Source organism: Heptranchias perlo, chromosome 37 (genome assembly GCF_035084215.1).
Source record: "Heptranchias perlo isolate sHepPer1 chromosome 37, sHepPer1.hap1, whole genome shotgun sequence".
In the NCBI taxonomy this organism is placed as follows: Eukaryota; Metazoa; Chordata; class Chondrichthyes; order Hexanchiformes; family Hexanchidae; genus Heptranchias; species Heptranchias perlo.
The window spans coordinates 236736-308824 of NC_090361.1; the positions used below are offsets into that span (position 1 = coordinate 236736).

General features: G+C 45.7%; 2 protein-coding genes across 3 annotated transcripts in view; one reads left to right on the forward strand and one right to left on the reverse strand.

The window, feature by feature from the left end:
• Positions 1–9168: 9168 nt before the first annotated feature.
• LOC137304337 (tartrate-resistant acid phosphatase type 5-like) lies at positions 9169–19541 on the reverse strand. 2 transcript variants are annotated; one of them, XM_067972884.1, is made up of 7 exons: positions 19110–19541; positions 16031–16121; positions 14789–14988; positions 14181–14308; positions 13886–14083; positions 11254–11401; positions 9169–10454 (listed from the first exon to the last, which is right to left on the reverse strand). In XM_067972884.1, exons 2-7 carry the CDS (start codon positions 16113–16115, stop codon positions 10212–10214), a joined length of 1002 nt encoding a protein of 333 aa, XP_067828985.1. In that variant the 5' UTR covers positions 16116–16121; positions 19110–19541; the 3' UTR covers positions 9169–10211. The 2 variants fall into 2 exon arrangements, with proteins under 2 accessions (XP_067828985.1, XP_067828986.1); XM_067972885.1 differs by lacking the exon at positions 19110–19541 and having other exon boundaries at positions 16031–16610.
• A 19126-nt stretch (positions 19542–38667) lies between these two features.
• odad3 (outer dynein arm docking complex subunit 3) overlaps positions 38668–72089 on the forward strand; it is a 57129-nt gene continuing 23707 nt past the window's right edge. Inside the window, exons 1-11 of the mRNA XM_067972886.1 lie at positions 38668–39107; positions 43001–43122; positions 44330–44404; positions 45564–45743; positions 46195–46296; positions 62610–62735; positions 64715–64837; positions 65439–65582; positions 66308–66468; positions 68262–68418; positions 69815–69970. Of these exons, the coding sequence (XP_067828987.1) occupies positions 39005–39107; positions 43001–43122; positions 44330–44404; positions 45564–45743; positions 46195–46296; positions 62610–62735; positions 64715–64837; positions 65439–65582; positions 66308–66468; positions 68262–68418; positions 69815–69970 (1449 nt within the window). The 5' untranslated portion in view covers positions 38668–39004. The remainder of the gene's footprint in view (positions 39108–43000; positions 43123–44329; positions 44405–45563; positions 45744–46194; positions 46297–62609; positions 62736–64714; positions 64838–65438; positions 65583–66307; positions 66469–68261; positions 68419–69814; positions 69971–72089) is intronic.

Below are 72089 nucleotides of genomic sequence, written 5' to 3' on the forward strand. Positions count from 1 at the left end.
GGAGGATATAACGAGAGGTAAGCAGCCAATAGAGACCTTATGGGTTGAATTGAGAAATAGGAAAGGATCTAAGACTATAGTGGGAGTTGTGTATAGGACCCCTGGCAGCAGCTCTGAAGTGCTAGATTGTATAAATGCAGAGATTAGACAAGCGTGTAAGAAAGGCATAGTGGTCTTAATGGGGGACTTTAACCTTCACATAGATTGGGGAAAGCAGACTAGCAACTGTCAGAAAGGTAGTGAATGTCTTGAGTGTGTTCGGGATAGTTTTCTACAGCAGTATGTCCTAGAGGCAACAAGGGGGCAAGTCATACTAGATTTAGTAATGAGTAATGAACCAGATTTAGTGAACAGCTTAACTGTGCATGAACATCTATCTAATAGTGATCATAACATGATCGAGTTCAATGTAGTGTTTGAAAGGGAAAAAAGTGAATCAGCTGCTAAGATTCTAGACTTGGGTAAGGCTGACTTCAATGGGATGAGACAGAGACTGTCCACAGTAAACTGGGCGAATCTGTTAATGGGTAAAACGACTGATGATCAGTGGGAAATGTTTAAAGAAACATTTAACGAAATATAGAACCGGTTTATACCCCTGAGGGGCAAGAACTCTTGCCAAAAAAAACAGCCATGGACAACTAAAGAGGTAAGGAACAGTATAAGACATAAGGAAAGGGCATACAAAAAGGCAAAAAATGGCACAGATCCTGGCGAATAGGAAAGATACAATGATCAACAAAGGGTCACAAAACAGATAGTAAGAGCTACAAAAAGAGAGTATGAAAAGAAACTTGCAAGGGATATCAAAACCAATATGAAGAACTTTTATAGTTATATTAGGAAAAAGAGGGTGGTCAGGAGCAGTGTTGGCCCCCTAAAAACTGAAAGTGGGGATATTGTCATTGACAATGGGGAAATGGTGGACATGTTGAATAATTACTTTGCGTCAGTATTTACAGTAGAAAAAGAGGATAGCAGGCCGGAAATCCCAAGAAAACTAATATTGAATTGGGGTCAGAGACTCGATAAAATTAACATAAGTAAAGCAACAGTAATGAAGAAAATAACAGCACTAAAGAGTGACAAATCCCCAGGACCAGATGGTTTCCATCCCAGGGTTTTAAAGGAAGTAGGTGAGCACATTGCAGATGCCCTAACTATAATCTTTCAAAGTTCTCTAGATTCAGGAACTGTCCCTCTAGATTGGAAAATTGCACATGTCACTCCACTTTTTAAGAAAGGAGAGGGAGGGAAACCGGGGATTTATAGACCAGTTAGCCTAACATCTGTTGTGAGGAAATTGCTGGTGTCTATAATTAAGGATAGGGTGACTGAACACCGAGAATTTTCAGTTAATCAGAGAGAGCCAGCATGGATTTGTGAAAGGTAGGTCGTGCCTGACAAACCTGATTGAATTTTTTGAAGAGGTGTCTAAAGTAGTGGACAGGGGAATGTCAATGGATGTTAGTTGTAAGGACTTCCAGAAGGCATTTGATAAGGTCCCACATAAGAGACTGTTAGCTAAGTTAGAAGCCCGTGGAATCGAGGGAAAAGTACGGACTTGGTTAGGAAATTGGCTGAGCAAAAGGCGACAGAGAGTAGGGATAATGGGTAAGTATTCACATTGGCAGGATGTGACTAGTGGAGTCCCGCAGGGATCTGTCTTGGGGCCTCAATTATTCACAATATTTATTAACAACTTAGATGAAGGCATAGAAAGTCTCATATCTAAGTTTGCCGATGACACAAAGATTGGTGGCATTGTAAGCAGTGGAGATGAAAACATAAAATTACAAAGGGATATTGATAGATTAGGTGAATGGGCAAAACTGTGGCAGATGGAATTCAATGTAGACAAATATGAGGTCATCCACTTTGGATCAAAAAAGGATAGAACATGGTACTTTCTAAATGGTAAAAAGTTAAAAACTGGATGTCCAACGGGACTTAGGGGTTCAGGTACATAGATCATTGAAGTGTCATGAACAGGTGCAGAAAATAACCAATAAGGCTAATGGAATGCTGGCCTTTGTATCCAGAGGACTGGAGTACAAGGGGCAGAAGTTATGCTGCAGCTATACAAAACCCTGGTTAGACCACACCTGGAGTACTGTGAGCAGTTCTGGGCTCCGCACCTTCGGAAGGACATATTGGCTTTGGAGGGAGTGCAGCGTAGGTTTACTAGAATGATACCTGGACTTCAAGGATTAAGTTACGAGGAGAGATTACACAAATTGGGGTTGTATTCTCTGGAGTTTCGAAGGTTAAGGGGTGATCTGATCGAAGTTTATAAGATATTAAGGGGAACAGATAGGATGGATAGAGAGAAACTATTTCCACTGGTTGGGGATTCTAGAAGTAGGCGGTACGTTCTAAAAATTAGAGCCAGACCTTTCAGGAGTGAGATTAGAAAACATTTCTACACACAGAGGGTGGTGGAAGTTTGGAACTCTTTTCCGCAAACGGCAATTGACACTAGCTCAATTGCTAAATTTAAATCTGAGATAGATAGCTTTTTGGCAACCAAAGGTATTAAGGGATATGGGCCAAAGGCAGGTATATGGAGCTCAATCACAGATCAGTCATGATCTTATCAAATGGCGGAGCAGGCACGAGGGGCTGAATGGCCTACTCCTGTTCCTATGTTCCTATGGAGGCAGCAGAAGATGAGTGTGTGAGTCGAATGAGAATGAGTTAGTGCAGTGTCATTGTGGTGGAAAAGCATGTGGAATGTGGGAGGGAAAGGTTTGAAGTGGTGGGGGGAAGTATTGCATTAATTTCTGGAGTGGGGATGTTTGTCTCTCCCACTATTCAATGATTCGACTTGACACCATATTGGTTATAGACTATATTATGTTACAATCCGTTAGCAGCAACTAACAATCGCTTTAACAGTATTACTCGCCTCTCATGATTGGACAGTCGGTACACCTGGCTCGTTGATGGTGATCTTCCCGATAGTTACACAGTGTTAGGCCAAAGGCCAGCATCGCTCCGCTGGATATGTCTAACTATCTGTTCCTCCTCCGACTGTGTTTCTGCTGCCTAAAAGCCAGCTTCTTATACTTTTACCTGCATGTACTGTTTAACAAAGGTCTCATAAATGGTGAGTTAATGATGTCAGTTCCTATATCCTGTGAAGATACCTCAATAGTGACAGAAGCATGACAAAAGTCACTAAATTAGCTGATGAGCCCCTCCCAGGGTTTACAGCCTTCCTGTCCAGCTGCATGATTTAGTTCAAAGAGCTCTAAAGATCAGAAGGGTCAGAAAGTCTTAGAAAGATTAGTATCTTTCCATTTTATTAAACTTTTAACCTCTTACTACCAGAGTTCATCTCCACCTGAATTAGCCTTGTCTAAATTTATCATTGTAAACAATTTTACAACACCAAGTTATAGTCCAGCAATTTTATTTTAACTTCACAAGCTTTCAGAGGCTTCCTCCTTCCTCAGGTAAATGTTTACCTGAGGAAGGAGGAAGCCTCCGAAAGCTTGTGAAGTTAAAATAAAATTGCTGGACTATAACTTGGTGTTGTAAAATTGTTTACAATTGTCAACCCCAGTCCATCACCGGCATCTCCACATCATAAATTTATCATATTTGAGGAATTCTCAAACCCATTATATTCTTACAGTGTGCTGTGGGAAGGAGGCATCCTGAGAAAAAGAGACAAGTCGTCCTCATTCTGACCTCTGCTGTCCACGTAAGGCAGCATCTGCCTGGACAGCCTCTGCCATTTGAGGGGTAGAGGAGCTGTCCCTGGGCCCTCCACCAGGACCTCCACTGTAGCATCACTAAATCATGATACCCTGCCTGGGGACACCTTTCACCTAAAGTTTGAAATTTGTGGGAGAAATATGAGAGAAATTAAAAGACGTGCCTGCTTTAAGTTTAAATGAGGCCCAAGCTACTGAGGCATAGAGTACAAAAGCAAGGATGTTATGGTAAGCGTTTATAAATCACTGGTTTGCCCTCAGCTAGAATATTGTGTCCAATTCTGGGCTTAGGAAGGATATCAAGGTCTTGAAGAGGATGTAGAGGAGATTTATTAGAATGGATGAGGGACTTCAGTTATATAGAGAGACAAGTGAAGCTGGGATTGTTCTCTAATAGAGATGTTCAAAATTGAGGGGTTTTGATAGAGTAGATAGGGAGAAATTATTTCCACTGGCAGGAGGGTCGGTACCCAGAGGACTCAGATTTAAGATAATTGGTAAAAAAGCCAGGAGAGATGAGATGTTTTTACTCAGCAAGTTGTTCTGATCTGGAATGCACTGCCTGAAAGGGTGGTGAAAGCAGATTCAATAGTAACTTTCAAAAGGGAATTGGATAAATACTTAATTAGTAATCTCACAGTAAATAATCCTCTGGGGAAGAGTGATCATAATATAAAATTTGACATTGCGTTTGAGAGTGACTTACTTAAGTCAGAAACTAGATGCTTAAACTTAAGTAAAGCCAATTACAAAGGTACGAGGGACGAGTTAGCTAAGGTAGATTGGGAAATTAAATTGAAGGGTATGATGGTTGAAAAGCAATGGCAAAAATTTAAAGAAATATTTCAATATTATCAACAAATATACATTCCATTGAGAAATAAAAACTCCACGGGAAAAGTGATCCACCCGTGGCTAACTAAAGAAGTTAAGGATAGTATTAGGTTAAAAGAAGAGGCTTATAATGTTGCCAAGAAGAGTAGTAAGCCTAAGGAGTGGGAGAGTTTTAGAAACCAGCAAAGGATGACCAAAATATTGATTAAAAAGAGAGAAAATAGAATATGAAAGTAAACTAGCAAGAAATATAAAAATGGATTACAAGAGCTTCTACAGGTATGTAAAAAAGAAGAGAGTAGCAAAAGTAAACATTGGTCCCTTAGAGGCTGTGACAGAAGAAATTATAATGGGGAATCAGGAAATGGCAGAGATGTTAAACAAATATTTTGTATCTGTCTTCACAGTAGAAGACACAAAAAGCATACCAGAAATAGTGGGGAACCAAAGGGCTAATGAGAGTGAGGAACTTAAAGTAATTATCAGTAGAGAAAAAGTACTTGACAAACTAATGGGACTAAAAGCCAATAAATCCCCTGGACCTGATGGCCTACATCTGAGGGTTCTAAAAGAGGTGGCTGCAGAGATAGCGGATGCATTGGTTATGATCTTCCAAAATTCCCTAAATTCTACAACGGTTCCAACTGATTGGAAGGTGGCAAATGTAACCCCGCTATTCGGGGAGGGAGAGAGAAAACGGGAAACTATAGGCCAGTTAGACTAACATCAGTCATCGGGAAAATGCTGGAATCCATTATTAAGGAAGTGGTAACAGGACACTTAGAACATCATAATATGATTAGGCAGAGTCAACATGGTTTTATGAAAGGGAAATCTAATTTGACAAAGTTAATAGAGTTTTTTGAGGATGTAACTAGCAGGGTAGATATGGGGGAGATCCAGTGGATGTAGTATATTTGGATTTTCAAAAGGCATTCGATAAGGTGCCACATAAAAGGTTGTTACATAAGATAAGGGCTCATGGGGTTGGGGGTAATATATTAGCATGGATAGAAGATTGGTTAACGGACAGAAAATAGAGTAGGGATAAACAGGTCATTTTCAGGTTGACAGGCTGTAACTAGTGGGGTACCGCAAGGATCAGTGCTTGGGCCTCAGCTATTTACAATTTATATTAATGTCTCAGATGAAAGGACCGAGTGTAATGTATCCAAGTTGGCTGATGATACAAAGCTAGGTGGGAAAGTAAGCTGTGAGGAGGACACAAAGAGTCTGCAAAGGGATATAGACAGGTTAAGTGAGTGGGCAAGAAGGTAGCAGATGGAGTATAATGTGGGGAAATGTGAGGTTATTCACTTTGGTAGGGAAAATAGAAAAACAGAATATTTTTTTAAATGGTGAGAAACTATTAAATGTTGGTGTCCTCGTACAAGAAACACAAAGTTAGCATGCAGGTATAGCAAGCAATTAGGAAGGCAAATGGCATATTGGCCTGTTTTGGTCTCCTTATCTAAGGAAGGTGCAACAAAGGCTCACTAGATTAATTCCTGGGATGAGAGGGTTGTCCTATGAGGAGAGGTTGAGTAGAATGAGCCTATATTCTCTGGAGTTTAGAAGTATGAGAGGTGATCTCATTGAAACATATAAGATTCTGAGGGGGCTTAACAAGATAGAGGCTGAGTGGTTGTTTCCCCTGGCTGGAGAATCTAGAACTAGAGGGCATAGTCGCAGGATAAGGGGTCGGCCATTTAAGACTGAGATGAGGAGGAATTTCTTCATGCAGAGGGTTGTGAATCTTTGGAATTCTCTACCCCATAGGGCTGCGGATGCTGAATCATTGAATATATTCAAGGCTGAGATATAAATTTTTGGACTCTAGGGGAATCAAGGGATATGGGGATGAGGCAGGAAAGTGAAGTTGAGGTTGAAGATCAGCCATGATCTGATTGAATGGTGGAACAGGCTCGAGGGGCCGTATGGCCGCCTACCTGCTCCTATTTCTTATGTTCTTAAAAGGGAAAAAATTGCAGGGCTATGGGAAACAGCAGGGGAATGGGACTAATGGGATAGATCTTTCAAAGAGCCGGCACTGGTGCAATGGGCCGAATGGCCGCCTTCTGTGCTGTATCATTTTGATTCTAAGTTCATCAACACCAGTCTCAAAATCCAAACTACAGCAGTTTCTTAATATAAGCAGCTTGTTAGACACTGTGTGTTTCTGGTACTTCCTCGTTTTATTTCAGCTTTGCATAATTTGAAGGTGTCCTTTTTAATCTTGACGGCTATTAAAATCACATGGGGAATGGCAGCTCAGTTCACAGCACCCCTTGTACAAATTCACAAAGCTGTAAGTAGACAGGGAGAACGTGGTTCCCTCTGGCATCGTTATGAAACAGAACCTTAGTGTCTTCTCCAGTACGGTATAGAACCATAGAAAAGATACAGCACAGAAGCGGGCCATTCGGCCCATCGTGTCCGCGCCGGCTCGAAGAACAACCAGGTGCCCATTCTAATTCCACCTTCCAGAACCCGGTCCGTAGCCCTGCAGCTTACAGCACGTTAGGTGCAGGTCCAGGTACTTTTTAAAAGAGTTGAGGGTCCCTACCTCGACCATTAATTTGGGCAGCGAATTCCATACACCCACCACCCTCTGGGTAAAAAGATTTTCCTCATGTCCCCTCTAATCCTTCCGCCAATCAGCTTAAATCTATGTCCTCTAGTTCTTCAACTCTCTGCTAGGGGAAACAGGTACTTCCTGTCTACTCTATCTGGGCCCCTCATAATTTTGTACACCTCAATCAAGTCTCTCCTCAGCCTCCTCTGCTCCAAGGAAAACAACCCCAGCCTATCCAATCTCTCCTCGTAGCTGCAATTTTCAAGCCCTGGCAACATTCTTGTAAATCTTCTCTGCACTCTATCCAGAGCAATTACGTCCTTCCTGTAATATGGTGACCAGAACTGCGCACAATACTCCAGCTGTGGCCTTACCAGTGTTTTATACAGTTCCATCATTACATCCCTGCTTTTGTATTCTATACCTCGGCTAATAACGGAGAGCATTCCGTATGCCTTCTTCACAACCTTATCTACCTGTACTGCCACCTTCAGGGACCTGTGCACATGGACTCCAAGGTCTCTTACTTCTACTACCCCTCTCAATATATTCCCGTTTACTGCGTATTCCCTTTTACTGTTTGTCCTCCCTAAGTGCATTACCTCACACTTCTCCGGGTTGAACTCCATTTGCCACTTTTCCGCCCACTCCACCAACCCATTGATATTGTCTTGGAGTCTACAGCCATCCTCTTCACTATCAACAACACGGCCAATTTTTATGTCATCTGCAAATTTGCCAATCATGCCCCCTACATTCAAGTCCAAATCATTAATATATACCACAAACAGCAAGGGACCCAACACTGAAGCCCTGTGGCACACCATTGGAAACGGATTTCCATTCGCAAAGACGTCCATTGACTTTTACCCTTTGTTTCCTGTTACTGAGCCAATTTTGGATCCAATTCGCCACATTTCCCTGTATCCCATGGGCTTTTACCTTTCTGACCAGTCTGCCATGTGGGACCTTGTCACATGCCGTACCAAAATCCATGTAGATAACATCCACTGCACTACTCTCATCAATCCTCCTTGTCACTTCCTCAAAGAATTTAATCAGATTTGTAAGGCATGACCTTCCCTGAACAAATCCATGCTGACTATCCCTGATTAAACCATGCCTTTCCAAGTGACAGTTTATCCTATCTCTCAGTATTGATTCTAATAGTTTGCCCACCACTGAGGTAAGACTGACCGGTCTATAATTATTCGGCCCTTCCCTCGTACCCTTTTTAAACAATGGTACTACGTTTGCAGTCTTCCAGTCCTCCGGTACCTCCCCTGTATCTAGTGAGGATTGGAAAATGATCCTCAGAGCATCCGCTATTTCCTCCCTGGCTTCCTTCAATAACCTAGGAAACAACGTGGCTTCCATATACCCCGGCTCCGCTCTGTACCTGGCTCTGCTGTGCACCGTTGGTCATGTGATCTCAACACACGTATTCGCATGGCATACGTGAGTACTTTAATCTTTTTGTGCGTTTGTTGGTGAAATAGTAAGACTAAAAGCAGTGTCTTTTGCTTGTTGAGTGCTTTACTTCCTTGGTTACTGAATGGTTGTAGATGTTTGTTAAGTAAATATACACTAGGTACCTTTATCTGTATTGTGTACGTGTAAACAGTGTGGCCGTAGCACAGTAGTTGCAAACTCTTAATTTCTGACTAATCGAGAAGCTTGTGAAGCTCAATAACTACTGTAGAAATGGTATGTTGTTGCTACTGTTCAATTTTTTGCTTAGAGTTATGACTGGTCTGAAACATGCAAGGTAAAAATATCAAGCAAAAAAAGAGCCAAGAAACCCCCAAAAATGTAATTGTGTGTTGTATTTGGTTTATGTACATATCTCGGAAGAGCTGGAGCCAGATGTATGAGGGGTCTGTGTACCCTGGGGAGCTCAGTACAGTGAGATGTCAGCACATGGACAGTGCCATATCAGGATGGTCTGATGCTGAGTTTGGGTGTAATGTGAAGATGTGTGAACCCTGCTATGCTCATATGTAATGCTAGGGAGGCTACAAAAATGACTTAGCAATATTAGATCATTACTTCAGTATTTATTCATAAACTTAGAAATCAAAAATCGTACAAAAGAATCCCAGAGAATTAGGTACTATTTACATCTGAAAACAGGTTTAAAAAACTTACAAAAAGTTCAGGTTTATCCAAATTCAAACATCAGAACAAGCATTCCAGGAGTGAATATACAACTTGTATCATTGTGACAGGTGTACCAACACAGAAGCTGTTGTTCTGTATTAGCATTCCTGTTTGCTGCTACATGTAGAGTAAGTGGTTGGGGTCTGTCTATGGATGAAACTCTGTCACTTGGTATTTCTCCAGTTCCAGCTGAAAATGTTGTGATAGGGAAGCCTATAGGGATACATCATCTTGCAGCGAGAGCCCTCCTGCTTTTTGCATGGAGTCCTCACTCTTCAGTGAGTAGATCCAGCAAGCACTGAGCTGGCTCCTGGAATTGAGAGTCACGGATCGCTGTCTGGATTGGCTGAATGTGGATGTACTGCCCCTTATTCCATTTGGTTGCCTTCACTCCAGCTCATTCTCTCTCATTCTGCTAGTTCCTTGACCCACCTGAGCCAAAGACCAAGAACAAATTTCTTCAACTTCAATCGGCATTGCTCTCTGTGCAAACAAAAACAAGTTTAATGTACCAATGTATTCCTGCCACATGCACCATATTATCTGAGTAGAGAATGGGTTCAAGAAATATAAATGTGAATGTAAACTTCTGAAAGTGTAATGAACAAAATGAAAGGAGTACTGAAGAATTACTGAGCTAGAAGGGAAGGAATCCTTAGCACTCCACTGTCTATGTGCAGGTATTAGCAGCAGGACCCAAAATTCTTGAGTCCGTGGGAGGTCGATGGATGTTACATTCAACAGAATTTGTGCCAATAAGAACTATCCTTCAGCAGACACCTGAAATTTAAACTTAAATGGAAGAGAGACATATTTAGAGTCAATTTTGTTAAATCTAAACACACAAAAACAAACAGTCAGGGGTCTCCTGCTTAGAGCTGTGCTTTGCTGTTTCTTTCAGTAATGTGTGACCAGATGCTTCATCTGTCTGACCGTCTAGGGATAGTGGCCTGATACAGGGATTTACCAAGGGCCTCTATGTAGGTGATGATCATCTGCTCCGGGTTGATCTCCACATAAGCAAAGCCCCCCAAAGAGCTGATGTCTGCATAGAAGAATTTCAGCCACCCTTTCGGAACTTGATGCCTGTGCTTCATTGAATATTCCATGAAATTTCCAGCTCCACTTAGGACGTAGCCAATCCCATCACTATCCTGAATAAACTGAAACAAGGGAAAATAGGAGAAAATTAAGAAAGTTGGGACATAATGAATCACATCCAATCCCTGATGTTTCAATATCAATGTATCTAGAGCCTCAATTGGACATTTATAGGCCCCCACTGCCGCTCACAATATTCATCACCTAGTGAGGTTGGGAGGGGAATCAATGGCTAAAGATATTCAACAAATCTGCCAGTTTAACATTTTGTGGGCTCATGATTCCCCCATTTACTCAGTGGATAACTGGCCCAGTATGGTAGTGATCCAAACAGATCAGAAGGTCCAAGGTTCCATCCTCAGTCTGTGCTGAGGTAGCTAAATCTCAACCAGGATAGTGATTAGGACATTACAGTTTGATTTCAGTGCCCCTGGACTAGGGAAGGGGAAAGATAGCCAGGATTCCCACCCCTGATCACTATCCAATGACCCTTGCTGGAAAATGCATTTATAGACAAGGGATGAAGACAGGATGGGGCTCAGCCAAGATTGTCCCATGGTCAGTCTGCTGACATATGGAGAATGGTCACTGGGGTGAGGTACCAGATGCTGGCCAGGCCAGGAACAATCAGCACACTCGAGAGGAGAAAATTTAAAAATCTTTTGAGGGTGCCTAGACTTCTTGGACACCGACACTGAGCACAAATAAAAAGTAATGTTCTCGGTAACATCTAGTATTCACACAGACACCATCACACCATGGTAATGCAAGCTCTTTGGGAGGTTGGGTGCGCAAACAGTTACATATATTGACCTCCATATCTCTGCATCGAAGGACTCGCCAGCATTAGCTGCTCCCTACCTGCAGGTTGTGGTCATGCCCACAGAAGTACGCACTGACCCTATACTGAGTGAGGAGAGGGTACAGCTTCTGTACCAGGCACCTGGTGGGTCCATGTTCAGCAATCGACCAAACTGGGTAGTGACCAGCAACAATCAGGAAGTCTGACCTGTAGAAAACAAGGAAGGGAGATGGTCACTTTAATCAGGAAAGAGAAGAACATAGAAGGAATTAAGAAAAACGAATGGCAAAACTGAATATCTTCAACCATTCCAGACACGCACACACAGCAACTTGCATAAAACACCCCAAGGCATTCATGTAGAGGGTGGACTGAGCGAGAGAAGACTTAGGAAAGTTGATTGAATGAAATCAAAGGTTTGATGTGGTAGGGAGACGAGTAGGAAGGTGAAGAGGTTTTGAGAGGGAGTTCCAGAGGGTATGGCCTAGATAGCTGAAAGCTGCCACCGTGAGGAGTCCACTGACTGGCCTTATGCGCAATCCCATCTTCGCCCCACCATTGGCAGCCATGCCTTCAGCTGTCTAAGCCCCATACTCTGGAATTTCCTCCCTAACCTCTCCCCTTCTCCACCTCCCTCTCCTTTTAAGACCCTCCTTAAACCCACCTCTTTGACCAAGCTTTTGGTCACCCCTCCTAATACCTCCTTTTGTTTCGGTGTCCATTTTTGTCTGCTTACACCTCTGAAGTGCCTTGGGACGTTTTCTACATTAAAGGCACTAAGAACATAAGAAATAGGAGCAGGAGTAGGCCATACAGCCCCTCAAGCCTACTCCACCATTCAATGAGATCATGGCTGATGTACATAAATGCAAGTTTTTCCTAGGAGGGGCCTAGAGTCAGACAGCAGTGGAGCATAGGCTGGGATTTGGGGCTAGAAGTTAAGTTAGTCAAAGCCATGGAAGGATTTGTAAACCAGGACAGGGATTTTGAATTTGGTGCATTGGGGGACAAAACCAGTGGAGGTTGGTGAGGACAGGGTTGACTCTGTTAATGGCAAAGTTGTGGATGAGTTGGAGTCCACGTAGGTTGGATCTCAGGAAGGCATTGGATAAGTTGAGTTGAGGTAAGGAAAGGGGATAAGGATTTTCAGCAGTGATAGAGGAGCTAGAGGCTGGGGAAGCACAATGTGGTGGAGGTGGAAGTAAGCAGTCATAGCGACATGGGATTATGGAATTCAGAACTGAACACTGGAGGCAGTGCCCTGTCTGCTTCAACCTAAACCAGCAGCCAAAGAGGGGGATGAAGATGGAGGCGAGGGTACAGATTTTTCGGTGAAAGTAAAATGGCTTTGGCTTACCTAATCTCCAGTTGGAGACACGCACACTTCTTACTTCTACATTTCTATGTTAATGCAGCTCCCATCCCATCAGGCAGGGTGTATACAGTGAACAGCTGCTATTTCTCCTGCCTCGGTATGTAATACATTTCTGTACCAATTCATTGTGAATACCTACTCAATGACTTTACCTAGAACACAGAGCACTGAGAATCCATCTCCAGGTCATGGGACAGGCAGGATATTTTGGAAAAGGATTCCTTGTATATTTTCTGCCATTTTTAAGACTGAGCACTGAAGAGTTAGTGGAAGCTACCTCCATTTTCATGGTCAAAATCGGATTTGCTAGAAATGTAGCATTTTTCTTCAATGTATTTTTTTTCTCCCAATTTACAACCACTGTTGTGAATGTGCTGACTCCCATAGTTCACATGCACCAGTCACTCTCCATTGGCTACCGCAACTGACCATTCTTCAAATATGAGCCGAGGCAGTGAGGTCAGCTGGACTTTCCACCATGAAGAGGACATCACAATTGAGCCTGACCCTGCTCTCACTTGGTGTCCATCCATCCACTTTCCAGCAGGATAACAATCGGAAGCAGGAACCCTAGCTGATCTTTTTCTCCTTCCTTGTTAGGGGCTCTGAGACCAATTGTATGCCCCAGCATCTGTCCCGGCTGAGATCAGCTAACTCAGCACAGACTAGATGATGAACCCGGGACGTTCTGGTCTGGTGTGGCTTACTTGGTACCACACTGGCTGGCATATTTAATAATTTAGCCGTCGGGAAAAAAAGGGGGCATGTTTAAGAGAAGCTTCAGTGATTCTTCTGCCCAAGTTCCCAGCTTTTTAAAAAAAATGCATTAAACTTGTGAACTGTTGTCAGCCTTGGCTCAGTGATAGAACTCTTGCCTCGGAGTCAGAAGGTCATGGGTTCAAGCCCCACCCCTAGACTTGAGCACATGATGTCAGTACAGTACTGAGAGTATGGTTCTAGTACTATATTGTTTGAGATGCTGTCTTTTGTACGAGATGTTAAATCGAGCCCCATCTGCCTATTCAGGTGGACGTTGGCACCCTTTGAAGAGGAGCAGGACTCTTCCAGTGACCTGACCAACATTTATTCCTCAACCAATAACTGGCAATTTATCATTATGTGATAATTGGCTGCCGTGTTCGTCTACTTAAGTGACTGCATTTCAAAGGTTATTAATTGGCTGTGAAGCACTTTGAGATATTCTGAGGGCATGAAAGGTGCTATATAAATACAAGTGTTTTTCTTTACACAAACAGCCAGACAACATTGCAGATTTACAGCACAGCTTCACAGGGAAGAGTGCATTGTGTACATACCTGGAATTCTTCAGCTTGTCCTGGACCCACTCCAGTTGTGTGTTAGCTACACTATAATCCTTGGGTGCTTCTGGTTCCCTCCCCTGGAAGTCATCAGAATTTCCACAGAGCAGGACAGTGTCCAACATCAGGATTGTAACGGTGGTGTTGGAGCCTGCGATGGTGAAATTCAGGTCATAGTAGTAATGTGGAAAATTCCTGGAAGTAAAACCATGTAACGTTTAGAGTGAAATGCATCAGAAACAGCAGTGATGTTGGAGAAATGGGAAACTGCAGGAAACTTAACCCGTCTCACCATCTTTTGGAAACTTTGGAATATTCGATCTGTGCAGCTACATTGCCCGAGTGATCATGGTTTCCTGCTACAACAAACCAGGGCACGTCCTTCAGTGACTCGGCAGAAAAGATTTCCTCAAATGTTTCCTGTGATCACAAAGAACACTGCAACCTCTGATTATCGATCTATTGGCCTCAAACAAACCTCAGCCTTGTGAGCCTTTGAAGCAGATACCATCCCATACCACGGTTCAATACTGACTCCACACAACCCCAACCCCACTCCTTCAGGTTGCTCATTTGTGGGACATTTGTGCCATCAAGCTGTGATTCAATTGGAAGGAAAAATGAATATGCAGCTGTTTCTCACTAATGGAAAGATCTGGGGTTTAAAGTCTGATCTCCAGTGACATGTTTGGGGCAGTGCCAGGTGCTCACAGAAGTTCCTGCCACCCTGCACAACACCAACCCATTTTAGTGGCTCTTTTTAAGCTCTGTTAGCAGAGGACTGATGGACATTAATCGGCCAATTAACCCCACCCGCAGCTCAGTACACAGGCCCAGCCATAAACCGCTACCTGCCTTCTCCTGGTGAGTATGAGGAAAATGAGAATTAGGTAACATTACCTGAAATCTTTTATCAGTTACATCGTTAACGCCATCGAAATAAAAGTTATCCCCCAGAGACAGAACAAAGTCGGTGCCCATCGTCTCAGCTACAACACCCATTTGTTGAGCAGTACTTTTCTCCACAGGTGTCGTATATGGTGAATACGGGAGCCCACCCCAATCACCAAGTGCCAAGAAACGGATAGATTTGGAGTTACCTAGGAAGAGATCAGGTGGTACAAGGTTACATAGCATCACAAAGATTGTACAAAGATAGTACCAAATTAGCAGACATCAATTGAAGAGCTAGTACCGGCATAGGTTTGATGGGCCGAATGGCCGTGTTCTTTGCTGTAATTTCTATGACTCGTTCACAGAGTGGTGGTAACATTTATTTAAAGGTAATCTTTTTATTTAGTGGCTTAAACTCATTACCTCCTTCCACCAACTCTCTTTCTCCCCCACCTCCAGAATTTGCATGCTGCACAAATTCCCAGATTGAACAATTGTGAATTTCCCTGGATTGTGTGATTTGGAACATCAGACTAAATGTTACAGCAAAGGACCATTTCACTAGTGCCCATCTTCAAGGTGAAACTCAAAGCACAAGCATTGAGCAAACAGGTTTAATCTGAGCTGTCAAGTTCAAAGCCTCCCAATCTGCAGGAAATTCAGAACACGCACTCCATCACACCAGGAATTAAATAAAGAATAACAGATTCCCTCTGTGCTGAACCTCCAGCCAAATACCTCGACCCCCCTCAGCAGCATGACCAGAAGCTTGCATCCCTTGTTAAGCATCCGAACAGGAAATGAATTGCTTCAGCTGGCCCAGGAATATCTTGAATTGGGTGGAGCCTCACAAACCCTTGAACAAGCCCAAGGACACCAGGAAGAGGGTGAAGCCTCACATCCTCATGCAGGCCTGTGACACCATGAAAAGTGAGAAGCTCTCTACACTTTCACTTATCTGAGCCTCCACCTGTATCTTCAATCCCAGTCTGTAGTGTATAATGCATCTCTGCATAACTTCCACTGCTAAGCTGGAGGTGGCAGTTCAGAATATCGTAGCCCAGCCTTATTGCTGCATGGAGCCAGAATACGAACAAACCACTCACATACAACACGAAGCACAATGCCTGGCAGAAACCTGCATAGCTTTAAATGTCCCCCAGCTTATCGCACCAAGGCTGTACATTGCCTGTCAGTAACACGTGCGTGTTAGCAGCATCACCACCCAGAAAAATGAGCAACTCTTACCTATTTCAGCAGCGGGGCTGGGGCCTGATGTCACGGGCTGAAGTATGGTCGAGAGCATTGCTGCGATGCTCAGAAAAACTGCCATCTGAAACTGATATACAATGCAGCTAATAACTCAGTGGAAGGCACCCAAAATGGGAATCCAACAACTCAGGGTCTTTCCCACCCTCCCTGTAGGCTGTAGGCAACTATTTGAATGTGCACATTTCCTGTGATTTGCAGCAGACTAACAGATACAATTCCTGGAATTATTTGTGGCTGATTCTAGTTGTTAGGATTTTACTCCAGTGACCTGTGTTTCTGACTGGTTCTTCTCAAGCAGTCCAGTCTAGTCCGGGGTAAAGGTTTCGGACTCTGCCCCGGAACAGGCTTTAACTTGCTTTGTTTATGCTTTAATCACATCCCAAGGTGAATGACTCAGCTTCCTGAATAATTCCTGCTGACTCGAGTGCTGCTTTCCTAAATGTTGGGCATTGTGTCACTTTTCATTTCAGATACCCAATGTCAGCATTGAGGAACTTAGGAACAGCAGTAGGCCATTCAGCCCCTTGAGCCTGTTCCACCATCCAATTGGATCATGGCTGATCTGCACCTCAACTCCACTTGTCCAACGTTGAGCCATATCCCTTGATACCCTTACCCTACAAAAATCTATCGATTTCAATCTTGAAAACTGCATTTGATCCACAGCCTTTTGAGGGGGGAAGTGAGTTCCAGATTTCCACTACCCTTTGTGTGAAGAACTGCTTCCTGATTTCACTCCTAATCGGCCTAGCTCTAATTTTAAGATTATGCCCCTCTGTTCTGGACTCCCACACCAGAGGAAGTAGTTTCTCTTTATCTACTCTATTGAATCACTTTATCATTTTAAACACCTCAATTAGATCACCCCTCAACTCAAGGGAATACAAGCCAAGTTTATGCAATCTCTTCTCATAATTTAACCCTTTAAGCCCTGGTATCAATCTAGTGAAATTTTTTTTATTCATTCATGGGATATGGGCGTCGCTGGCAAGGCCAGCATTTATTGCCCATCCTTAATTGCCCTTGAAGATGGTGGTGAGCCACCTTCTTGAACCGTTGCAGTCCGTGGCGGGGACAGTATACAGAAAATGCTGGAAACACACATCTGTGGAGAGAGAATCAGAGTTAATGATTCTCGTTGCAGTCCGTGTGATGAAGGTACTCCCCATCTGCTGTACCCCTCCATAGCCAATATATATTTCCTGAGACAAAAGCAAAATACTGTGGACATTGCCATCCATCCTATCACATCCCTTTTGTTCTCTTCTTCCCCCTCCCCCACCCTTTGCCCTGGCTCTGTATTTGCTTAAAAGCTGTTCCTCTCTAACATCTTCCAGTTTTGATGAAAGATCATCAACCTGAAACATTAACTCTGATTCTCTCTCCACAGATGTGTGTTTCCAGCATTTTCTGTATACTGTCCCCGCCGCGTATAGCGAACATGATTTGCCCGCTATACACGCTGGCCGGTGTAACAAACGATGATGTGAAGTAATGGAGGTATAGAAGAACTGCGGCTAATTCTCTTCAGCACGTACAGAGGGCGATTCTGAATCCTGCACTGAGAACCGATGAATCTGTCAACTTTGCTGAGATTGAAGTCCTGGAACTGTCACGTGTCTGTAGGAGGGTGAGTTAAACAGGCCAATTGCGCTTTCATCTTAAAATGGTGCCGGAATTGTCACCTCAATTCTTTATTTTTAAGTTGGATCATATGTAACCCCAATGAGAAAAAACCTCTTTCCAAAGTTTAAAACGGAGCCAGCGAGAAGGGCTCGCAGGAGTTCTGGAGACCACGGGGGTTGGGACTTAATGACAAGTAATCACAAGGTGTGAACAGCTGACTGAACTGCACGAAAGAGCCAGCCTGCTTAATATGGTTTAAGCGGCGCCATTGTAATTTGCCCGATATAGGCGGCTGTCCGGGATAAATGGGGACGGGGTAAGTGGTGGGGACTATATATTTCCTGAGGTTCGGAACCCAAAACTGAACACAGTACTCCAGATGGGGGCCTGGTGAAGGCTCTGTACAACTGAAGCATCACTTCCTCCCCTTTGTATTCCAGCCCCACTTGAGATAAAGGCGAACATTCTTTTATACTTTTTGTACCTGTCTACTAGCTTTTAATGATTTGTGTACCTGGACACCCAAATCCCTTTGATCCCAGGGAGAGGTGTAGAAGGAGCATTACTCTGCATCGAGCCCATGCTGTACCTCCCAGATGCACAGTAGAGCTCCATCAACACAATCCCATCAAACACTCCCAATCAGGTACAACACTGGTAAAACTCATTCTGCCCAGCCTCAGAAGACCACCCCTAATGTACTAGTCATATTTTTACATTTTTCACCAGTCACCCTGCACAAGACTGACACTTTAGTGCCAGTGGTCCTGTCCCATTAGGAACTAAATTGAGTATCAACTTGGCTCAGTGGGTAGCACTCTTGCCTATTAAGTCAGAAGATCCTGGGTTCAAGTCCCACTCTAGGGACTTGAGCGCACAACATGGACCGACAGTACTGAGGGGGTGCTGCATTGTTGGAGGCGAGATAAAACCGAGCCTCTATCTGCCTGTTGAGCAAGATGTAAAAGATCCCATTACAAAACCAAACTTCCAAAGTAATCCGTTGGTTGTGAAGTCCCGAGAAGATGAAAGGTGCCAAATTTTTCTTTCCTGATACTGCCCCAAACTCATGCCCGCTGATAGAGAGAGAAAGCTTTTTTTACCCATTAGTCTGGGTCGGTTACAACCCCAGCTACTCACAAACTGCAGCACGGAGCTCCCAGCGACCTTTCGCTTCCCTCTGGTTTATAGGGTTCGTGTCACTGAGCCAGGCACTGGTGCTCGTGCGTGTATGGAAACTTCTATTTGGAACAAGTTTGAAACCAGATAAACCACTTCCATGGACTGGTTCCCTAAAACCAATAATCTCCGAGTTTCAGCAATAATCATCTGAGACTGTGTCAATTCACTCCCATCTCAAGCCCAACTCCCATCTAATAAACCCGACCCGGCACCGCCGCCCCCTTAAAATACCTTCAACCCCACTCACTTCTCAGAGCCGCACCGAACGGTATAAATCCAACCCCAAGCGCTGTGGTCCCGGGCTCTCGCCGGCTGTGAGTGCCTCTCCAGGTCCCAGCTCCTTTATAAAGGATCCAGTGTTGATCACGCCGATTCCACGCGGTCTGTGCGCTGCATCAATACCCAGGTAATAGCCCCGATATCTGTGCCCGATAAACATTCACAGATCCAAGCAGAACTAAACGTAGGCCTCCGCCTCCCCACAGGTACCCCGCCAGCAGCAAAGTCCGGACAACCAGTCCCTTTATGGGAGTTGACAGCAGAAACTTAGCAACAGTGAAGATCCGGTCTGTTAACTTCCCCAAACCTCTAGGGTGCATCGCCGCCTCACGGCCAACACAGGGCACTGTTAGACAAACCTCGCCTGGTGTGGTAATGAGCCACACAGTACAGGGGGGCCATGTTCCATTCCTGGTCTGTGCTGCGGTCGCTGATTGGGGAGCTGCAAATGGTCTCAATGCTCCTGGTTAGGGAGAGGCTTCTGCTGCCCCGATCACTGTCTGGTGACATCTGCTGGGGATGTGGTCCTCCAGTGAAAGCACAGTGAGACTCAACTGTGTTCCTTCTTACAGTTGAATATCCAGCCCACACTCACTTGCGGGGAGGTTTGCTAGCACTGTTGGGGGGGGTTTAAACTAACTTGGCAGGGGGATGGGATACAGAGTGGAGCTACAATAGGGGGTGATGTGCAGCCATATATAGAGAAAAAAACAAGTCAGCTTGGAAGACAGGGCAAATATGTGAGGGCAAGGCTGGATGGCATCTATTTTAACGCAAGGAGTCTTGCGAATAAGGTGGATGAACTGAAGGTGTTGATAAACACATGGGAGTATGATATTGTTGCTGTCACAGAGACATGGTTGAGGGAGGGGCAAGACTGGCAGCTCAATATTCCGGGGTACAGAATCTTCAGGCGAGACAGAGGGGGAGGTATAAGAGGAGGGGGGGGTCGCAATATTAATTAAAGAATCAATTACTGCCATAAGGAGGGATGATATATTAGCAGGTTCCTCTAATGAGGCCATATGGGTGGAGCTTAAAAACAAAAAGGGGGCAAGCACTTTGATGGGAGTGTACTATAGGCCCCCAAACAGTCAGGGGGAGATAGAGGAACAGATATGTAGGCAAATCTCAGAAAATTGTGCAAATAATAGGGTAATAATAGTGGGGGATTTCAACTTCCCCAATATTAACTGGGATACTCAGAGTATAAAAGGCTTAGAGGGTACGAAATTCTTAACGTGCATCCAGGAGAGCTTTTTGAGGCAGCATGTAGAAAGTCCTACAAGAGAGGGAGCGGTACTGGACCTAATTCTAGGGAATGTGGCCGGCCAAGTGGAAGAAGTGCTAGTAGGTGAGCACTTTGGTGACAGTGACCATAATTCGGTGAGATTTAAGGTGGTCATGGAAAAGGACAGGGAGGGGCCGGAAATAAAGGTTCTAAATTGGGGGAAGGCCGATTTTAATAGGATAAGGCAGGATCTGGCCAAAATGGACTGGGATCAGCTACTTGTAGGAAAATCCGCATCGGAGCAATGGGAGTCTTTCAGAAGGGAGATTGAGACCATACAATGGCAACATGTTCCCGTAAAGGTCAAGGGTGGTTCCAAGAACTCCAGGGAACCTTGGATGTCAGGGGATATACGAGAATGGATTAGGAAAAAAAGGAGGGCTTTTGGCAGATACAAAAGGCTAAAGACGGAGGAAACCCTAGAGGAGTACAAAAAGTGCAGGGGGATACTTAAAAAAGAAATTAGGAGATCAAGGAGGGGCCATGAAATAACACTGGCGAGCAAAATAAAGGAAAATCTTAAGATGTTTTATAAGTATATTAAGGGTAAGAGGATGACTAGGGAAAAAATAGGGCCCATTAGGGACAAAAATGGCAATCTGTGTGTGGAGCCGGCAGATGTAGGAGGGGTTCTAAATGAATTTTTTGCATCTGTTTTCACTATGGAGAAGGACGATGTAGACATAGAAATACGGCAGGGGGACTGTGATATACTCGAACATATTAACATCGAGCGGGAGGAGGTATTGGCGGTTTTAGCAGGCCTAAAAAATGGATAAATCCCAGGCCCGGACGAAATGTATCCCAGGCTACTGTGAGGCAAAGGAGGAGATTGCGGGGGCTCTAACACATATATTCAGAACCTCTCTGGCCACAGGGGATATGCCAGAGGACTGGAGAACCGCTAATGTAGTACCATTATTCAAGAAGGGGAGTAGGGAAAAACCGGGGAACTACAGGCCAGTGAGCCTAACATCAGTGGTAGGAAAATTATTGGAAAAAATTCTGAAGGACAAAATTAGTCTCCACTTGGAGAAGCAAGGATTAATCAGGGATAGTCAACATGGCTTTGTCAAGGGAAGATCATGTCTGACTAATTTGATTGAATTTTTTGAGGGGGTGACTAGGCGTGTGGATGAGGGTAACGCAGTGGATGTGGTATACATGGATTTCAGTAAGGCCTTCGATAAAGTCCCCCACAGGAGACTGGTCAAGAAGGTACGAGCCCATGGAATCCAGGGTGCCTTGGCACTTTGGATACAAAACTGGCTTAGTGGCAGAATTTCGAGGATTTCATTTCCACATCGTTCACCTGAGGAAGGAGGTAGCCTCCGAAAGCTTGTGAATTTAAAATAAAATTGCTGGACTATAACTTGGTGTTGTAAAATTGTTTACAATTAGTGGCAGAAGGCAGAGGGTGATGGTCGAAGGTTGTTTTTGTGACTGGAAGCCTGTGGCCAGTGGGGTACCACAGGGATCGGTGCTGGGTCCCTTGCTGTTTGTGGTCCACATTAACGACTTGGATATGAATGTAAAAGGTATGATCAGTAAGTTCGCTGATGATACAAAGATTGGTAGGGTGGTAAATAGCGAGGAGGATAGCCTCAGTCTGCAGGACGATATAGATGGGTTGGTCAGATGGGCGGAACAGTGGCAAATGGAATTTAACCCGGAAAAGTGCGAGGTAATGCACTTTGGAGGGACTAACAAGGCAAGGGAATACACAATGAATGGGAGGACCCTAGGCAAGACAGAGGGTCAGAGGGATCTTGGTGTGCAAGTTCACAGATCCCTGAAGGCGGCGGAACAGGTAGATAAGGTGGTAAAGAAGGCATATGGGATACTTGTTTTTATTAGCCGAGGCATAGAATATAAGAGCAAGGAGGTTATGATGGAGCTGTATAAAACACTGGTTAGGCCACAGCTGGAGTACTGTGTGCAGTTCTGGTCGCCACACTACAGGAAGGATGTGATCGCTTTGGAGAGGGTGCAGAGGAGATTCACCAGGATGTTACCAGGGCTGGAGCGCTTCAGCTATGAAGAGAGACTGGGAAGATTGGGTTTGTTTTCCTTGGAGCAGAGGAGGCTGAGGGGGGACATGATTGAGGTGTACAAAATTATGAGGGGCACAGATAGGATGGATACTAAGGAGCTTTTTCCCTTCGTTGAGGGTTCTATAACAAGGGGACATAGATTCAAGGTAAAAGGCGGGAGGTTTAGAGGGGATTTGAGAAAGAACTTTTTCACCCAGAGGGTGGTTGGAGTCTGGAACTCACTGCCTGAAAGGGTTGTGGAGGCAGGAACCCTCACAACATTCAAGAAGCATTTGGATGAGCACTTGAAATGCCATAGCATACAAGGCTACGGACCAAATGCTGGAATATGGGATTAGAGTAGACGGGGCTGATGGCCGGCGCGGACACGATGGGCCGAAGGGCCTCTATCCGTGCTGTATAACTCTATGACTCTATGAAGAATGGCATTTGATTTCAGTACTGCTTGGTGACTTATGCCTGTATAGTGAACCCAGCAAGAATCAACATCTTAGGAGAGGAGGGGAGAAAAGAGATTCAGCCAAAATCTATTAAATTCTTGATATTCCACTGGACACCATAGAAACGATGGCCTGAGATAAAATATTGTTTGTTGCAGTATCGATATTGGTCACTCATATTTAATAACTAATTCCATCTCATGGAAGATAGAAACCCCCAAAATGTTTTATAAATACATAAAGAGTAAGAAGATAACTAAAGAAAGAGTAGGGCCTATTAGAGACCAAAAAGATAACCTATGTGTGGAGGCGGAAGATGTGGGTATGGTTCTTAATGAATACTTTGCCATCTGTCCTCACAAAAGAGGGGGATGATGCAGAGATTGTAGTTGAGGAGGAGGAGGAGGAGGAGGAGGAGGAGGAGGAGGAGTGTGAAATATTGGATGGGATAAACATAGTGAGAGAGAAAGTATTAAAGGTTTTAGCATCTTTGAAAGTAGATAAATCGCCAGGCCTGGATGAAATGTATACCAGGAGAAGCAAGGGAGGAAATAGCGGAGGCTCTGACCATCGTTTTCCAATCCTCTCTGGATACAGGTGCGGTGCCGGAGGATTGGAGGACTGGTAACGTTGTACCATTGTTTAAAAAGGGAGAAAAAGATAGACCGAGTAATTATAGGCCAGCCAGTCCAACCTCGGTGGTGGGCAAATTATTGGAATCAATTCTGAGGGACAGCATAAATCGCCATTTAGAAAGGCACAGGTTAATCAAGGACAGTCAGCATGGATTTGTTACGGGAAGGTCGTGTCTGACCAACTTGATTGAATTTTTTGAAGAGGTAACAAGGAGGGTCGATGAGGGTAATGTGTTTGATGTAGTGTACATGGATTTTAGCAAGGCTTTTGACAAGGTCCCACATGGCATAGAATCATAGAAAATTTATGGCACAGAAGGAGGCCATTCAGCCCATCATGTCCATGCCAGCTGAGAAACGAGTCACCCAGCCTAATCCCACTTTCCTGCATTTGGTCTGTAGACTGCAGGTCACGGCTCTTCAGGTGCACATCCAGGTATTTTTTTTAAATGAGTTGAGGGTTTCTGCCTCTACCACCTTCTCAGGCAGTGAGTTCCAGACCCCCACCACCCTCTGGGTGAAAACATTTTTCCTCATTTCCGCTCTAATCCTTCTACCAATCACTTTAAATCTATGCCCCCTGGTTAATGACCCCTCCACTAAGGGAAATAGGTCTTTCCTATCCACTCTATCTAGGCCCCTCATAATTTTGTTAACCTCAATCAAATCACCTCTCGGCCTCCTCTGTTCCAAGGAAAACAACCCCAGTCTATCCAATTTGTCATCATAGCTAAAATTCTCCAGCAACATCCTCGTAAATCTCCTCTGCACCCTCTCTAGTGCAATTACATCCTTCCTGTAATGTGGTGACCAGAACTGTGCGCCGTACTCAAGCTGTGGCCTAACTAGTGTTCTATACAGTTCCACCATAACATCCCTTCTTTTATATTCTATGCCTTGGCTAATAAAGGAAAGCATTCCATATGCCTTCTTAACCACCTTATCTACCTGTCCTGCTACCTTCAGGGGTCTGTGGACATGCACTCCAAGGTCCCTTTGTTCCTCTACACCTCTTAGTATCCTCCCATTTATTGTGTATTCCCTTGCCTTGTTTGCTCTCCCCAAATGCATTACCTCACACTTCTCCGGATTGAACTCCATTTGCCACTTTTCTGCCCATTTGACCAGTCCATTGATATCTTCCTGCAGTCTACAGCTTTCCTCCTCACTATCAACCACATGGGCTATCTTTGTGTCATCCGCAAATTTCTTAATCATGCCCCCTAAGTTTAAGTCCAAATCGTTAATGTAGACCACAAAAAGCAAAGGACCTAGTACCGAGCCCTGCGGCATCCCACTAGCAACAGCCTTCTAGTCGCAAAAACACCCGTCGACATTACCCTTTGCTTTCTGCTACTGAGCCAATTTTGGATCCAATTTGTCACATTCCCATGGGCCTTTACCTTTTTGACCAATCTGCCATGTGGGACCTTGTCAAAAGCCTTGCTAAAATCCATGTAGACTACATCAATTGCGCTGCCCTCATCGATCCTCCTTGTCACCTCCTCGAAAAATTCAATCAAGTTGGTAAGACACGACCTCCCCTTAACAAATCCATGCTAACTGTCCTTGATCAGTCCGTGCCTTTCTAAGTGACAGTTTATCCTGTCCCTCAGAATTGATTCCAATAATTTGCTGGTCAAAAAAGTAAAAGCCCATGGGATCCAAGGGAAAGTGGCAAGTTGGATCCAAAATTTGCTCAGTGGCAGGAAGCAAAGGGTAATTGTTGACGGCTGTTTTTGCAACTAGAAGGCTGTTTCCAGTGGGGTTCTGCAAGGCTCAGTACTGGGTCCCTTGCTTTTTGTGGTATATATTAATGATTTGGACTTGAATGTGGGGGACTTGATCAAGAAGTTTGCAGATGATTGCACTTTTGTTTGCACTGCAGTTTTACGGGGCCTTGATGAGACCACATCTGGAGTATTGTGTGCAGTTTTGGTCTCCTTATCTGAGGAAGGATGTCCTTGCCATGGAGGGAGTACAACAAAGGTTTACCAGACTGATTCCGGGGATGGCAGGACTGACGTATGAGGAGAGATTGGGTCGACTAGGCCTATATTCATTAGAGTTTAGAAGAATGAGAGGTGATCTCATCGAAACATATAACAGGACTAGACAGACTAGATGCAGGGAGGATGTTCCCTATGGCTGGGGAGTCCAGAACCAGGGGTCACAATCTCAGGATACGGGGTATGCCATTTAGAACCGAGATGAGGAGAAATTTCTTCACTCAGAGGGTGGTGAACCTGTGGAATTCTCTACCACAGAAGGCAGTGGAGGCCAAGTCATTAGATGTATTCAAGAAGGAGATAGATATATTTCTTAATGCTAAAGGGATCAAGGTATATGGGGAAAAAGCGGGAACAGGGTACTGAGTTAGACGATCAGCCATGATCATTTTGAATGGTAGGGCAGGGCCGAATGGCCTACTCTTGCTCCTATTTTCTATGTTTCTATGATACAAAAATTGGCTGTGTGGTTGATAGTGAGGAGGAAAGCTGTAGACTGCAGGAAGATATCGATGGACTGGTCAGGTGGGCAGAAAAGTAGCAAATGGAATTCAATCCAGAGAAGTGTGAGGTAATGCATTTGGGGAGGGCAAACAAGGCAAGGGAGTACACAATAAATGAGGATACTGAACAGGAACAAAGGGACCTTGGAGTGCATGTCCACAGATCCCTGAAGGTAGCAGTACAGGTAGATAAGGTGGTTAAAAAAGCATACAGGATACTTTCCTTTATTGGCTGAGGCATAGAATATAAGAGCAGGGAGGTTATGCTAGAACCTATAAAACATTGGTTAGGCCACAGCTTGAGTACTGCGTACAGTTCTGGTCATCACATTACAGGAAAGATGTGATTGCACTGGAGAGGGTACAGAGGAGATTTACGAGTATGTTGCCAGGGCTGGAGAATTTTAGCTATGAGAAAAGATTAGATAGGCTGGGATTGTTTTCTTTGTAACAAAGGAGACTGAGGGGAGATTTAATTGAGGTGTATAAAATTATGAGAGGCCTAGATAGAGTGGATAGGGAGAATCTATTTCCCTTAGCAGAGAGGTCAGTGACCAGGGGACATAGATTTAAAGTAATTGGTAGAAGGATTAGAGGGGAGCTGAGGAGAATTTTTTTCACCAGAGGGTGCTGGGGGTCTGGAACTCACTGCCTGAAAGGGTGGTAGAGGCAGAAAACCTCAGCTCATTTTAAAAAGTACTTGGATGTAACCTACAGGACTACAGAGTGCTGGAAAGTGGGATTAAGCTGGATAGCTCTTTTTCAGCCGGCACAGACACGATGGGCCGAATGGCCTCCTTCTGTGCTGTAACTTTTTATGATTCTATTCTAAGATATTCCCAGCACCAACTTTTCTCTCCATAGCTCTAATATTGGTCCTTTATGGAATCCTAATATCAAAATCTCGATTTAAGAATGACACTGGGGAATGTCATGTTGCCCCCCAGCCAATCATCTCAGCCCCAGGGCATTGCTGCAGGAGTTCCTCATGGAAGTGTCCTTGGCCCAACCATCTTCAGCTGCTTCATCAATGACCTTCCCTCCATCATAAGGTCAGAAATAGGGATGTTCGCTGATGATTGCACAGTGTTCAGTTCCATTCGCAACCCCTCAAATAATGAAGCAGTCCGAGCCCGCGTGCAGCAAGACCTGGACAACATCCAGGCTTGGGCTGATAAGTGGCAAGTAACATTTGTGCCAGACAAGTGACAGGCAATGACCATCTCCAACAAGAGAGAGTCTAACCACCTCCCCTTGACATTCAACGGCATTACCATCGCCGAATCCCCCACCATCAACATCCTGGGGGTCACCATTGACCAGAAACTTAACTGGACCAGCCACATAAATACTGTGGCTACAAGAGCAGGTCAGAGGCTGGGTATTCTGTGGCGAGTGACTCACCTCCTGACTCCCCAAAGCCTTCCCACCATCTACAAGGCACAAGTCAGGAGTGTGATGGAATACTCTCCACTTGCCTGGATGAGTGCAGCTTCAACAACACTCAAGAAGCTCGACACCATCCAGGACAAAGCAGCCCGCTTGATTGGCACCCCATCCACCACCCTAAACATTCACTCCCTTCACCACCGGCGCACAGTGGCTTCAGCGTGTACCATCTACAAGATGCACTGCAGCAACTCGCCAAGGCTTCTTCGACAGCACCTCCCGAACCCGCGACCTCTACCTCTAGAAGGACAAGGGCAGCAGGCCCATGGGAACAACACCACCTGCACGTTTCCCTCCAAGTAACACACCTTGGAAATATATTGCCGTTCCTTCATCGTCGCTGGGTCAAAATCCTGGAACTCCCTTCCTAACAGCACTGTGGGAGAACCTTCACCACACGGACTGCAGCAGTTCAAGAAGGTGGCTCACCACCACCTTCTCAAGGGCCATTAGGGATGGGCAATAAATGCTGGCCTTGCCGGAGACGCCCACATCCCATGAATGAATTTTTAAAAAATTAGTTCATTCTTTCTGAGGATCTCAAGACTGTGAAACTCTTTACCTTCTTCCACCTTCCCTTCCTCTTACAACCATCAGTCCTTTACTTCTTTCAATCGTGGTGGTGTCCTGCATTACCCCTTACTGTTTTTAATCTTGACTCTAGATACAGTGTTTCATTGCCCAGCATAGAAACACAGAATTTTGAAGCACAAAGTGGGGTGGGGAGGCAGGGGAGATTTGGCCCATCGTGACCTATCCAATTAGTCCCACTTCCCTGCTCTTTCGCGTATCCTTTTAAATTTTTATTTTTCAACGATTTATCCACTTCCCTTTTAAAAGTTATTATTGATTCTGCTTCCACCACTGTGGCTCAGTTGGTAGCACTCTTTCATCTGAGTTGGAAGGTTGTAGGTTCAAGTCCCACTCTAGGGACCTGAGCGCACAATCTAGGCTGACACTCCAGCGCAGTACTGAGGGAGTGCTGTCGGAGCTGCTATCTTTCAGATGGGTCGTTAAACCAAGACCCCGTCTGCTCACTCAGGTGGATGTGAAAGATCCCATGGCACTGTTAGAAGAAGGGCTGGGGAGTTCTCACCAGTCTCATGACCAATATTTTTCCCTCAATCAACGTCACTGAATAAACAGATTATCAGGTCATTATCACATTGCTGTTTGTGGGACCTTGCTGTGCGCAAATTGGCTGCCGCGTTTCCTACATTACAACAGCACTACACTTTGGTAGTATTTCATTGACTGTAAAGTGCTTTGGGACGTCCTGAGATTGTGAAAGGTGCTGTATAAATGCAAGTTTTTCTTTTTGTTTTCACTGTTTCTGGTAGGGCATCCAGTTTCTAACCCTCTGCATAAAAACATCTCTCCTAATGTCTCCCTTCAATCTTTGAACGATGATCTTAGATTTATGCCCTCTAGTTACCAACTCTGACCTATGGAAATAGGATTTCCCTACTTACCTTATCCAAATCCTGTATAATTTTGAATACCCTCTCAGATCTCTCTTTAACCTTCTCTGTTCTAATGAAAAGAGCCCCAGTTCCTCTAGTCTCTCCTCATAACTGAAGCCTTTTTTTTGTTTATTCATGGGATGTGGGCGTCGCTGGCGAGGCCGGCATTTATTGCCCATCCCTAATTGCCCTTGAGAAGGTGGTGGTGAGCCGCCTTCCTGAACTGTGGCAGTCCGTGTGGTGAAGGTTCTCCCACAGTGCTGTTAGGAAGGGAGTTCCAGGATTTTGACCCAGCGACGATGAAGGAACGGCGATATATTTCCAAGTCAGGATGGTGTGTGACTTGGGGGGGAACATGCAGATGGTGTTGTTCCCATGTACCTGCTGCTCTTGTCCTTCTAGGTGGTAGAGGTCGCGGGTTTGGGAGGTGCTGTCGAAGAAGCCTTGGTGAGTTGGTGCAGTGCATCTTGTAGATGGTACACACTGCAGCCACAGTGTGCTGGTGGTGAAGGGAATGAATGTTTAAGGTGGAGGATCGAGTGTCAATCAAGCGGGCTGCTTTGTCCTGGATGGTGTCGAGCTTCTTGAGTGTTGTTGGAGCTGCACTCATCCAGGCAAGTGGAGAGTATTCCATTACACTCCTGACTTGTGCCTTGTAGATGGTGGAAAGGCTTTGGGGAGTCAGGAGGTGAGTCACTCGCCACAGAATACCCAGCTTCTGACCTGCTCTTGCAGCCACAGTATTTATGTGGTCCAGTTAAGTTTCTGGTCAATGGTGACCCCCAGAATGTTGATGGTGGGGGATTCGGCGATGGTAATGCCGTTGAATGTCAAGGGGAGGTGGTTAGACTCTCTCTTGTTGGAGATGGTCATTGCCTGGCACTTGTCTGGCACAAATGTTACTTGCCACTTATCAGCCCAAGCCTGGATGTTGTCCAGGTCTTGCTGCATGCGGGCTCAGACTGCTTCACTATTTGAGGGGTTGCGAATGGAACTGAACACTGTGAAATCATCAGCGAACATCCCCATTTCTGACCTTATGATGGAGGGAAGGTCATTAATGAAGCAGCTGAAGATGGTTGGGCCTAGGACACTGCCCTGAGGAATTCCTGCAGCAATGCCCTGGGGCTGAGATAATTGGCCTCCAACAACCACTACTATCTTCCTTTGTGCTAGGTATGACTCCAGCCACTGGAGAGTTTTCCCCCTGATTCCCATTGATTTCAATTTTACTAGGGCTCCTTGGTGCCACACTCGGTCAAATGCTGCCTTGATGTCAAAGGCAGTCACACTCACCTCACCTAACTGAAGCCTCTCATCCCTGGTACCTTCTTAATAAATCTTTTCAAGATGACACGCCTGGTGATGGAAGTTCGGAACCAAACCAATCCTTGTAGCAGACTCGGCAATCCCGGGTTGCCAGCAGGGCCACAGTCCTTCAGGCCTCTGTTGATGATTAACTTGATTCACTAATGGAACTTGAGCCAGGGATTGACCTGTCACTGAGGGCTGGAATTCATCCCAGTTAGCTTCGTAGAATCTTACAGCACAGAAGGAGGCCATTTGGCCCATTGTACCTGTGCTGGCTCTTTGAGAGAGCTGAGCAATTTAGTCCCACACCCCAGCTTTTCCCCCATAACCCTGCAAATTAGTCTTCTTCAAGTTCATATCCAATTGCTTTTTGAAAGTTCATATGGAATCTGCTTCCACCACCCTTTCAGGTAGTGTGTTCCAGATCATATCAACCCTCTGCGTATAAAAATTTCTCCTCATTTCCCCTGTAGTTCTTTTGCCAATTATCTTAAATCTATGACCTCTGGTTACTGATGCACTTGCCAGAGGAAACCGTTTCTCTTTATTTGCTCTGTCAAAACCCCTCATTATTTTGAATATGCCCATCAGGTCTCCCCTTAACCTTATCTGCTCTGGAGAAGCTGGGATTGTTCTCCTTAATCACTCCACATAACTGAAGTCCCTCATCCCTGGTATCATCCGAGTAAACCTCCTCTGTACCCTCTCCAAGGTCTTAACATCCTTCCTAAAGTGTGGTTCCCAGAATTGTACACAATACTCCAGCTGAGGCCCAACCAGTGATTTGTAAAGGTTTAGCATGACGTCCTTGTTTTTGTATTCAATGCCCCTATTTACAAAGCCAAGTATCCCATATGCTTTCTTAACCAACTTATCAACTTGCCCTGCCACCTTCAAAGATTTGTGAATATGCACCCCCAGGTCCTTCTGCTCCCTCAAAATAGAACTATTTAGATTATACTGCCTCTCCATATTGTTCCTCCCAAAGTGCATCACTTCATACTTGTCCACTTCTGCCATGTATCTGCCTATTTCATCAGCCTGTCTATGTCCACCTGAAGTCTGTTACTGTCCTCCTCACTATTTACTACATTGCCAAGTTTTGTATCATCCGCAAACTTCGAAACTGTACTCCCTATACCCAAATCCGCATTATTTATATGTAACAAGAAAAGCAATAGTCCTAATACCGATCCCTAGGGGACCCCATTGCATACTTCTCTCCCGTCAGAAAAACATCCCTTCACCACTATTCCCTGCCTCCTATCCTTTAGCCAATAACGTACCCAAGTTATCACCGTCCCTTTAATCCCATGTGCTTCTATTTTCCGAATAAGTCTGTTATGTGGTACTTTATCAAATGCCTTTTGAAAGTCCATAGATACATCTACTGTACTACCTTCATCAACCCTCTCTGATACTTCATCAAAGAACTCAATCAGGTTACAACAACAACAACTTGCATTTATATAGCGCCTTTAACGTGGTAAAACATCTCAAGGCGCTTCACAGGTGCAATTATCAAACAAAATTTCACACCGAGCCACATAAGGAGGTATTAGGACAGACTTGGTCAAAGAGGTAGGTTTTAAGGAGCATCTTAAAGGAGGAGCGAGAGGTATAGAGGCGGAGAGGTTTAGGGAGGGAATTCCAGAGCTTAGGGCCGAGGCAGCTGAAGGCACAGCTGCCAATTGTGGAGCAATTAAAATCGGGGATGCACAAGAGTCAAGAATTGGAGGGTTCTTGATCAGAGATCTCGGAGGGTTGTAGGGCTGGAGGAGGTTGCAGAGATGGGGAGGGCCATGGAGGGATTTGAAAACAAGGATGAGAATTTTAAAATTAAGGTGTTCCCGGACCGGAAGCCAATGTAGGTCAGCGAGCACAGGGATGATGGGAGAAAGGGATTTGGTGTGAGTTTTGGATGAGCTCAAGTTTATGGAGGGTAGAAGATGGGAGGCCAGCCAGGAGAACATTGGAATAGTCCAGTCTAGAGGTAACTAAGGCATGGATGAGGGTTACAGCAGCAGATGAGCTGAGGAAGGGGGCGTAGACAGGCGATGTTACGGAGGTGGAAGTATGCAGTCTTGATGATGGAGCAGAAATATGGTCGGAAGCTCATCTCAGGGTCAGATAGGAAGCCAAGGTTGTGCCGAAGTTCTGCCTCATACAGTGGCCAGGGAGAGGGATGAAGTCGGTGGCTAGAGAACGGAGTTTGCGGTGGGGACCAAAGACAAAGGCTTTGGTTTTCCCAAAATTTTGCTCATCCAGTACTGGATGTTGGACAAACCATGTGACAAATGAGAGACAGTGGAGGGGTCGAGGGAGGTGGTTGTGAGGTAGAGCTGGGTGTCGTCAGCGTACATGTGGAATCTGATGTTGTGTTTTCGGATGATGTCACTAAGGGGCAGCATGTAGATGAGAAATAGGAGGGGGCCAAGAATCGATCCTTGGGGGACTCCAGAGGTAACAGTGCGGGAGCAGGAAGAGAAGCCATTGCAGGTGATTCTCTGGTTACGACTGGACAGATAAGAACGGAACCAGGTGAGCGCAGTCCCACCCAGCTGGACGACTGAGGAGAGAGGTTGGAGGAGGATGGTGTGGTCAACCGTGTCAAAGGCTGCAGAAAGGTCCAGAAGGATGAGGAGGGATCGTTTACCACAATCACAGTCACATAGGATGTCATTTGTCACTTTGATAAGGGTCATTTCAGTTCTGTGCCAGGGGCGGAAACCTGATTGCAGGGATTCAAACATGGTTGCGGGAAAGGAAAGATGGGCACGGATTTGGGAGGCAACAACATGTTCAAGGACTTTGGAGAGGAGAGGGAAGTTGAAGATGGGATGGTAGTTTGCAAGGACAGAGGGGTCAAGGGTGAGTTTTTTGAGGAGAGTGGTGATGATGGCAGATTTGAAGGGGAGGAGGACAGTACCTGAGGAGAGGGAACCATTAACAATATCAGCTAACATTGGGACCAGGAAGGGAAGTTGGGTGGTCAGCAGTTTAGTGGGAATGGGGTCGAGGGAGCAGGAGGTGGGAATCACAGAATATAATCATAGAAGTTTACAACATGGAAACAGGCCCTTCGGCCCAACATGTCCATGTCGCCCAGTTTATACCACTAAGCTAGTCCCAATTGCCTGCACTTGGCCCATATCCCTCGATACCCATCTTCCCCATGTAACTGTCCAAATGCTTTTTAAAAGACAAAATTGTACCCGCCTCTACTACTGCCTCTGGCAGCTCGTTCCAGACACTCACCACCCTTTGAGTGAAACAATTGCCCCTCTGGACCCTTTTGTATCTCTCCCCTCTCACCTTAAATCTATGCCCCCTCGTTATAGACTCCCCTACCTTTGGGAAAAGATTTTGACTATCTACCTTATCTATGCCCCTCATTATTTTATAGACTTCTATAAGATCACCCCTTAACCTCCTACTCTCCAGGGAAAAAAGTCTCAGCCTATCCAACCTCTCCCTATAGGTCAAACCATCAAGTCCCGGTAGCATCCTAGTAAATCTTTTCTGCACTCTTTCTAGTTTAATAATATCCTTTCTATAATAGGGTGACCAGAACTGTACACAGTATTCCAAGTGTGGCCTAACTAATGTCTTGTACAACTTCAACAAGACATCCCAACTCCTGTATTCAATGTTCTGACCAATGAAACCAAGCATGCTGAATGCCTTCTTCACCACCCTATCCACCTGTGACTCCACTTTCAAGGAGCTATGAACCTGTACTCCTTGATCTCTTTGTTCTATAACTCTCCCCAACGCCCTACCATTAACGGAGTAGGTTCTGGCCTGATTTGATCTACCAAAATGCATCACCTCACATTTATCTAAATTAAACTCCATCTGCCATTCATCGGCCCACTGGCCCAATTTATCAAGATCCCGTTGCAATCCCAGATAACCTTCTTCACTGTCCACAATGCCACCAATCTTGGTGTCATCTGCAAACTTACTAACCATGCCTCCTAAATTCTCATCCAAATCATTAATATAAATAACAAATAACAGCGGACCCAGCACCGATCCCTGAGGCACACCGCTGGTCACAGGCCTCCAGTTTGAAAAACAACCCTCTACAACCACCCTCTGTCTTCTGCCGTCAATCAAATTTTGTATCCAATTGGCTACCTCACCTTGGATCCCGTGAGACTTAACCTTATGTAACAACCTACCATGCGGTACCTTGTCAAATGCTTTGCTGAAGTCCATGTAGACCACGTCTACTGCACAGCCCTCATCTATCTTCTTGGTTACCCCTTCAAAAAACTCAATCAAATTTGTGAGACATGATTTTCCTCTCACAAAACCATGCTGACTGTTCCTAATTAGTCCCTGCCTCTCCAAATGCCCGTAGATCCTGTCTCTCAGAATACCCTCTAACAACTTACCCACTACAGATGTCAGGCTCACCGGTCTGTAGTTCCCAGGCTTTTCCCTGCCGCCCTTCTTAAACAAAGGCACAATATTTGCTACCCTCCAATCTTCAGGCACCTCACCTGTAGCTGTCGATGATTCAAATATCTCTGCTAGGGGACCCGCAATTTCCTCCCTAACCTCCCATAACGTCCTGGGATACATTTCATCAGGTCCCGGAGATTTATCTACCTTGATGCGCGTTAAGACTTCCAGCACCTCCTCTCTGTAATATGTACACTCCTCAAGACATCACTATTTATTTCCCCAAGTTCCCTAACATCCATGCCTTTCTCAACTGTAAATACCGATGCGAAATATTCATTTAGGATCTCACCCATCTCTTGTGGTTCCGCACATTGATGACCTTGTTGATCCTTAAGTGGCCCTACTCTCTCCCTAGTTACTCTTTTGCCCTTTATGTATTTGTAGAAGCTCTTTGGATTCACCTTTGCCTTATCTGCCAAAGCAATCTCATATCCCCTTTTTGCCCTCCTGATTTCTCTCTTAACTCTACTCCGGCAATCTCTATTCTCTTCAAGGGATCCACTTGATCCCAGCTGCCTATGCATGTCATATGCCTCCTTCTTCTTTCTGACTAGGGCCTCAATCTCCCGAGTCATCCAAGGTTCCCTACTTCTACCAGCCTTGCCCTTCACTTTATAAGGAATGTGCTTACCCTGAACCCTAGTTAACACACTTTTGAAAGCCTCCCACTTACCAGACGTCCCTTTGCCTGCCAACAGACTCTCCCAATCAACTTCTGAAAGTTCCTGTCTAATACCATCAAAATTGGCCTTTCCCCAATTTAGAATTTTAACTTCTGGGCCAGATCTATCATTCTCCATAGCTATCCTAAAACTAATGGAATTATGATCACTGGTCCCAAAGTGATCCCTCACTAACACTTCTGTCACCTGCCCTTCCTTATTTCCCAAGAGGAGGTCAAGTTTTGCCCCCTCTCTGGTCGGGCCATCCACATACTGAATGAGAAATTCCTCCTGAATACACTCAACAAATTTCTCTCCATCCAAGCCCCTAATGCTATGGCTGTCCCAGTCAATGTTGGGAAAGTTAAAGTCCCCTACTATTACCACCCTATTTTTCTTGCAGCAATGTCAAGATGAGCTTGGAAGAGGGCATGAGGGAGATAAGAAAGAAACCACAGAAAGATGTGAGTTCAGGGCTAGGGCAGGGGGTAACTGTAGGGGAAGATAGACATGATTTGCCTTTAATAAATCTGTGCTGGCTGTCCCTTATTAACTGATGCTTCTCCAAGTGAGAATTAATTTTGTTCTTGACATTGGTCTCTAGTAGTTTTCCCACCACTGACGTTCGACTGATTGGCCTGTAGTTACCAAGTTTATCCCTCCCCTTTTTTGAAAGGGGTATAACATTTACAATCCTCCAGTCCTCTGAAACTACTCCCATATTTAAGGAGGATTGAAAGATTGTGATCAGTGCTTCTGCTTTCTCCACTCTTGCTTCCCTCAGAAACCTAGGATGCATCCCATCTGGATTGGGTGACTTTGAGCTATTCCAACCTATTCAGCACCTCCTTTCTATCTATCTTTATCCTATCCAATAACTCTACGCCCTCCTCCTCTACTGTGACATTAACTTCATCCTCTTCTTTTGTGAAGACAGATGCAAAGTACTCATTCAGTACCTCAGTCATGCCCTCTGCCTCCACAAGATTTCCTTCTTTGTCCCTAATTGGCCCCACCATTCGTTTAACTATCCTTTTAGTCTTTATATGTTTTATAAAGGATTTTTAGGTTCCCTTTTATGTTACCTGCTAATCTTTTCTCATATTCTCATATTCAGAACTCGGCAAGCCAAAGTGTGGTCTTTACCAGTGCCCTGTGCTTATAGTTGGTTAAACTCGGGCAATATCCTTTTGCACACATCAGGGCCCGAAGTCTTGGCTGTGCCAACCTGCACCTGAGCTTTCTGGACATACGGAAATGTGGTGTGTCCCTGTGGGAAGAGTGGCACCATATTGGGGATGATAGAAAGTACCAGTGTGGATTTCTCAGTAGCTTGTTTTGGCGACTTTAAGCATGGTAATGGGTTTGTGAGCATGTGCGACAGTGCCCAGGGGGTTCTCATCCCTAGCATATTACGGATCTGTTTCCGCTGTGTTTTAATGTGAAGTTAGTTGAATTAAGTGCTGTCGTAAATGGTACAACATCAACACAAATGATGATCTGAACGGCTGAGATTTGCTACCAACTAATTTAAATCAAAAACACAAATTACGACAGCACTTAATTCAACTAACTTCACATTAAAACACAGCGGAAACAGAACCATTTACACCTTATAGATAATCAGAGAGGTGAGTGCAGGCTTGGGAGGGGAGCTAATTAGACCAGGATTAATCGATACAGACTGTTGTAATGTTCACAATTTAGATACAAATCCAATTAATCTGTTAAAGAGATTAATTTAGCCAAAGTTATACAGATTAAGCTAAAGGAACAAAAGAAGAAAATGTTGTTAATACACAGGCCAATCAGTATCTGAGAGACAGGTAAATGGCCTCAACTCTTTGTTGAAATTGATTAACTTACATGATTCACCAGAAAAATTCCAAAAACAGCAAATTCCATCTGAGCTCTATATAGATCCAATTCTTCGAAATAGATGAATTTCCCTAATGCTGTTTGTAGGAGGTTTTTCTTGGTTGCTAGTCTTTCCTAATTCAGAAAGTTGTGGGTTCGAGGACTTGAGCACATAATCTATGCTAATACTGCAGTGCTGTACTGAATGGGTGCTGCACCGTCAGAGATGACGATAAAATTAGGTCTTCCTGGCAACTAGACTTGGTGGCCGAGAACAATCCCTGCACCTGGATGACCCATGGTGCACGTAATATTGGCCCTCAGGCCTCATTATCATCTAGCCAGTGAGCTGCAGACACCTAATGGGCCTCCCCCGAGCAACTCGGTGGAGAAGAGGACTCGATCGGACCGCTACAATGCCAGCAGTGACCCTCAGGTAATCCTTAAAGTGAGTGGTGGGGGGGGGGTGGCGACCGGGAGGGTGGGTAGTGGCCATGATCAGAATTAGCAACACTGTGGATATTGGTGACGCTGTGGGCTGGGGGTGTTGGTGAGACTGTGGGTATTGGTGACACTGGGGCATTGGTGACACTGGGGCTGGGGGTGTTGGTGACGCTGGGGGTATTGGTGACGCTGGGGGTATTGGTGACGCTGGGGGTATTGGTGACGCTGGGGGCTGGGGGTGCTGGTGATACTGGGGGTGTTGGTGACACTGGGGGCTGGGGGTGTTGGTGACGCTGGGGGTGCTGGTGACACTGGGGGTGTTGGTGACAATGGGGCCTGGGGGTGTTGGTGACACTGGGGGCTGGGGGTGTTGGTGACACTGGGGGCTGGGGGTGTTGGTGACACTGGGGGCTGGGGGTGTTGGTGACACTGGGGGCTGGGGGTGTTGGTGACACTGGGGGCTGGGGGTGTTGGTGACACTGGGGGCTGGGGGTGTTGGTGACGCTGGGGGTGTTGGTGACACTGAGGGCTGGGGGTGTTGGTGACGCTGGGGGTGTTGGTGACGCTGGGGGTGTTGGTGACACTGGGGGCTGGGGGTGTTGGTGACACTGGGGGCTGGGGGTGTTGGTGACGCTGGAGGCTCGGGGTGTTGGTGACACTGGGTGTTGGTGACACTGGGGGCTGGGGGTGTTGGTGACACTGGGGGCTGGGGGTGTTGGTGACACTGGGGGCTGGGGGTGTTGGTGACACTGGGGGCTGGGGGTGTTGGTGACACTGGGGGCTGTAACCAGGCCCCAGCCGCTGGTATAAACTCCGGGCCCCAAGGCCCCGTTCAATGTTCGCAAGAAACGTAAAAAAAAATCCGGAATCGGAACCGCTGCAAAGTGAAGGGGAACCGGAAACGGCAGTCTCCCGGCAACCGGTCTGTTGGTTGTTGCTGGGGTGATGGATACAGCGAGCAAACTGGGTTAGAGACACAGGCACATAGAGAGAGACAGATAGAAAGACAGACTGTGATACAGAGAGAGACACAGACAGTCAGAGAGAGACACAGGCACAGAGACAGTCAGAGGGAGGGAGAGACAGAGACATAGGTACAGGACTGAAGATGGAAAGAGATATAAATACAATGGCAGAAAGATAGATTGAATCCAGAGACACAGAGAGATACACAGGGACAGACTGAGACTGACAATAGGGGGGCATTGAGGGCCTTGGAGGCGAGAGAATAGGCAGACTGGGAAACAAACGGGGAAATTAAACCAAGAAATGAGGCCCAGGGAGTCGACCATGCCAGGAACAACGTGTGCGCGGATGCGAGTCCCTGTGCAGGATCAGATCTGGGATTTACAGAAAAAAATCCAGTTGTTGGGTAAGTGTTTCATTGGTTTAATGGGGATGTTTACTGTATGCATGAAATTGAGTGGAGGAGAGTGATTACAGCAGTGTGATAACTGGGCATGTCCCATATGACAAAACTCCTAGAAACGTTGTGGTCCAGGGGCACAGAGGGAGGACAGCGATGCAAACTGGTGAGATATTTTGATTCAAGGTGTGTGAGGGAAAAATCTTTCTTTGATTCCCTCAATTAACTTGAGAGAATGAATGTGAACTAGAAAGGGAATTTGAACCAAAGGGGCGGGGTGGGTGGTGGTGGCGGGGAGAGAGAGAAATGTAAACAGAAGGAAAAAGAAACACAAGGAGCGAGAGGGGAATGGGAAGCTGTACGGTTAAGGTAAGAAGGCAAGCAGGATAAAATGAGAGTGGAAAAGGAGGAGAGAAGGGAATGAAAGAATGTAAAAAATAAAGGAGAAGGGAAAATGTGAGAAAAGAGAGCAGTGTGTGTGAGATAAACAGAAGGGAAGAAGAGAGACATAGAAACAAGTGAAGAGGGGCCATTTTATCAGACTTACCAGTATCCAGCCCTTCAGAGGGGGTGTGAGGATATTTTTACTGATATTTATTGCCAAGCATATAATGTTTAAACTAATGTGGCAGGGGGATGGGAACCGATGCAGGAAGTCAGTGGGAAATAAAGTGGTGACAGAAACAAAAGGCAGTAAGGGAGAGTGTACAGAACATGACCGGACAGATGGTCTGAGAAAGCAGGGCAAAGACCAAGGGAAGTCTAGATTAAACTGCATTTATTTCAATGCAAGAAGTCTGATGGGCAAGGCAGATGAACTCAGGGCATGGATGGGTACATGGGACTGGGATGTTATAGCTATTACTGAAACATGGCTAAGGGAGGGGCAGGACTGGCAGCTCAATGTTCCAGGGTACAGATGCTATAGGAAAGATAGAGCAGGAGGTAAGAGAGGAGGGGGAGTTGCGTTCTTGATTAGGGAGAACATCACGGCAGTAGTGAGAGAGGATATATCCGAGGGTTCGCCCACTGAGTCCATATGGGTAGAACTGAAAAATAAGAAGGGAGAGATCACTTTGATAGGATTGTACTACAGACCCCCAAATAGTCAACGGGAAATTGAGGAGCAAATATGTAAGGAGATTACAGACAGCTGCAAGAAAAATAGGGTGGTAATAGTAGGGGACTTTAACTTTCCCAACATTGACTGGGACAGCCATAGCATTAGGGGCTTGGATGGAGAGAAATTTGTTGAGTGTATTCAGGAGGAATTTCTCATTCAGTATGTGGATGGCCCGACTAGAGAGGGGGCAAAACTTGACCTCCTCTTGGGAAATAAGGAAGGGCAGGTGACAGAAGTGTTAGTGAGGGATCACTTTGGGACCAGTGATCATAATTCCATTAGTTTTAAGATAGCTATGGAGAAGGATAGGTCTGGCCCAAAAGTTAAAATTCTAAATTGGGGAAAGGCCAATTTTGATGGTATTAGACAGGAACTTTCAGAAGTTGATTGGGAGAGTCTGTTGGCAGGCAAAGGGACGTCTGGTAAGTGGGAGGCTTTCAAAAGTGTGTTAACCAGGGTTCAGGGTAAGCACATTCCTTATAAAGTGAAGGGCAAGGCTGGTAGAAGTAGGGAACCTTGGATGACTCGGGAGATTGAGGCACTCGTCAAAAAGAAGAAAGAGGCATATGACATGCATAGGCAGCTGGGATCAAGTGGATCCCTTGAAGAGTATAGAGATTGCCGGAGTAGAGTTAAGAGAGAAATCAGGAGGGCAAAAAGGGGATATGAGATTGCTTTGGCAGATCAGGCAAAGGTGAATCCAAAGAGCTTCTACAAATACATAAAGGGCAAAAGGGTAACTAGGGAGAGAGTAGGGCCTCTTAAGGATCAACAAGGTCATCTATGTGCGGAACCACAAGATATGGGTGAGATCCTGAATGAATATTTCACATCGGTATTTACGGTTGAGAAAGGCATGGATGTTAGGGAACTTGGGGAAATAAATAGTGATGTCTTGAGGAGTGTACATATTACAGAGAGGGAGGTGCTGGAAGTCTTAACGCGCATCAAGGTAGATAAATCTCCGGGACCTGATGAAATGTATCCCAGGACGTTAAGGGAGGTTAGGGAGGAAATTGCGGGTCCCCTAGCAGAGATATTTGAATCATCCACCGCTACAGGTGAGGTGCCTGAAGATTGGAGGGTAGCAAATGTTGTGCCTTTGTTTAAGAAGGGCGGCAGGGAAAAGCCTGGGAACTACAGACCAGTGAGCCTGACATCTGTAGTGGGTAAGTTGTTAGAGGGTATTCTGAGGGACAGGATCGACAGGCATTTGGAGAGGCAGGGACTAATTAGGAACAGTCAGCATGGTTTTGTGAGAGGAAAATCATGTCTCACGAATTTGATTGAGTTTTTTGAAGGGGTAACCAAGAAGATAGATGAGGGCTGTGCAGTAGACGTGGTCTACATGGACTTCAGCAAAGCATTTGACAAGGTACCGCATGGTAGGTTGTTACATAAGGTTAAATCTCATGGGATCCAAGGTGAGGTAGCCAATTGGATACAAAATTGGCTTGACGACAGAAGACAGAGGGTGGTTGTCGAGGGTTTTTCAAACTGGATGCCTGTGTCCAGCGGTGTGCCTCAGGGATCGGTGCTGGGTCCGCTGTTATTTGTTATTTATATTAATGATTTGGATGAGAATTTAGGAGGCATGGTTAGTAAGTTTGCAGATGACACCAAGATTGGTGGCATTGTGGACAGTGAAGAAGGTTATCTAGGATTGCAACGGGATCTTGATAAATTGGGCCAGTGGGCCGATGAATGGCAGATGGAGTTTAATTTAGATAAATGTGAGGTGATGCATTTTGGTAGATCGAATCGGGCCAGGACCTACTCCGTTAATGGTAGGGCGTTGGGGAGAGTTATAGAACAAAGAGATCTAGGAGTACAGATTCATAGCTCCTTGAAAGTGGAGTCACAGGTGGATAGGGTGGTGAAGAAGGCATTCAGCATGCTTGGTTTCATTGGTCAGAACATTGAATGCAGGAGTTGGGATGTCTTGTTGAAGTTGTACAGGGCATTGGTGAGGCCACACTTGGAGTACTGTGTACAGTTCTGGTCACCCTATTATAGAAAGGATATTATTAAACTAGAAAGAGTGCAGAAAAGATTTACTAGGATGCTACCGGGACTTGATGGTTTGACTTACAGGGAGAGGTTAGACAGACTGGGACTTTTTTCCCTGGAGAGTAGGAGGTTAAGGGGTGATCTTATAGAAGTCTATAAAATAATGAGGGGCATAGATAAGGTAGATAGTCAAAATCTTTTCCCAAAGGTAGGGGAGTCTATAACGAGGGGGCACAGATTTAAGGTGAGAGGGGAGAGATACAAAAGGATCCAGAGGGGCAATTTTTTCACTCAAAGGGTGGTGAGTGTCTGGAACGAGCTGCCAGAGGCAGTAGTAGAGGCGGGTACAATTTTGTCTTTTAAAAAGCATTTGGACAGTTACATGGGGAAGATGGGTATCGAGGGATATGGGCCAAGTGCAGGCAATTGGGACTAGCTTAGTGGTATAAACTGGGCGACATGGACATGTTGGGCCGAAGGGCCTGTTTCCATGTTGTAACTTCTATGATTCTATGATTCTATAATGTTGCATCAACGAGCTGCAATTAAATGTGAACTTAAAAGTAGGTCTAATTTTGCTGCAGAGTTTCAGGATTTTGCTGCCACCAAATGAGCTGTGCCTCTTGGTGAGTTCCCATCAATTTGCTGGCTTGCTTTGTCTCTCCATTTGCTGCCATGCCTGGTTATACTGGATCCATGGACTGATCAAGGTGAGATGGTGGCCCAGTTACAGAATATCCTAACCTTATTGATTGGTTTATTTTAGAGGGTGATCGTAAGGCTTATTATGAAAGTTCACAATGGTCAATCAAGAAAAACAAGGAGACCATTCAACACCTCAGACAAGACAACAAGCGGCTGCATAGAATGCTGGCGGGAGCACTGGTGGTAAGATCAGGCAGCCTGGCGACTACACTGAACTGTCTGTCTCGCTGACACACTCAGAAATTCCCTTTCATTGTAACAACTTTCTATCTGTGTGTTTTTAATTGTCTTCAACACAGTGATGGCGAAACAACAAAAAACTTACATTTCTAAAGCGCCTTTTACATAGAAAATATCCCGAGGTGTTTCACAGAGGGGGAAGGGGAAAAAATGAGAATAGAAGAAAGAACGGATGACGAACAATGGAGGGAGCGATTCGAAGGCTTAGTTGAAAAGTTGGGTTTTAAGAAGTTTATAAAGGTGGAGTGAGAGGAGTAGGGATTTTGGGAGGGAGATCCAGCGAGTAGGTGTGAGGTGGCTGAAGGCTGTGTCACCAATGGTGTGGTGAAGAGAGAAGGTGAAGAAAAGCTCAGTCAGGTGAGCAAAGGGGGCAAGATAGGATATGGAGAGATTTAAAGATGAGGATTGTAAATTTAATGCATTGGTAGACTGTGAGTTAATGTAGGTTAGTGAATAATGGATAAATGGGTCTTAGTGCAAGACAGGGTGTGGGTAGCTGGCTGTGTTTTGGACCAGTTGAAGTCTAAGGAGGGTGGAAGGCCAGCAAGGAGGACATTAAAGAAATTGAGTCAAGGGATGGCAAAAGCTTGGGTAAGAGTTTTAGTGGCAGAGGAGCTGAGGTAGGAGCTGACGTGTGTAATATTGCAGCAGTAGAAATAAGCAGTCTTGGTAATGGATAGTATGTGGGGTTTGTAAGTACCAGGACTCCAAGGTTTTGCATGGTCTGATTCAACCTGAGCGTGTGGTCATGGAGGGGGATGGAGTCAGTGGCAAGAGAGAGTACTCCTTGGCGGGGGTTAATGGCTTTGGTCTTCACAGAGAGAGGAGACCCCAACCCCTGTACCTGGTCTGCATTCAAGCTTGGGCCCTAGAAGGGGGAAAGGGCATTGTCAAAATGCACTGCATTACCTCATGTTCAGCTTCTGACCAGGTACTTGGCTTGTCTGTATAATTCTGTGGCGAGCATTTTTTCAATATACCTGACTTTAATGTACGTGGATTTCTGATTCTGCAACAATCTCACCCCAGCCCTGTGCCAGATTCTGCACTCCAGCCCTGTGCCATTGTGTGTCTTTCCATGTTAAAGGCACTGAAGGTTTGAATACAGACAGCTAAGCTGGTTAAAATGGAGTTGTATTTTGTGTTTCAGGGCGATGAGAAACTTGTTAAAGATGCATTTCAGGATCGACCTGAGAAAGCAGCACTGAGGAATAAGAGTGGAAAGGTAATTGTTTATTGGATTTCCTCAACAGTTGCAGAGACATCAAGGGTAGTTCCCAAATCTCTTGCAAATGGTGCAAGGTGGTAAAGAGAAGTTCAAACCTAGCGTCTCTGTTTTTAATCCCGTGATCCTGGGCACAGGGTGGGGATTAACATTTGTACTTTGTCCAGTACAGAGAGGGGCTCAACCTGTCAGTAACACATGAGACTCTGAAGTTTGCTGTATTCCAGGAGGTGCGGTGGGAAAGAAAGGTTGTTGGATGGTGGCAATTTGCAGCGATTTAATTGGGAGCTGTGCACTGCCAGGAGTGAAACTGGTAGTCAGCCCATCTCTCCTTAATGCTTTTCAGGCCAAGATATTCAGCTAAGATTCTGACTTCGGGATGACTACACTCACCCTGCCTATCTCTCAAATCAACATGCTTTCTGCACTAAAGCCAAAAAGTAATCACTGTTGGAGGCTGCAGCTGTTTGGGACACTGTGAGAGGCAGCAAGTTGTTCAGGACTAGACCTGAGCCATTGGAATCCTACACAATGGGAGATAAAAGGAAGCAGTTTGATGCACTGGGATTCTGTACAATGAGAGGGAATGGGAAGGGTTTGGTCCATTGGGATTCTGTACAATCGAAGTGAATGCAATTTTGGTCCTTTGGTGTATTAGGAGCCTTAGTGAAGTATTGTCTCTTGTTGTTTTTGTATCTGAGAAGATGTAAGTTTAAACATTCTGTAATCAATAAAATCTACTGGATTGGCTTTCTGCTGCTGTTTAATTTTTACTCTTAATAATCCGGATTAGTATGGCCTAAGTCGCAGGGTCTGGTAGAATATTTATTTCTCTGCTATCTGAAAGCTAGGTGAAGAGAGAACTTGTGTCGTTTCAAGTGATTAAATTATAGTAGCCAGGCTGTTCTGTTCAACCCCTGGGGGATACTGCATTGCCAGATTTATTGTCTGAATAAAGTTAGACTCTGGTTGATAGGGAGCAAGGCTCACACTTACAGAAGTGGTTTTTAGTACAAAGCATAAGAAAAATAGCCAGTCAAGTCCCAGAATTTGTAACATCTGGTTTTCAGTTTAATAAAGTTTTTTTCTATCTAATTTGGCAATTTATAATTGAATATCAATTAGTTGTTAATTTTTTCACACCTCATCCATTGCCCAGGATGTGATTACAGTTATGGACCAGAAGGTTTGTGATAAGATTAAGCAGTTGAATGCTCTTAAGCATGAGACAGAGGTCAGGAACAAACATCAGCTGGACCTGGAGGAACAGTACAACAAGAACGTACAGGAGACCGCAACCCTGCAAGAGATCATGGAGAACACTACAGAGAATGCGCAGGTGAGGTCGCTAGCTCAGATTGTCCCAATGTAGGGATCAGATAAAAGTAAGTTAGCACTTTTTAAAAAAAAAACAAAAAAGAAACCTCCCAGCCGATGTTTTAGTATCATTTTTCTTATTGACCCCCTACAACTGAAGCCGCCGACCCATCCTGGGTACGGTTCTGAGGGCACCAGGTTTACGGTGCGGGTGCCCACTGGTTTAGGGCGGCGAGCTGCCCCAGGACACTGTTGGAGATGGCCAGCTGCCCTAAGACATCCTATAAGGCTGTGACAATAAGGTGACCACTGGCTCCTTATTTTATTGTTGCCACTAAACATTGTGCTTGGTTATTATTGGAGAATTCTGATGTTTTTTGATGTGCTTTATATGGAGCAGTGAGGTGCAGCTAAACCCTCGAGTGCTCTCTGACATCACCGCTCACTATCTCATTTCCTTTTGGATGTTTCAGACCTTGCGGCTGCTGGAGAACCGTCTGGAGAAAACACATCTCAAGTGTCATGAGGCAGCGCACGTCATGAAGGTGTACCAGAGACTGAAGGCGCATCTACAGGTATGGTCACCTTTCACCTGGAACATAACCATGCTGCAGCCTTACAATTGCCAGAGTCAAGGCATTGGGGGAGGGGAGAAGCTCATGTCAGCATCAAGGTACACAAGGTGACACTGGCCTGGCTCACCTGTGCAGGTACATAACCAGGGACTTTGAGTTATATTCGCTAAGACAGTGTTCATAATTGTTTTCATTCTCCTAGATATTGCAAGGAATGCTGTATTTAACACTCCCTGTAAAGCACACAGTCAAACAGTAATGAACATTAACCATATTTATACTGTCCTAAAATGCAAGGGCAACCTACTCCCACACCAACTCTGCTCACATATGAAAGTGGGAACAGTTATGAATGGTGTCAAAGTGCAAAGCCTTAGCCCTATATCTGAAAATTGATTTCCCAAAACAGAGTCATTTGGCACTGGGTCATCTGGACAGGTACATTACGGACCGCACGGACCCTGTTACGGGGCACTGCATGAACTCAGGATTATCGGAAGGAGGAATCATAGAATCATAGAAGTTACAACATGGAAACAGGCCCTTCGGCCCAACATGTCCATGTCGCCCAGTTTATACCACTAAGCTAGTCCCAATTGCCTGCACTTGGCCCATATCCCTCTATACCCATCTTACCCATGTAACTGTCCAAATGCTTTTTAAAAGACAAGATTGTACCCGCCTCTACTACTGCCTCTGGCAGCTCGTTCCAGACACTCACCACCCTTTGAGTGAAAAAATTGCCCCTCTGGACCCTTTTATATCTCTCCCCTCTCACCTTAAATCTATGCCCCCTCGTTATAGATTCCCCTACCTTTGGGAAAAGATTTTGACTATCTACCTTATCTATGCCCCTCATTATTTTATAGACTTCTATAAGATCACCCCTTAACCTCCTACTCTCCAGGGAAAAAAGTCCCAGTCTGTCTAACCTCTTCCTATAAGTCAAACCATCAAGTCCCGGTAGCATCCTAGTAAATCTTTTCTGCACTCTTTCTAGTTTAATAATATCCTTTCTATAATAGGGTGACCAGAACTGTACACAGTATTCCAAGTGTGGCCTCACCAATGTCCTGTACAACTTCAACAAGACATCCCAACTCCTGCATTCAATGTTCTGACCAATGAAACCAAGCATGCCGAATGCCTTCTTCACCACCCTATCCACCTGTGACTCCACTTTCAAGGAGCTATGAACCTGTACTCCTTGATCTCTTTGTTCTATAACTCTCCCCAACGCCCTACCATTAACGGAGTAGGTCCTGGCCCGATTCGATCTACCAAAATGCATCACCTCACATTTATCTAAATTAAACTCCATCTGCCATTCATCGGCCCACTGGCCCAATTGATCAAGATCCCGTTGCAATCCCAGATAACCTTCTTCACTGTCCACAATGCCACCAATCTTGGTGTCATCTGCAAACTTACTAACCATGCCTCCTAAATTCTCATCCAAATCATTAATATAAATAACAAATAACAGCGGACCCAGCACCGATCCCTGAGGCACACCGCTGGACACAGGCCTCCAGTTTGAAAAACAACCCTCTACAACCACCCTCTGTCTTCTGTCGTCAATCCAATTTTGTATCCAATTGGCTGGAAGAGTTTTTTTTTTGACACTGGATTTTTGGAACATGGAATGCTTTACCACAAGCATTATTGAGGGTCAGACTATAGTGTCTTTTAAAAGTGAATTGGATAAGTACCCCCCAACACCCCCCCCCCGCCCCTGGACAAGTGTACCCCCAACCACCCACCCCCCCGGACAAGTGTACCCCCCCCTCCCCGGACAAATGTACCCCCCCCCGCCCCGGACAAGTGTACCGCCCACCCCCGCCCCCGGACAAGTGTACCGCCCCCCCCTTCCCCCCCCCCCCCCCCCCCCGGACAAGTGCACCGCCCCCCCCACCCCACCCCCTCGTGGACGAGCGCGAGCGCCCCCCTCTTCCCCCCCCCCCCACCCCCTCGTGGACGAGTGTTCCCCCCACTCCCCACCCCCTCGTGGACGAGCGTCCCCCCTCTCCTCTCCCCCCCCCCCCCCCCACCCCCTCGTGGACGAGCGTTCCCCCCACTCCCCACCCCCTCGTGGACGAGCGTCCCCCCTCTCCTCTCACCCCCCCCCCCCCCCCCCCTCGTGGACGGGCATCCCCCACTCCCTCCCTCCCCCTCGTGGACGAGCGTCCCCCCCCCCAGTGGACGAGCGTTTCCCCCCCCCCCCCCCCCCCGCCATGGACGAGCGTCCAACCCCCCCATGGACGAGCGTCCCCCCCACCCCACCCCCACCCCCGTGGACGAGCGTCCCCCCCACCCTTGGACGAGCGTTTCTCCCCTCCACCATTCTCTGGGGAAGGGAGTTCCACAGACTCACAACTCTCTGAGAGAAAAAATTTCTCCTCATCTCCGTCTTAAATGAGAGACCCCTTATTTTTAAACTGTGGCCCCTAGTTCTAGTCTCTCCCACAAGGAGAAACATCCTGTCAGCATCTACCCCTTCAAGTCCCCTCAGGATCTTATATGTTTCAGTAAGTTCACCTCTCATTCTTCTAAACTCCAGTGTATACAGGCCCAACTTGTCCAACCTTTCCTCATAAGATAACCCCCTCATCCCAGGAATCAGTCGAGTGAACCTTCTCTGAGCCGCCTCCAAAGCAATTATGTCCTTTCTTAAATAAGGCGACCAAAACTGCACACAGTATTCTAGATGTGGTCTCATCAATGCCCTGTACAACTGTAGCAAAACATCTCTACTTTTATATTCCATTCCCCTTGCAATAAATGACAACATTCCATTTGCCTTCCTAATCACTTGCTGTACCTGCATACTAACTTTTTGTGATTCATCTACTAGGACACCCAGATCCCTCTGTACCTCAGAGTTCTGCAATCTCTCTCCATTTAAATAATATACTGCTTTTCTATTCCCCCTGCCAAAGTGGACAAGTTCACATTTTCCCACATTATACTCCATCTGCCAAATTTTTGCCCACTCACTTAACCTATCTATATCCCTTTTTCAGACTCTTTATGTCCTCTTCACAACTTACTTTGCTACTTACCTTTGTGTCATCAGCAATTTCGCAAATTTAGTCCCTTCATCCAAGTCATTGATATAAATTGTAAATAATTGAGGCCACAGCACTGATCCCTGTGGCACTCCACTCGTTACATCTTGCCAACCTGAAAATGACCCATTTATGCCTACTCTCTGTTTCCTGTTAGCTAACCAATCTTTTATCCATGCTAATATGTTACCTCCTACACCATGAGCTCTTATTTTGTGTAGTAGCCTTTGATGTGGCACCTTGTCAAAAATCTTCTGGAAATCCAAGTACACCACATCCACAGGATCCCCTTTATCCATGTTGCTTGTTACTTCCTCAAAGAACTAATAAATTAGTCAAACACGATTTCCCTTTCATAAAGCTGTGTGGACTCTGCCTGATTGCACTGAGATTTTCTAAGTGCCCTGCTATAACCTCCTTAATAAAAGCTGGAAAATAGCATTTTCCCTATGACAGATGTTAAGCTAACTGGCCTGTAGTTTCCTGCTTTCTGTCTCCCTGCTTTCTTGAATAGAGGAGTTACATTCACTATTTTCCAACCTGATGGGACCCTTCCGGAATCTATGGAATTTTGGAAAATTAATACCAATGTATCTACTATCTCTGCAGCCACTTCTTTTAAGACGTTAGGATGAAGTCCGTCAGGACCTGGGGACTTGTCAGCTTTTAGTTCTAATAATATTTTTAGAACCCTTTCCCTCATGATTGTAAATGTTTTAAGTTCCTCCCTCCCTTTCACCTCTTGATTTACAGTTATTTCTTGCGTGTTGTTTGTATCTCTACACTGAAGACGGACGCAAAATATCTGTTCAATTCATCCGCCATTTCCTTGTTCTCCATTATTAATTCCCCAGACTCACTCTCTAGAGGACCAACGCTCACTTTACTTACTCTTTTCCTTTTTAAATACTTTACTATCTGTTACTCTTACTATCTGTTTTTATATTTCTAGCTAGCTTTCTCTCGTACTCTAATTTCTCCCTCATTATTCTTTTAGTCATTCTTTGCTGTTTTTTTATATTCTGACCAATCTTCTGGCCTGCCACTAAACTTCGCAGAATTGTATGCTTTTTCTCTCAATACTCCAGCTGTTTGCCGTACCATTGTTTTATAAAGGTTCATCATGACTTCTTTGCTTTTGTACTCCATCCCTCCTTATATAAAGCCCAGGGTGCCGTATGCTTTTTTAACTGCTTTCTCAACCTGCCCTATCATCTTCAATGATTTGTGTACATGTACCCCCAGATCTCTCTGTTCCTGTACCCCTTTTAGAATTGTGCCCTTTAGTTTATATTGCCTCTCCTCATTCTTCCTACCAAAATGTATCACCTTGCATTTTTCTGTGTTAAATTTCATCTGCCACGTGTCTGCCCATGCCACCATCCTGTCTATATCCTCTTGAAATCTATCATTATCCTCCTCACTGTTCACTAGACTTCCAAGTTTTGTGTCATCTGCAAATTTGGAAATTGTGCCCTGTGCACCAAGTCCAAGTCATTAATATATCTCTCAGTATCCTCCCATTTATTGTGTATTCCCTCGCCTTGTTTGCCCTCCCCAAATGCATTACCTCACTCTTCTAACATAAGAACATAAGAAATAGGAGCAGGAGTAGGCCAGTCGGCCCCTCAAGCCTGCTCCGCCATTCAATACGATCATGGCTGATCTGATCCTAACCCCAAATCTAAATTCATGTCCAATTTCCTGCCCGCTCCCCGTAACCCCTAATTCCCTTTACTTCTAGGAAACTGTCTATTTCTGTTTTAAATTTATTTAATGATGTAGCTTCCACAGCTTCCTGGGGCAGCAAATTCCACAGACCTACCACCCTCTGAGTGAAGAAGTTTCTCCTCATCTCAGTTTTGAAAGAGCAGCCCCTTATTCTAAGATTGTGCCCCCTAGTTCTAGTTTCACCCATCCTTGGGAACATCCTTACTGCATCCACCCGATCAAGCCCCTTCACAATCTTATATGTTTCAATAAGATCGCCTCTCAATCTTCTGAACTCCAATGAGTAGAGTCCCAATCTACTCAACCTCTCCTCATATGTCCGCCCCCTCATCCCCGGGATTAACCGAGTGAACCTTCTTTGTACTGCCTCGAGAGCAAGTATGTCTTTTCTTAAGTACGGACACCAAAACTGTATGCAGTATTCCAGGTGCGGTCTCACCAATACCTCCCTGTTTTTATATTCTACCCCCCTAGCAATAAAAGCCAACATTCCGTTGGCCTTCTTGATCACCTGCTGCACCTGCATACTAACTTTTTGATTTTCTTGCACTAGGACCCCCAGATCCCTTTGTACTGCAGTACTTTCCAGTTTCTCGCCATTAAGATAATAACTTGCTCTCTGATTTTTCCTGCCAAAGTGCATAACCTCACATTTTCCAATATTGTATTGCATCTGCCAAATCTCCGCCCACTTACCCATCCTGTCTATATCCCCTTGTAGGTTTTTTATGTCCTCCTCACTCTCTACTTTCCCCCCCATCTTTGTATCATCTGCAAACTTTGATATGTTACACTCGGTCCCCTCCTCCAAATCGTTAATATAGATTGTAAAGAGTTGGGGACCCAGCACCGACCCCTGCGGAACACCACTGGCTACTGGTTGCCAGTCCGAGAATGAACCATTTATCCCAACTCTCTGCTTCCTGTTAGATAACCAATCCTCCACCCATGCCAGAATATTACCCCCAATCCAGTGATTCTTTATCTTGAGCAATAATCTTTTATGTGGCACCTTGTCGAATGCCTTCTGGAAGTCCAAATACACTACGTCCACTGGTTCCCCTTTATCCACCCTGTACGTTATATCCTCAAAGAACTCAAGCAAATTTGTCAGACATGACTTCCCCTTCGTAAAGCCATGCTGACTTTGTCCTATTAAATTATGTTTATCCAAATGTTCCGCTACTGTCTCCTTAATAATAGACTCTAAAATTTTACCCACCACAGATGTTAGGCTAACTGGTCTATAATTTCCAGCCTTCTGCCTACTACCCTTTTTAAATAAGGGTGTTACATTAGCAGTTTTCCAATCTGCCGGGACCTTTGCCGAGTCCAGAGAATTTTGGAAAATTATTACCAAAGCATCCACAATCCCTACTGCCACTTCGCTCAAGACCCTAGGATGAATTCCATTTGCCACTTTTCTGCCCACCTGACCAGTCCATGATATTTTCCTGCAGTCTACAGCTTTCCTCCTCAATATCAACCACACGGCCAATTTTTGTATCATCTGCAAACTTCTTAATCATGCCCCTACATTTAAGTCTAAATCATTAATATACACCACAAAAAGCAAGGGACCTAGTACTGAGCCCTGTGGAACCCCACTGGAAACAGCCTTCCAGTCACAAACACCCGTTGACCATTACCCTTTGCTTCCTGCCAGTGAGCTAATTTTGGATCCAATTTGCCACTTTCCCTTGGATCCCTTAGGTCTTTACTTTTTTGACCAGTCTGCCATGTGGGACCTTGTCGAAAGCCTTACTAAAATCCACGTACACTACATCAAATGCACTATCCTCATCGACCCTCCTTGTTACCCCCTCAAAAAATTCAAGCAAGTCAGTCAGACACGACCTTCCCGTAACAAATCCATGCTGACTGTCCTTGATTAATCCGTGCCTTTCTAAATGGCGATTTACACTGTCCCTCAGAATTGATTCCAATAATTTGCCCACCACCGAGGTTAGACTGACTGGCCTATAATTACTCGGTCTATCCTTTTCTCCCTTTTTAAACAACGGTACAACGTTAGCAGTCCTCCAATCCTCCGGCACCGCGCCTGTATCCAGTGAGGATTGGAAAATGATGGTCAGAGCCTCCGCTATTTCCTCCCTTGCTTCTTTTAAGAGCCTGCAATACATTTCATCCAGGCCTGGCAATTTATCTAGTTTCAAAAATGCTAAACCCCTTAATACTTCCTCTCTCACTATTCTTATCCCATCCAATATTTCACACTCCTCCTCCTTAACTACAATCTCTGCACCCCCCTCCTTTGTGAAGACAGACACAAAGTATTCATTAAGAACCATACCCACATCTTCTGCCTCCACACATAGGTTACCTTTTTGGTCTCTAATAGGCCCTATTCTTTCCTTAGTTATCCTCTTGCTGTTTATGTATTTATAAAACATTTTTGGGTTTTCCTTAATTTTACATGCCAGTATTTTTTCATGCCCTCTCTTTGCTTTCCTAATTTCACCGCTGCTCGTTCTATACTCCTCTAGGCTTTCTGCAGTATTGAGCTCTCTGTGTCAGGCATAAGCTTCCCTTTTTTGCCGTATCCAACCTGTATGCTCCTTGTTGTCCGGGGGCTCTAGATTTGGAAGACCCACCCTCTTTTGTTGTGGGAACATGTTCTGAACCCTCACTATGTCCCCCTTGAATGCCTCCCACTGCTCTGACACTGATTCACCTTCAAGTAGCTGTTTCCCGTCCACTTTTGCTAAATCACTTCTCAGCTTAGTAAAATTGGCCTTTCCCCAATTTGGAACTTTTACTCATGTTCTATCTTTGTCCTTTTCCATAACTGTAAATCTAACTGAATTATGATCACTACCAACAAAATGCTCTCCCACTGATACTCCTTCCACCTGCCCAGCTTCATTTTGTAAAACTAAATCCGGAACTGCCTGCCCTCTTGTTGGGCTTGCTACGTACTGGCTAAAAAAATTCTCCTGAATGCAATTTAAGAATTCTGCGCCCTCTCTATACCTTTTACACTGATTGTATCCCAGTTAATATTAGGGTAGTTGAAATCCCCGACTATTTCTGCCCTATTATTTTTGCACTTCTCAGAAATTTGCCTGCATATTTGCTCTTCTATCTCCCTCTGACTGTTTGGGGGTCTATAGTACACTGCCAGCAGTGTGATTGCCCCTTTTATGTTCTTTAGCTCAACACATATGGCCTCATTTGATGGTCCTTCTAACATATCATCCCTCCTCCCAGCTGTAATTGTTTCTTTAACCAATATTGCCACCCCCCACTCCTTTTTTATCTCCTTCTCTATCTCGTCTGAAAACCCTGTAACCAGGAAGGTTGAGCTGCCATTCCTGCCCCTGTTTAAGCCATGCTTCCATAATAGCTAAGATATCATACTTCCGCATGTCTATCCATGCCCTCAGCTCATCTGCTTTACTCACTATTCTCCATGCATTGAGTATATACCATTAACCACTGCCAAACTCCTTTGTCGTCTATTTTCTAACCTTTGTTTCCTCTACCTTCCAAACTCACTTACTAATGTTCTGCCTTCCATTTCCAGCTCTGTTTCTTTCCCTCCTGAATCTACACTCAGGTTCACATCCCCACTGCCAAGCTAGTTTATACCCTCCCCAACAGCACTAGCAAACCTCCCTGCGAGGATATTGGTCCCGGCCCTGTTGAGGTGCAACCCGTCCGGCTTGTACCTCCCTCAGAACAGGTTCCAATGCCCCAGGAATCTAAAGCCCTCCCTCCTGCCCCTTCTGTCCAGCCACGCATTCATCTGCTCTATCCTCGTATTTCTACTCACTAGCGCGTGGCACCAGGAATAATCCGGAGATTACTACCTATGAGGTCCTGCTTATTTAATTTCTTTCCTAGGTCCTTAAAATCTGCCTGCAGGACTTCATCCCTCTTTGTACCTATGTCGTTGGTACCGATATGGACCACGACCTCTGACTGAGCCACTGCATCCCCTCTCCCAGCACCCCACCTCACCTCAAACCAGCACCCCAAATCTGCCTTTCTGTACAATCCAATAAGCAGAGTAGTGCAAATAGGCCCATTTATTCTTACCTGATGCAACTCTGCAAAGGGTAGATTATTGACGAAAATACAGTTGCTAGATCGTAGGGACAAGGTCCATTTATGGGAATGGCTGGGAATCTGTTGAAAGTGAAAGTGCTTCTGTAAAAACCCCTACATTTTGTGTAACGAGGAGGCAGGAAAATGACACGTGTATGTAGTGCCCAAACTTTCACACAAACTGAAGAACTCCCACGATCACCCTTAATGATGAATGTAAGGAATCTTACAACACCAGGTTATGGTCCAACAGTTTTATTTGAAAATCACAAGCTTTCGGAGCTTACCTCCTTCGTCAGGTGAGTGAAGGGTTTTTAGTGGGAGGGGTGAAACTGCTAATCACAGATTGAGAAGCATTGCAGACTCCTTTTAAAGATATGGAGTTTTGTTTAATTTTTAGTGACGTATCAAAATAGATTACATATTTAAACCAAATAACGGCTGTCCATTGGCTCAGTTTTCAAATCCCCCAGCCGCTGTGGTACTGAGCCACAGACTAAGGTCCCTGCTTCTGTTCCAGTCTATTGGTCTGCGCTGATCTTAGCTGGGGAACTACTGTTGGCCTCAATGACCCCAGGCTAAGAAGCAGGAAAGCATTCCTGCCCTCAATCAACATCCATGGACTCCTAGTGGGAAATGAGGACAGAATGGATGGTCTCTCATAGAATAACCTGCTGACACTCATTGCCTGGGCTCACTGACACTCACTGTTTGGGCTCACTGACACTCACTGTCTGGGCTCGCTGACACTGTCTAGACTCCCTGGGGGGAAAAATTGGATAAGGGTGAACTTCGTACTACCTGCTACTTACCATGAAATCTCTGTGCAGCCAGCACTACCCGTGCTGCTGAGAGGCTGCACGGAGAATGAGGAAGTTGGAAATGGGGCGTGCACAGCGCACATCATCAGCAGCCTGCACTACTTAAAGGTACAGGCACATTTCCAATGGCTGGTACACAGCTTACCTGCAGGAGGGAAAATGGCCATGAGTAGCTGCACGGCACGAGAGGGCTCCATGCTTCTCCGATGATGCTCTTGAGGCCTTGGTGGAAGGTGTGGACGAAAGGAGGGCCAGCATGTACCCGCAGGGTGGCCGGAGACCCTCCAGACTACAGCTGCGTGGACATTAGCAGGCTGTGGCGCAGGAAGTGAACGCTAGGAGCATTGCACCACGCACGTGAGTGCAGTGCCGGAAGAAGTTCAATGATTTAACACGAGTGGTCAAGGTGAGTGAATACAAGTGTCAAGTAGATCATCCTACCAACTGCTCCATGCTCGACACCTCCCGTCACCCATCCACCCACCAACAAACACTGCCCATCCATACGCAATGCTGCACTCGGCATGTTGCATCTCAGCTGCACATAGTACCACACTTGCAGGCCACTCAACCACCACTCACAAATCACACAAACTAGCAGCTATTCGACCATGACAGGCACATCACCCACACACCTTGCAGGACACTCACTGACACACTGTCCTCTGTCTTGCAGGAGAAGGTGGAGCATTACACCCGGCAGCAGGAGGGACCTGAGGCTGGACGGGCTTGTTTGCTCATCCTCACCCCCCCTAGAGGAGACAGTGCTCCGGATCATTGGGCGGGCCATTGCTGCAGCCGTCACAACGTGCCGCGCTGGAGGTCCAGGTGAAGGGGGGCCTCTGCATATCTAATGCTCCTTCTCTTTTTCCACATCTCCCTCCTCCCATAATCTTTTCTGACTCACATGCTGCACTTGCTATCAGCACACACCTCTTGCTCCTCTCCCCATTCCACAACTCAACCTGTTTCCTTTGTCATTGCAGATACCCAAGAACACGTGATGGCACCCTCTGAGGAGGAGGACACAGAAGCCACACTGTCACTCGATCTGACACTTGCTTCTGCAAGCTCAGAGACTGACACTGCGCGTCCTTTAGAGATTAGGTTAGAGGAGGAATCTGCACATGGTGAGACACTGAGCACAAGTGTGCAGGAGCCCTGGTGGGTGGAACGGATACCACAGGTGCCAGCTCACCGGAGGGCGAGGTCGCTCACTAGTTCTGCTGCAGAGGAGTCAGATGAGGACTTCGATGGGCCAGCCTACAGAAGTCGGCTGGTGGGCGTACACCAACAAATGCTTGGGGCACTGGAAAGCCTGCCAGAAAGCCTGCGCACAATGAGAAGGGGCATGGAGGAGTCTAGCTCCAACTTGGCACAGGTCTTTGCGCAGAGCTTGGAGCCCTTCTTTTCCAACATGGAACATGTGGTCACCTCCATCAGCGCACCTGTGGAACCCACCATGATGCAGCGTCTGATGACTGATGTCACAGCATCCATTGCAGCACAAACATCTGCCATCCAAGGTCTGATTACTGCATTTGCAGCTCAGACTGCTGCCTTGGAAGCTCAGACTGCTACTTTCCTGGCTGTGGGGACCACAGTGGAACGGGGTTTCCAGGGGGCCACAGCACTCCAGCAATCCGTTCTCCAGCTGATCACCAGGATTGCATTAGGGTCCCGGGAGAGTGGCAATGGCGCCATGGCAGTTGAACCTGCTGTCCTCTCTCAGGACGACAACCTTCCTGCTCTCATCTCTGCCACTCCGCCAGTGGCCCTGTTGTTGCCTCTCGGCCAACCAGGCCAGACTGCTACAGACCAAGCTGAGATGGTGCAGTCTGAAGCCAGGCCATCCAGGCCCAGAGCTGCTCGAGGTCGTCCTCCAAGGCCATCTGCACGCTCCTCAATTGAAGGCCAGCAGCCTCCCACCACCTATGCTCCAGCCACTAGGGAAGCACCTCGTAGGAGCACTAGGATAGGTAAAGGCACACGGACAACAGGCACTGAGGGAATGCACAAGGGTGAATAGTTCTGTTATGTTTGCGTAATTTCATTTATTCATCGATAAATGAGAGTTTGATTTTGCATTTGGTTGTGGTTTTTATTTATGCAATGAGCTGAGGGAGAACCGAAAGGTTCTTATGCTCCTTAAGAAGGAGATAGATAGATTTCTGGACACAAAAGGCATCAAGGGGTATGGGGAGAGAGCGGGAATATGGTATTGAGATAGAGGATCAGCCATGATCATATTGAATGCCGGAGCAGGCTCGAAGGGCCGAGTGGCCTACTCCTGCTCCTTTTTCTATGTTTCTATGACACCTATGTGTAATCAGATGGAGGGCGATTTGATTGTCTTGTGGAAGCGGAAAGGTGGGGAATGTAGGACTGTTGGTGAGTTGGGGGATGTAGTTCAAATTATTGATAGCAAGCACGGATCAGGCGAGTACGCAGAGCCCTTGCAGACAAGCCGTGTGGTTCCTGCTGCACCCTTGCGTCTTCCTCCACTTCCTCTTCCGCCTCCTCCTCAGCCGCCTCCTCCTCCACCTCTGGCTCAGGGTCTTCTGCAATCATTGGTGGCAAAGGCTGGTCCCTCATGATGGCGAGTTTGCAGCATACCACCACAAATCTGCCCACTCACTCAGGGGAGTACTGCAGGGCTCCTTCAGACCGGTCTAGGCAGCGGAGGCGTTGTTTGAGGAGGCCTATGATGTGCTCCACGATGTTGCGTGTGGCAGCATGGCTCTCATTATAGGCCTGCTGTGCACGTGTGTGAGGGTTCCTGACCGGTGTCATGAGCCATGGCGTGAGGGGATAGCCCTTGTCGCCCAGTAGCCAGCCTTTGACTTGCCGAGTCGATTGAAAGATAGCTGGCACGTTGGACTGCCGTATGACGAAGGCATCATGACTGCTCCCAGGGTAGTGGGCATCGACCTCCGTGATTCGATGCGTGTGGTCGCACACCAGCTGCACATTGAGGGAGTGGAAGCCCTTTCGGTTGACGAAGACAGCCAAGTTGAATGTGCGGGGCATGCAGGGCAATATGTGTGCAGTCAGTGGCACCCTGCACCATGGGGAAGCCAGCAATGCGGGCGAACCCCCGTGCTCGCTCGTTCTGCTTCTCTCTGTTGAGAGGGAAGGTGATGAACCTGTTCCTCATATGGTACAGTGCGTCTGTGACCTCCCTTATGTAGCGTGAATAAGACTGTGCGTTGAGTTGAGCGTTAAGGTCGAAAATGGTGTGTATCACTGTAAATCAGCGTCGCACACTGATTGCAGCCATTTTCTCCCTACTTTACACGCTTCCAGCATTCGGTATTTGCGCATGCACTAACTCCTATACCAAGGTGGCATCTGGCGCACATCACGCAGGAAACATGCGTGCGCATCCAAGATGCCATCTTGGATGTCAGAGAGGCCGTGTAGCGTCGAAACAATGGGCGCTACATGGCCAAATTTAGCCCCTTGACTCTCACTTTTCAGGCTCACTCACACTCACTGGGCTAAGAGTGACTCTCACTGGTCTCGCTGACGCGGCTCGCTGTCGCGGCTCGCTGTCTGGTCTCGCTGTCGCGGCTCGCTGTCTGGTCTCGCTGACGCGGCTCGCTGTCTGGTCTCGCTGTCTGGTCTCGCTGACGCGTCTCGCTGTCTGGTCTCGCTGTCTGGTCTCGCTGACGCGGCTCGCTGTCTGGTCTCGCTGACGCGGCTCGCTGTCTGGGCTCGCTGACGCGGCTCGCTGTCTGGTCTCGCTGTCTGGTCTCGCTGTCTGGTCTCGCTGACGCAGACTCACTCACTCACTCGCTCGCTCCCGCTGTCTTAGACTCACTCACTCACTCACTCGCTCCCACTGTCTTAGACTCACTCACTCACTCGCTCGCTCCCACTGTCTTAGACTCACTCACTCACTCACTCGCTCCCACTGTCTTAGACTCACTCACTCACTCACTCACTCACTCACTCACTCTCATAAGAACATAAGAAATAGGAGCAGGAGTAGGCCAATCGGCCCCTCGAGCCTGCTCCGCCATTCAATAAGATCATGGCTGATCTGATCCTAACCTCAAATTTAAATTCATGTCCAATTTCCTGCCCGCTCCCCGTAACCCCTAATTCCCTTTACTTCTAGGAAACTGTCTATTTCTGTTTTAAATTTATTTAATGATGTAGCGTCCACAGCTTCCTGGGGCAGCAAATTCCACAGACCTACCACCCTCTGAGTGAAGAAGTTTCTCCTCATCTCAGTTTTGAAAGAGCAGCCCCTTATTCTAAGATTGTGCCCCCTAGTTCTAGTTTCACCCATTCTTGGGAACATCCTTACTGCATCCACCCGATCAAGCCCCTTCACAATCTTATATGTTTCAATAAGATCGCCTCTCAATCTTCTGAACTCCAATGAGTAGAGTCCCAATCTACTCAACCTCTCCTCATATGTCCGCCCCCTCATCCCCGGGATTAACCGAGTGAACCTTCTTTGTACTGCCTCGAGAGCAAGTATGTCTTTTCTTAAGTACGGACACCAAAACTGTATGCAGTATTCCAGGTGCGGTCTCACCAATACCTCCCTGTTTTTATATTCTACCCCCCTAGCAATAAAAGCCAACATTCCGTTGGCCTTCTTGATCACCTGCTGCACCTGCATACTAACTTTTTGATTTTCTTGCACTAGGACCCCCAGATCCCTTTGTACTGCAGTACTTTCCAGTTTCTCGCCATTAAGATAATAACTTGCTCTCTGATTTTTCCTGCCAAAGTGCATAACCGCACATTTTCCAATATTGTATTGCATCTGCCAAATCTCCGCCCACTCACCCATCCTGTCTATATTCCCTTGTAGGTTTTTTATGTCCTCCTCACTCTCTACTTTCCCTCCCATCTTTGTATCATCTGCAAACTTTGATATGTTACACTCGGTCCCCTCCTCCAAATCGTTAATATAGATTGTAAAGAGTTGGGGACCCAGCACCGACCCCTGCGGAACACCACTGGCCACTTGTTGCCAGTCCGAGAATGAACCATTTATCCCAACTCTCTGTTTCCTGTTAGATAACCAATCCTCCACCAATGCCAGAATATTACCCCCAATCCAGTGATTCTTTATCTTGAGCAATAATCTTTTATGTGGCACCTTGTCGAATGCCTTCTGGAAGTCGAAATACACTGCGTCCACTGGTTCCCCTTTATCCACCCTGTACGTTATGTCCTCAAAGAACTCAAGCAAATTTGTCAGACATGACTTTCCCTTCGTAAAGCCATGCTGACTTTGTCCTATTAAATTATGTTTATCCAAATGTTCTGCTACTGTCTCCTTAATAATAGACTCCAAAATCTTACCCACCACAGATGTTAGGCTAACTGGTCTATAATTCCCAGCCTTCTGCCTACTGTCTTCGACTCATTCACTCACTCACTCACTCTCACGGTCTTAGACTCACTCACTCACTCTCACGGTCTTAGACTCACTCACTCATTCACTCTCACTGTCTTAGACTCACTCACTCACTCACTCTCACTGTCTTAGACTCACTCACTCACTCACTCTCACTGTCTTAGACACACTCACTCACTCACTCTCACTGTCTTAGACTCACTCACTCACTCACTCACTCTCACTGTCTTAGACTCACTCACTCACTCACTCTCACGGTCTTAGACTCACTCACTCACTCACTCTCACTGTCTTAGACTCACTCACTCACTCACTCTCACTGTCTTAGACTCACTCACTCTCACGGTCTTAGACTCACTCACTCACTCTCACTCTCTTAGACTCACTCACTCACTCTCACTGTCTTAGACTCATTCACTCACTCTCACGGCCTTAGACTCACTCACTCACTCACTCTCACGGTCTTAGACTCACTCACTCACTCACTCTCACGGTCTTAGACTCACTCACTCATTCACTCTCACTGTCTTAGACTCACTCACTCACTCACTCTCACTGTCTTAGACTCACTCACTCACTCACTCTCACTGTCTTAGACACACTCACTCACTCACTCTCACTGTCTTAGACTCACTCACTCACTCACTCACTCTCACTGTCTTAGACTCACTCACTCACTCACTCTCACTGTCTTAGACTCACTCACTCACTCACTCTCACTGTCTTAGACTCACTCACTCTCACGGCCTTAGACTCACTCACTCACTCACTCTCACTGTCTTAGACTCACTCACTCACTCACTCTCACTGTCTTAGACTCACTCACTCACTCTCACTGTCTTAGACTCACTCACTCACTCACTGTCCCTGTCTTAGACTCACTGTTGATAAGTGGCCAGTTGAGCAAGGTACCAGAGAGAGTGGCGCAAGTGAAATGGGTTCAGCAACAGTCGGTCGATGCCTTCAGGAGATGAGAAGAGAAAGTGGGAGGGCAAAGAATAAATAAAGTAAGTGAGATCCAGGCCATCTTTCCGCTTGCAGTAGAGGGAGTGTAAATCGCTGCAGCTCTTTGGCTGCTGTCGGAAGCATTTAGAAATATTCAGATGAGGGATTGATGGCTCAATCTGTTCTAGTCTGTAGGACCATGTGTCCTCTATTATTCCATTTGCTATGACATATTTTCTGCATATTTTTACATCTGTTCTGTTTGTTTTGGGTCCCTCTTGTTTCTGCTTCCAGGAGGAGAGTGTGACCTTTCAGAAACAACTGGACGTGCTGGAAGCTGAGATCCTGCAGCAACAACAGGAACTGAAAGAGCTGCAGGTCATGAACACAGATGCCCAACTTTCTCGTGATGCTGCCAAGGTACCACTCTGAACACACACAAAACATATTGAATTCATCATCTCATTGGGGGTCTTGAGTTCATTGGGCATTGATGGGTCAGGAAGCTGAGGCTGGGCAGGGGGTGAAACATTTGATGCCTGATCTGAGCTCCTTCAGGCTGTGGAGGTGCTTGTTGAAAGTGTGCCCACATATCCTGATATTTTCCCCGTTCCAGGCAAACCCAGAGTGTTGCTCGCTGGAGTGGCAGGGATCACATAGGGTGGTTATTTTGTGTGTGTGAACAATATATTATCTGAACAGGGTTTTCTTGGCTGGAGCTGATCACAGAAACAGTGAGGCAATGAGGCACATTTAAACCAGGTGAAGGTCGAGAGCCTAAAGTACAGGCACCGTTGAGGTTGAAAGGAGTGAGAAAAATGAGGTAAATCGAGAAGTGGTGGTTAAGTGATATCAACCTTGGGCTTTAAAAACTTGCAGGCTGTGGGAAGAAAGAACGGCCGAGTTATAAGAAGTTCCAAGTTTTGAGCTCCTGGGAAATTTTGAAGCTGGGGACTCCTACAGAAGCAGGTCAATTCTTGCAAGGAGAGTTCTAAATTTCCCCAAAGGGAAACTTATCATTGGAGGCAGTGCCCTTTTGTTTTTTAGTTTACAGCTACAGAAACAATGGACTAGTAACAAATGCAGCAATCATATGACCTTAGAGATCCCAGTTTGAAAAACCTTGAATTAGAGCAGGTGACCTTGACCTTAACACAGTGAGGGTGCAGGGAGTGGGTGAGCGGTGGGGGGGCAGGGAGGGTCATGATCCCCACCAATCATTCTGAGGTTGGCCAATGTGCCTTTGGAGCATTGCCTCCATTTCGCGCCCAGTAACCCCTCTCACCTGTCTTCGGCCTCCAGCTGCAGCCTTCAAGTCTGCGCAGTTCCCAGCTCGGCCTTCTGATCAGGAATGTCGACATTCCCCAGTTCCCAGCTTGATCCCCACCTGCCCTGTCGACCCAACCTAATTCTGCGCACTGCGGGAGAGTGTGCAGGATGGAATATTTGGAGCTTCAGAGGAACAAAGAGAGAAGAGTTCAGAGGAGCATTGACCCTAGGATTATCAATAAAATAGAGAAGCAGTAATGGTAATGCACCATGAAGGGACAACTTTTTCCTTGTATCTTGACCAAATGTGTCAGACGGGGGTTAGAAGAAATTCAACAACTTGCCTTTATATTGCACCCTTAATGTAGAAAGATGTCTTAAAACGCTTCATAGAGGTCTAATCAAAAAAATGGCCACCAATGGTGGGGGTTGGGGGAGGGAGGGATTCAAAATACACCAGTCAAAGGAATGAAGAGTGTGGAGGAGGTTACAGAGCTAAGGAGGGGCGAGGCCATGGAGGGATGTAAACATAAGGATGAGAATTTTAAAATCGAGGAGTTGGGGGACTAGGAGCCAATGCAGGTCGGTGAGGACAGGAGTGATGAAAGTGGGGCTTGGTGCAGGATAGGATCCAAGCAGCAGAGTTTTGAATGAGTTGACGTTTATGGAGAGTGGAGGCCGGCCGGCCAGGAGAGCATTGGAATAGTGGAGTCCGGAGGTGATAAAGGAATAGCAATCAGGTCTTGATTGCACTCACATTTTGTAGAGAGCAAAGAATAATTGAGGGGAAAAGAAATGTTTGGCATTAATGAGGAACCTGAGCTTCTCAGAAGCTTTATGAATGATGGGGTTGTGGGAGTTCCGGTTGAAGTCAGAGAACACCAAGAGTGTCAGTAATGAAGGCCTGAAAATGGAGCAGTTAAAAGTCAGAGGTGGGAGCTGTTGGAGACTTGTGAAAGTACTGACGAGAAACTTAACAGGAGCGAAAAGTTAAACTTGAATTTATTGGATTCTGTTGTACCCATGCAGTGACATCGGAGCCCTGGCACACCACTCCAGCAACTATGTTCCGGCACCACTTCTTTTTGTATTGTGAAGGTTAATGGTATTTGTGTTATTTCACCGACCAGGCAGAACTCCAGCAGCATGAGGAGGTTATGCATAAGGAATGGCGGGAACGGGAAAGGATTCTTGCTGAGTACAAGAAGCTAGCTGAGGAGAAGAGAACACAAGCAGAGCGTGCAGAAAGACGGGTAAGAATTTGAGAAATTATGTAGAAGGGACCTTTGATTGATTGCTATAGATTGATTTATAATGTGAGAGATGGCAGTGTTTGAACCCAAGTTTTCAGTGATGAGCTCCAGCGTTCCCAGCTCAGCCAGGGCACTGCTTCTGAGCTTAAAGTCACTGTGCAGGATTTATTGGTCAATCAAGATAACTTCACTATCCAGGAGCCAGGCGCTGTGGGATGTTCGCCATCACTTTCACTATCGTGTAGCCAACCCCTGTGGGTTTGTTCACCATTACTTTCGCTATCCTGGAGCCAGCCCCTGTGGGTTTGTGCACCATCATACAGGGGACTGAAGGTGTGCTTTGCTTCGATGTTGACTCAGCGTGGAGTGAGGATGAACTGGGGAAGCTGCTGTCACAGGGTCCCAGAATCCAAGCATCTCACCTTGAAGAGTATTGACTGTAATTGTGGCTCTTGCGAAATAGTTCTGGCCAGTCCCCATTGAGAAGTTGTATTTTGTTGCTCTAGTGAAACATCACCAGTAGTTTGTATCAGTGGAGAACTCATCAGATGTCTGTGAATGATGGTGAGATCCTGAGCTGTTTTTGTGGTGATTCCCTCAGGCAATGCGTGCAGCTGCTCACTCCGATGAGCTGCACTTTGAGCGACCATCAACTCAGGAAACTGTGAGTGAGGAAAGGGCCATCAACACGTTCGAGGAATCCTTCCTGCAGATCAAAACAGTGACCGGCGTCAGTGATGTACAGGTGAGCGTGAGGGGCGCTTGGGGTGAGATGTGGGTAGAGAACTCACGGGTCACAAAAGGGCATTGCTACTGAGCTCTGGCTCTGGTCCGGACACTGAGCCCAGGGGTGCTGTGCGGGGCCCCAGTCTGTGGTCTGTGGGTCCCTGGTGACTGTTTAAAGATATTCAATAGTAAGCTTCTGTGGAATAGTTTGAGATTCTGGCAAGTCGGCTACTGTACATTGTGAGAAAAATAAAAGAACATCGACTTAAGAAAATGACTTTCTCCTTGTTAAGCGCAGATGTTTAACTGCTATAAATATATATCTTGTGTTACTGTTACTTGTTCTATTACTGTTTACTAAATTTGTTTGGTGGTTCGAGCCTAAGGTAAAGTCTAATGTCGTGTTATTCTGCCACTATCTGAAGGCAGGGGATAAAAGTAATAGTTGAGATAAAATAAAGAAGGTTCTCTGTTCAACCCCTGGACACACTAAAGATTAATGTAGCTATCTGGGCAAGTGTAACATTCTCAGAGACATGGGAAGCTCAGGCTCACCTACCACAGTTGTCTGAAACATGGAACCAAAGAATAAAGAAATCCAAAAACGTAACAGGTGGATTGTTCTCGAAATATGTTGCAGTAGAATGCAATGTGGAGTGCTCGAGTGGTGTTTGTAATGCAATGAGAAATGTGCAGGATATTGAGGTGGCTTGGCTTCAGCCTGTGTCTTGCTCTCTGTTGCAGGATGTAGTGAAACGCTTTGTGATGCAGGGAGAGACCTTGAAGCATTTGGAGGAGCTGGAACTGGAGAATGAGAAGCAGATGATGCAGCTAAGGGAGGAGAAGGAGAGACTGCAGGCAGAGTATGACTATATGAAATATTCTGGTGAAACCAAACTCTCCAGGTACGAAAAGTGTATCTGTATCTGCTCACATGTCTAGATTACGGTCCTGTTCTCAACATCCTATGTCTTATCACTGAGATAACCCCGACAGATTTTCTTCCTTGTACCGTATGGTCTACATTACTGACACACCCTACACTGCCAGATAAAGACCCACAAATGTGTGATTCACATTCAATCCTTTTGCTCTGTGTGACCTTCCAAGCGGGCTCACACCACCAATTGAGCTGGGCCAATTCGGTTTACATCATTTCAATCCAAACAGATTCGGAGTTTGAGAAGACTCCAGGTCAATTGGTGATTTGGAGGAGGTATTTTGATTAGAATGAGTTCTGTAGATGCATTAACAACTCTGATGTACTAATTACGAGTCATTGCTTGCTTCAAGTGTCTTTTTGGTAGTGCTCACGCTTTTGAGATGCTGAAGTGTGTGGATGTATAGAGACACCTAGGGGTTCAAATAAATAAATAATTGTAAGTGGGAGTGCAGGTAGATGAAGCCATAGAAAAGAGCAATAGCATTTTGGGTTTTATAAATAGGGGCAGAGAGCACGGATAAGAAGGTCATGATGAATTTGTACAGCGCAATGATTAGGCCTCGGTAATAGCAATGTGTGCAGTTTTGGGCATCCCATTACAGAAATGACATTAAAGCCATACAGGGAAAAGGTGTGAACATTTGAAATAAAGGAAGAGCTACGGGGAGAGAGTGGGGCAGTGGGATTAGTTTTGGATTGATACAGGGCTATAGGAGGGCAGTGGGATTAGTTTTGGATTGATACAGGGCTATAGGAAGATAGTGGGGCAGTGGGATTAGTTTTGGATTGATACAGGGCTATGGGGAGAGAGCGGGGCAGTGGGATTAGTTTGGGATTGATACAGGGCTATGGGGAGAGAGTGGGGCAGTGGGATTAGTTTGGGGATTGATACAGGGCTATGGGGAGAGAGCGGGGCAGTGGGATTAGTTTGGGATTGATACAGGGCTATGGGGAGAGAGTGGGGCAGTGGGATTAGTTTGGGATTGATACAGGGCTATGGGGAGAGAGTGGGGCAGTGGGATTAGTTTGGGATTGATACAGGGCTATGGGGAGAGAGTGGGGCAGTGGGGTTAGTTTGGGATTGATACAGGGCTATGGGGAGAGAGCGGGGCAGTGGGATTAGTTTGGGATTGATACAGGGCTATGGGGAGAGAGTGGGGCAGTGGGATTAGTTTGGGATTGATACAGGGCTATGGGGAGAGAGTGGGGCAGTGGGATTAGTTTGGGATTGATACAGGAGTATGGAGAGAGAGCGGGGCAGTGGTTTACTTTGGATTGCAAAAGAGTTGGTACAGACATGATGGGCCGAACAGCCTCCTTTTGTACATAAGTGTTGATGTGTGTCTCATTCTTTCTTTACCTCTTTCTCATTCTTTCTTTCTCCCTTTATCTCTCCTTTTTCTCTGTTTTCTTTCCTTCCCTCCTTTTATTCCTTTCTTCTTTCTTTCTCCGTTATTATCTTATTTTTCTCTCATTCTTTTTCTGCCTTTTTTCTTTTCCCTCTCTATCTTTTTTCTCTCTTTCCTTATGTTCTTTTTTCTCTTTTTCTTCTTTCTTTCTCTTTCCTACTTTCTATGCTAATGCAGTCAGTTGTGCCCAGTCCTGTTCCTGTGACATGGAGCCATGCCATCGGGCATAGCCACACATGTGTTATAATTAGTATTAGAGATGGGCCTGCCATTCATACTATGCTCTCCATTTGTTCATTATTGCTTTAAATGAAATGCTTCTGCTCTCCTTGCGGTGTTTACACAGCAAGCAGAAGCTGTTAACGGAACTACAAGCTCACTTGAAGGATGAGAAAAACCGGCGAGAGAAGATAAAGGAGCACCTTGAATACGTCAATCATATCATTGTGTCCATCAAAGCAGGCGTGGAGCACCTCTCCGAGAAACTGCAACACGTGCAAATTGTAAGTGACGGCCTCAACACAGCAAAGTGAAGAAATATATTTGCGAGATTAAAATTCCTGCTCTTCTTGGACCTCTCAGCACCTTCCTCAGTCCCACTCCAAGCCAGCACCTTCCTCAGTCCCACTCCAAGCCAGCACCTGGCCACATGAGTGATCCAAGCACCATTCCTTCCCACACTAAGTGACAAGAATCAATGGATCTGTGTCCCATTGCAGACTAACCTCATCGGACCTATTATTTCAGTATTCGAGTCAGCGAACAATCTGATCTATTCCTGAATATTCGAGTCAGTGAGTAATCTGATCTATTCCTGTAGCATTTGAGTCAGTGAGTAATCTGATTTATTCCTGTAGTATTTGAGACAGTACGAACGAACATACGAATTAAGAGCAGGAGTAGGCCATTCGGCTCCTCGAGCCTGCTCTGCCATTTGATAAGATCATGGCTGATCTGATTGTGACCTCAACCCTACTTTCCCGTCTACCTACTATAACCATTGACTCCCTTGTTAATCAGGAATCTCTCTAACTCAGCCTTAAAAATATTCAATGACCCTGCCTCCACCGCTCTCTGGGGAAGGGAGTTCCACAGACTCACAACCCTCTGAGAAAAAATTTCTCCTCATCTCCATCTTAAATGGGAGACCCCTTATTTTTAAACTGTGGCCCCTAGTTCTAGTCTCTCCCACAAGGGGGAAACATCCTCTCAGCATCTACCCCTTCCAGTCCCCTCAGGATCTTATATGTTTCAATAAGATCACCTCTCATTCTTCTAAACTCCAGTGTATACAGGCCCAACTTGTCCAATCTTTCCTCATAAGATAACCCCCTCATCCCAGGAATCAGTCGAGTGAACCTTCTCTGAGCCGCCTCCAAAGCAATTATGTCCTTTCTTAAATAAGGAGACCAAAACTGCACACAGTATTCTAGATGTGGCCTCATCAATGCCCTGTACAACTGGAGCAAAACATCTCTACTTTTATATTCCATTCCCCTTGCAATAAATGACAACATTCCATTTGCCTTCCTAATCACTTGCTGTACCTGCATACTAACTTTTTGTGATTCATGTACTAGGATACCCAGATCCCTCTGTACCCCTCAGAGTTCTGCAGTCTCCATTTAAATAATATACTGCTTTTCAATTCTTCCTGCCAAAGTAATCTCATCTATTCCTGTTGTATTTGAGTCAACGAGTAATCTAATCGTATGTTTTCTATCACTGATATTGTATTGGAATTAAATGCTTTCCTGAGTTTGTGTGAATGGAATAAAATTTTTGAAATGGGAATTGCACTCTTGTGGTAATGTGATATGTAGCGTTGTTGAAAGGTGCTGCATTACTGCAGGCCTCTGGGAGATTTCCACATATCTAGTTTGTGTTTCAATTCTGCAGTCGAAGGGCAGCGTTCCGGCAGTGATGCTCAGCCCCATCTCAGACGAGTATGTGTTGGACTTGCTGTCACTAACAGAGGACAAACTCCTTGAACTATATCGAGTCCTTGAGGGAATCGACCTGAAGGAGGCACTGCAACTGATCGAGGATGATGAGGTGAGGTGACTGATTGTGCAGCTTTCTTATCTTTTCATTAATTTGTTCTCTGGATGTGGGCGACACTGACAAGGCTGGCATTTATTGCCCATCCCTGGTTATCCTGAAAAGGTGGTGGTGGGCCTTCTCTTTGAACCACTGCTGTCCATGTGGTGTTAGGTAAGATTTGTACAAAGTGACGATGAAGGGACAGTGATATAGCTCCAGGTCTGATGGTTTGCGACTTGGAGAGGATCTTCAGGTCCTGGTGTTCTCGTGACATTGCTACTCTTGGCCTTCTCGGTGGTTCCTTCCCATTTTTCTCTCTCTTGTTTAAAAATAATTCAGTTCTCCGCCCCCCCAACACCACCTCCAAAATAGTATCATAGTATGGTACAGCACAGGAGGCCATTTGGCCCATTGTGCCTGTGCCAGCTCTTTGAAAGAGCTATCCAATGAGTCCCATTCCCCTGTTCTTTCCCCATAGCCCTGTAATTTTTTTCCCCTTTAAGTATTTATCCAGTTCTCTTTTGAAAGTTACTATTGAATCTGCTTCCACTGCCCTTTCAGACAGTGCATTCTAGATCATAACAACTCGCTGAGTTTAAAAAAAAATGTTTCTCCATTTTCCCTCTGGTTCTTTGCCGATCACCTTAAATCGGTGTCCTCTGTTTACCGACCCTCCTGCCACTGGGAACAGTTTTTCATTATTTACTCTCTCAAAACTGTTCATGATTTTAAACACCTCTATCAAATCACTTAACCTTCTCTGTTCTAAGGAGAACAATCCCAGTTTCTCCAGTCTCTCCACATAACTGAAGTCCCTCATCCCTGGTATCATCCTGGTAAATTTCCTCTGCACCCTCTCTAAAGCCTTGACATCCTTCCTAAAGTGTGGTGCCCAGAATTGAACACAATACTTCAGCTGAGGCCTAACCAGTGTTTTATAAAGATTTAGCATAACTTCCTTGCTTTTGTACTCTATGCCTCTATTTATAAATTGTAAACAATTTTACAACACCAAGTTATAGTCCAGCAATTTTATTTTAAATTCACAAGCTTTCGGAGGCTTCCTCCTTCCTCAGGTGAACGATGTGGAAATGAAATCCTCGAAATGAAATCGCATTTATAATTCACAGAACAATGCTTGGTGATTACAGACAGTTTTTTCAACTGCCCGTTGCCAAGGCAATCAGTGTGCAGACAGACAGGTGTTACCTGCAAGGTCTCAGAATATACAAATCACCAAAAAAAACAACAAACAAAAAAAAACAGAGATAGAGAGGTAGAAACGTAGAAAAGACAGCAACTGACCCGTTATATTAAAAACAGATAACATTTGTTCGCTGGTGGGGTAACGTGTAGCGTGACATGAACCCAAGATCCCGGTTGAGGCCGTCCTCATGGGTGCGGAACTTGGCTATCAATTTCTGCTCGACGATTTTGCGTTGTCATGTGTCTTGAAGGCCGCCTTGGAGTACGCTTATCCGAAGGTCGGTGGAGCGTACTCCAAGGCGGCCTTCGAGACACACGACAACGCAAAATCGTCGAGCAGAAATTGATAGCTAAGTCCCGCACCCATGAGGACGGCCTCAACCGGGATCTTGGGTTCATGTCACGCTACATGTTACCCCACCAGCGAACAAATGTTATCTGTTTTTAATATAACGGGTCAGTTGCTGTCTTTTCTATGTTTCTACCTCCCTATCTCTTTTTTTTTGTTTGTTGTTTTTTTTGGTGATTTGTATATTCTGAGACCTTGCAGGTAACACCTGTCTGTCTGCACACTGATTGCCTTGGCAACGGGCAGTTGAAAAAACTGTCTGTAATCACCAAGCATTGTTCTGTGAATTATAAATGCGATTTCATTTCGAGGATTTCATTTCCACATCGTTCACCTGAGGAAGGAGGAAGCCTCCGAAAGCTTGTGAATTTAAAATAAAATTGCTGGACTATAACTTGGTGTTGTAAAATTGTTTACAATTGTCAACCCCAGTCCATCACCGGCATCTCCACATCTATTTATAAAGCCAAGGATCCCATATGCTTTTTTAACAGCCTTCTCAACTTGACCTACCATCTTCTCTGTCTGTGCACTCCCTTTAAAATTGTACCATTTAGTTTATATTGCCTTTCCTCG

Coding starts and splice junctions, on each gene's coding strand:
- LOC137304337 (XM_067972884.1), bottom strand. CDS start 16,115: ATGGCAGTTTTTCTGAGCATCGCAGCAATGCTCTCGACCATACTTCAG. Junction 14,084..14,180: donor TCCAAAGTTTCCAAAAGATG/GTGAGACGGGTT, acceptor TTTTACTTCCAG/GAATTTTCCACATTACTACT. Junction 11,402..13,885: donor GACAAGCTGAAGAATTCCAG/GTATGTACACAA, acceptor TGTTTTCTACAG/GTCAGACTTCCTGATTGTTG.